The following is a 63,598-nucleotide window of genomic DNA, read 5'->3' as shown; positions in this document are numbered from 1 at the left end:
TTTTTTTTTTTTTTTTTTTTTTTTTTTTTATTAAAAAAAATTATAAATCTAAAACATTTAAACTATTAATGTTATAATGTATTAACTAATACTCTAATAATAAAAAATAACTAATAAGTAATAACATAATAAAATAATAAGTAATAACTAAATTAAACTAATAAGTAATGCACTAATAATTAATAAATAATAAATAATAACTAATAACTTAATAAGTATTAAATATTTAACTATTAAAGTGTAAAGACTTACAATATTAAACACTTTACAATTATTAACACTTAAAATATTTTTTTTAATTTTTTTTTAACTAAAAAAAAAAAAAAAAAAAAAAAAAAACGCAACAACAAAACAAAATTATTCACCTTACATCATTTCTCACCTTTCAGATTGAAGAAATGTTCCTCAAGTCCTGAGTCTCTTCCTAAACCTGGCAAGAAAGCAAAATTGGTTGTTCACGCTGGTGGTGATGTGGGAATCTCCAGTGATGGCTATAGGTGGCGCAAGTATGGACAAAAAATGGTGAAGGGTAATCCCCATCCCAGGTTAGTTACTGCTTTTAGCGTTATATACTTACATATTGATAGATTTATTTTTTTGGTTTTGTGTAATTTAGAGATATAGTAATGTCATATTCGGTTTTTATATTTAATTAACAAGTTCCTTTCCTGTTTGTGTCTCATTTTCTGTAATTAAACACTTAATTGAATGATAGAAATGTGGGAGCACAGGTCCTATAGGAAAAGATGCTTTATACAAAAGGAAATAATGTCTATAAAGCAAGTGTGCTTTCAATTTGTGTTCAAGAAATAGAAAAGGAAGCAAAGCAGAGTGCCTGAATGATAAATATCTATCCTCACCAAAATGTACTCTGTATATGCCATGACATTTGTCTGTGTTTCTAAAGAGCACAAACAATTTCTTACTCTCATATTGAATGAATTTCAGGAACTATTATCGGTGCACTTCGGCTGGATGTCCTGTTCGGAAGCACATTGAGAGGGCTGTAGACAACACGACTGCTGTCATTATAACCTATAAGGGGGTTCATGATCATGGCATGCCAGTACCTAAGAAACGTTATGGCCAACCTAGTGCTCCCCTAGTTGCCGCGACTGCCTCCGCTTCCATGACTGATTCGCAGACTAAGAAATCTGAACCAACCACCCAGTGGTCAGTAGACAAAGAAGGTGCATTAACAGGCGAGACATTGGAGCATGAAGGAGAGAAAACCGTGGAATCAGCTAAAACTCTATTGAGTATTGGATTCGAAATCAAGCCTTGTTGAAACCCCCCTTTTCGACTTTGATCTTGTTTCTTATTATTTCTCCTAGAGCTGCGTTTTTTTTTCAGTAGTGTGCATCTTTTTCCCCATGTTCTGTATCCTTGCATTCGAAATCTGTAGGCTTGAACATATTGATAGCCGCGGGGCAGTGTATAAATGATTGTACTCATCTTCTCTGTAAATTGCTGTGTATCAAATGAATTAAAATAGAACATATCAAGGATCAGCCACACCTGCTGATTCTGCTCCCCTCCACTTTCTTAACTTTATTCATTACTGTGCATAAAGAGTACATTTGATATTTTATACACGTAGCAGTAAGTTGGTATTCCCACTTCTACGAGGCTAATTTAGATTTCACTCAAGTCTTGACCTTAATATCTTATCTTATATTATATTTGTCATGGTCGTGCAATCCTTTGAATTTACAATTTATATCAGCTGTGTTTTCAAATGGTGATTCGTGCTTATTTGTTATTTAAGTTTGGGTCATGATAAATGTAATTAAGGAATCAAAACTCATCCATGTATTGTCTATTTGTTGGAACATTAAATTTCACTTGAATTGTGTAAAATCATATTTAATTAATAGAGAATTTACTTCTTTTTTATTATTTATTTATTTGTGGTCTGATTGGTTGGGTAGTTAGTTTGTTAATTGCATTCTACCAGAGTAGTAGTACTCAGAAAAAAAAAAGTTGTTTATGAACTTTCTCGGTTTAAGCTAGTCAATTATGAGTATTTTAGGCTAGATTAGTTATGATTCTTTGCCTACTAGGGTTGATTGTGACCTAATTTTACGGTTAACTTGTAATGGTTATAGGTCTCTTATTATGTCAAAATTTAATCCTACAATCTAACTATGAGACATACTTATTGTCATTAATGAAGCCTTAAACACATGAAAGAGGAGCAAGTTAGCTTAGGGAAGGGAGGCAAAACAACCAGCTGTCAGCAGGAAAGGAAACTGCCATTTCATTTACAGGGGGACTCCCTTGTTCCCCCATCTACACCTTTCAAGAGTTGAGGGCCCTATAATCACAAATGCACTGTTGAGAAAACCACATCTTATATAAATAAAAATAAGATGAAACCAACAAGGTTTTGGAATAGAATTAACAAATCCCACAAAACAGGGGCCCCTCCATTTCTGTTAATGTTGTCTCCAGCACTGGGGACACAGTTGAAATGATCATGGGTTTTATGGAAACAGAGGACTCAACTGTTCATCCTTTGCTATATCTGTAAAAGCTGGCTCTGATGAGTCAATGTAAGCTTCAGCTGTCCAACACATTCTATGAACACAGCTACAGGTCCCTACATCTTGCTGCATTATTGCTTTGCTTTTGTTACTACTTTGGTACATATGATGGCATTGCAAGAAAACTATGGCTTGCTTTAAAAATAAATTTAAAAAATTCCTACTCCGCATTTTATTACACCCGAATTTAGGTTAAAGATATCTCCTGACAATCCTAGATTCCTAGATATAAATATTTATAGTTGTTTTTTGAATGACAAGGGGAATCCACAGTCACTACCCGGTGTACATTAAAAAACTCTGGCCTTGTAACTCTAACCGGCAAATGACCACAAGAAGGTAAAGGGAAACCTGCAACCACTATTTACCCTAGTTGGTAAATGACCATAATGAGGTAAAGGGAAACTCGCAGTCGCTAACTAAGGATGTGCACGGAGTAAACTCCACTTGTGACCCAGTCAACAAATGAGAAGGTAAAGTGAAACTCATAGTTACTACCTGAGGGTGTGCATTGAGTAAACCCCACCATGTGATCCTTGCTGACAAATGACCACAAGGAGATAAAGGAAAACCCACAACCACTATCTGAGAGTGTGCACTGAGTAAACCTCGCCTTATGACCCTAGCCAACAAATGACCACAAGATAAACCAACTTAAGTTGGTCATAGCTGACGAGCTCAAACCAAAACGGCTAATAGGCCGTTCTCACAGGGAGTCGAACTTGAAACCTTAACAGCTGGCTAACTTGACTGTGATTTCTCCTAACAGCCCTGTATATAAATATTTATTGCTGCTTTAAGTCATGTTCATCAAAATTATGAATAGTTTGTTCATTTCGTCTCGAGAGAATGTCTATTATGAACATTCACGATTTTAATAGATAGACTTAATTTACATTTATGATGAATGTCTGTACAAAGGGGTACGAAGGATGGTGAGATGGGGTGCACAATATACCAGTTGTTCACATGCTAAATATGAAGATGAGTAAAAATTTATTTCCAGGTGATCTACAAAACAATAATGCAGACTGTCAAATTCTTCAAACAGTTGAAACATGTTCATTCAGCGTCTGCAGCAGCTTCAAACAATAACTAGATCATTCAGAAGAGAAACTTAACTCGTCGATTGATCTGCACATCTCTGACTCTTTTGCCTCGTTGCCTCTCTCCCCAGCTTCATCGGGCCCCTCGCTATCGTCCTTCTGTTTCCCGAGAGCTGCTGCAATGCATTCTTGGAACCTAAAGCAGCTGATGAGATGGTCATTTGTTATCCCGGCAGACTGCATGAACGAGTAAATGACTGTTGGCCCGACGCCCCTAAACCCTCTCCTCACTAGGTCCTTGCTAATCACATCAGCTTTGGGCGTTTTCACTGGAACCTGACGAGCATAACTGAATCTGCTAACCGTGGGTTTGTGGTTCACAAAACTCCAGATATAATTGTCAAACGACCCAAATTCTTGTATAATCTGAGACAATTAAAAGGAAAAATAGAAAAAATTACTAGAATAACATGTACTGTTTGAATGGTAAGAATGGTAAGAATGGTAAGATAGAACTCCTATAATGACAATGTCCTTTGCCTATGTAGACCCAAAAAAACCCTGGGCAGTCAGAAACAACACTTACTTTCCACCTAATCTGCCTTATATTGTACATTTTCTTGTCTCGAGCAAATGCAACAAGAATAAAAGAAGTGGTCCATATCAGAAAAAAAAATCATGAGGATTTGGCATGGGGCATGAACAGTACTTGAAACAGTAGTAACTACATCAAAGCAGCGAGAAGACTAGATCCATTGCTTCTGTTTATTGGCTTTAAATACATATGGCGGCAGATCCATATTAACAACTTCACAACTTGTGGTGCTGAGTTTTTTACTATTATTACTCGCAATGGATCTAGCTAGGAAAGGCTCTTACAGTCTTACGAGTCTTATTCTGCCAGCTTTTTATGTTGCATCTCGGCAGAACTCTTGATTGCTAGGACTAGTTAGATTTAACCTCAAGAGCTAAGCATCACATTAAACCTGAGTTACCGTTAAAAAAAATAAAATACCTTGGACACTTGACGAGCATTCTCAATGATGGTTCGGAGTTTTAGCTCTGACAATAGTGAGCTTGCAGTACTCCCGGGTGCTATTATTTTCCTCTCGTTAAACTTTGCAACAGCTACAGGGTCGAAATCTGCAAATACTTCCCTGCATCAAGAAACTTATCATAATATAAGGATTTTTAAGGAATTAAAGAACCAAAAGGCTGCATCATACTCAAAAGGGGGAAAAAAAAGGGAACAAGGTAAAATAGAAAAAGGGTTATCCATTTTTCTGTTGTGATTGTTAAATACAGAAATATTTTACATATATGGGATCTTAAAGCTCAGGGGCACCTGAATATGTGTCTTTTACTGAGAATAGAAGGCCATGTAAGTTCCGCCAGAGCCCCACATAGAACGAGGAGCTCAAATAATTTCCTACAAAAATTCAACAATAGTTAGCAAAGGGCGAATGTCTCTGCACAATCCTCCGTTCAATGAAGAATGCTGCAAAAGACATTGCATTGCAGTGACATACTTATCATCATGTACCGGAACTCCCCATTCTTCGTCATGGAAATTAGCATAAGACGGGTCTGGTTGAACCAAATAAAAACAAAACTGTGAGATATCAGATATTCAAATTACAGACAGTTTGCATATAAGTAAATACGGAGTATTTATTTATAAAAGTATCAATTAGGTCCTTTTATTTTTCAACTTTGATACGGGATATTCTAGATAATATAAAGAATTAACATGCAAAACCCCTTATTCTTGATTCATATAGCTTAGAAAAAGTTCAAAGCAAATCTAAACCTGGAAATCAGTTTTGAAGTGACTAAACAACACGGTTCCATGTCAAACAAGGATAGACTTGGCTTCATATTCCAAGTCTTTGCATCTAATTCTTACTTCATATCTCTTCTGTATCTGTAAAGTATTTGTCTTAATCTTTTCTCCGTTCACATAAATTTGTTCTGGTTCTCAGTGGTACTTACGAATGGCATATAGCTTTCCAAAACATCATTACTATCAGCATATTATGAATTATTAGTTTCACATCTATTGGCAATAGCTACTAACAGCAGTGCAATTCTAGTAATCGGGGCTAATGGTGTAGGCTTAAACAAGTCAAGATAACAAATTTCCAACATTCATAAGTGTCAAAATGTTATTAAACTAGAGAAACAAGAACGAACCAGTATTTGGTGTCACCCAGGCACACCTTTTCTTGGAGTGTACACTATCAGGTGAATGTGATGAATCCGAAACAACAACTTTAGACCTCGAGCTCGACTGCTTCCACCGGGGAGAAGCACTGCTCGTTCTGTATATCTGACCCGTGGAAGCCCTGCTACGGAATGAATCAGTTGAAGCATCGGATGAACATGATGCACTGAGTGACAAATTAGAATGCATCAAGAACTCGTGTCTACGAAGCATGGATTGAACACCACTCTTATCCTTCTCCACCATATCACCCTCATAGGCTGCCTTCTCTCCCTTTTTCAAAGGCTTAGAAAGAGGTCTTTGAACACCAACAGACTTCTGTGGCTTGGTTCCAGCAGGTCCATAAATTGCCATTTCTTCTGAATCAGACACATTCTTAGGCCTTACCCTTGTAGCCCCTGACATTGGATTAAAAAATTTTCAACTTTAGCTTTCCAAATTCCTTCACTTTACTGGTTCTAGCAAGCTTTTACAGTCTCCAAGTTCTCAAATTCCCAAGCAAAAACACTGAATATCTTCCAAAACAACTGCATTGCAATAATCCCTTCCAAATACACCAAATGTTGAAAGGAAAACAGCGCAAAACAATGCATTGCAATGACCCTCAAAATCCATTAAAATTGCAGAAATCTCACAACAAATCCAAAATAGGTCCTGAAAACTCCCACAAGACAACCAAATGGAGTCAATCCAATACACCCCATGACCACATTCCTGCTAACCACCCCCAAATTCCCAAAGATAGTTTCTCAAAATCCAAGCTTCAAGAACCCCATTTCAGGATCCTCCAAGAAATCAGCACTCCCACATTTGCATCTCCATCACCACTGCCTAAGACAAATTTCTGGTCCACTCATTTACATAGAAAGATATTCAGCATATCAAGTATCAACCAAACTACTCAATATATCTATTTTTTATTTTATTTTATGTGTATATATATAGAAAGATACCAAGTATCTCAACTATACTATGTAAAGACAGCTCTGACTCTCTGAGTGTTGGTGGGTGGGGGAAGAATTGGCATAGGAGTGCACCTAAAAAAAGGAATATATTCCTTCTCTCTCTCTCTCTCTCTCTCTCTCTCTCTCTCTCTCTCTCTCTCTCTCACACACACACACACACACACACAGAGTGCAACAAGGAACTGAAATATTGTCTTTTCAGTGCTACACTATTTTAAAAACAGAAAAGGCTGACATTCAAGCATTCAACGACTGATAACAATGATGAACGCCATTAAAAATTCATTCTTTTAATATTTTTTGCTTGTCGAGTGGGATTTTTCTTAAAAAGAAAGCGTAAGATACAAAATGTGGGAAAATGGAGGTTTGGGTTTGATCCGTAGAGTAGAAGGAGAAATGCTTTTGCTGTGAACTCGTGGAGAGAGAGAAAGAGAGAGAGAGAGAGAGGAGACAGCGAAACAAGAAGCGAATCAGAGAGAGACCAGTGAGAGTTGTTGCCTTAACTTATTTTTTGGGAGTGAGTGACGGTGACCGGCTGGACCGGCACAATAGCTACCAAGTTGTCGGGGACGGTTCAGCCGGTCCAATTTTTGATAAATATACATTGAAAATAAATAACATTTTTAAATATATTAATATAGTGAATTCAATTTCACAATTATAATTAATGCTGTTAAACTGGGTTGGACCGTATTGACAGTTCTAAAGCCTATATATATATATATATATTCTTTTTAAAATGGTCTGGTTCAAGCTTGCCCGCAATCAGTACACAAATAATGAACATTTCTTAAATACAATGCACCTTTTGACTCCTAATCTGCTCTATTGCGGGTCGGGTCGGATTGGGTCAATCCGTGGATTTCGGCCCACTTTAGCACCCATAATTATAACCATCTCTATTTTATTTTTAAATTATTTGTATAGTAGTAATTTTTCTTATTGATAGGGTATCGCGGATTAAGATTTCATGAACCTAAATCCCATTAATTATATAATAACTATCTAAACGTGTCATAAATCGAACATAATAATACCTATAGCCTCATACTCGTTTAACATGACTGCAGGGGTCAATGTGAAATTATTGAAAAGTAGCAAAGCTTGTGTGATTTGTCTGTGTGGGGTTTAGGGTTTAAGCTCATCCTCTCTTCCCGCCGGCGCCATCTCATCTTCACAGCTGCCGGAAGCCTCAATTGTCTCCCCCATCACCAAGGAGGTGATACAACTCTCTGTTGCTGCTCGTGTGACCCGTAATTTCAATTTCAATTTCAAATATGGGGAAACACCGGTTTACCAGAAAGACAGGTTTCCTGCTTGATATCTTCAATCGTCCCTACTATTTTGATTGAGTTTGATTTTTTTTTTTAATTTAAAAAGGCTGCATTTTCAGCTTGTGTATTAATGACAGTTAACATTTGATTTTTTTTTTCTGTAATTGGAAAAATATAGGTGGAAAGAGACGAAAAAATCAAGAGCCGTTTCGGAAGAACAAGCGCCGTGCCAAAGATGAAAAAATTGAAGAAAGTCCATTGTCAAGTGCTTCAGGTTAGTTGATTAAACTACTCCATATATGCTTATAATAATATTTGGAAAAAGAAAATATTTTATTTTCAAAAGTTGGTATCTTTTTTTTTTTTTTTTTTTTTTTTCATAGATGATTCATCAGATGAGAACGTAGAGGAAGAATCAGGAATTTCGGATGAAAAAGAAGAAATAGTGAGTTATAGAGAGCCCACAATGTATGAAAACCTGTTGCGGTCATTGAGGTAAATAATCTCTGTTTTATTGCAATGCTAAAGTTTAAACACTTGCCAATATTCTCAATCCTGAAGTTGGAAACTTTAGGGGTATTCACCGTTGCCAGACAATCACCTTGTTGCATGTTTTAGTGTGTATCCTTAAGTCCATAAGAGAGACTATATGCAATGCAAAGGCTAGTCTCCTGTTTATGTTGAGAATTTTGAAATTGGGAAATATAAAGCCTTAAAGAATGTCAGTTTAATAAGTATTTCAATTCTTGAATGTCTAAGAAAATCCTTGATGTTTTCTGGAAGGAGTTGAATAGAATGCTATTAAGTCATAAAGCCCATTCTCCCTCTTGTACTTAAAGTTGTATTTCATCTCAGACTTTGTGATTGAATTGGTTTACTTTTGTATAACTATCCCACCCAACCTTCACCTTAAAACTATTCTTCTGATTATTGAGATATTTCTGACATTTTGGAACATTTAACTTCATAGTTCTTGAGGAATTGAAGTACCAAAGGAGTAAGTAACTTTGAGTGTTGATATAGACTACGCAATATGCTTTCCACTTGCAAAATGTTCTAGAAGCCATAAGATAGACACATGTAGATTTTATTTGTATGTATAGATGTATAGATTTGCATCTGCATGTGGGTGTGCGTGTTGTTGTCCTTCATACTTCTTTAGCTAAATGGCATGCGCTTATGAGGTTTTGACTTTGAATTTTCAGTGAAAGAATTGAGTTGCATATTAATATTAATAGTTAAATAGATGCCAAGTTAAGGGCTACTCTAAATAGGGAAGGCCAGAAAGCCAATAGGGGACTACTCTTAATTGGAGAGGAGGAAAGTTTTCTTACCAAAAAAGACTGAAGATGAATAGAGTATTCCTAGTAGTCAATGAAATGTATTGTATCACAAACTATTTTGCTTTACCTTATTGGGCATGAGCTATGTGGTGGGAGCGGTCAATGATGGTATTTCTGGTTTTCTCTGTTCATTTGCTATGAGATTTATTAAATGAAAATATAACAGTTAAAGAATTCATTTGATCAAGTAATGTATTCCTTTTTTTTTTTTTTTTTTTTTGAAAATCAGTAATGTATTCCTTATTCCTTCACAAATTGCTTTGCCTTGAGTAGGCAAAAAGAAGCGGTTTCAACTAACTCAGAAGACGATTTAGATGATGATCAGGAATCAGGTGATGGATCTGGAGAAGGTGAGGAACCTAATGACTGGTGAAAAGCTTTGACAATATATTTTTAGTTTTGCAATTCTCAGTTTTGCAAACTTCCTTTTGTTTTATATCCCTCCAACTCTAAGTTACTGTAACTTCCCATTGTCTTCAATTGCCTTCTTAAATGGCCACATGGAATTTATTGTTTAGAGGGTAGTTTTAGAATGAGTTTATTACCGAAATGGTCCCTCGACTATTGTAAAATTACCAATTTGGTCCTTGACAATTTTTCGTACACAATTACGTCCCTCGACTTTGAAAAATTTAACCAATTTGGTCCTCCGTTTATTTTGCTGTTAAAAATCCGTTAAATTGGGACCAAATTGGTAATTTTGCTATAGTCAAGGGACCAAATTGGTAATTAATTTTTCACTGAAATGGTCCATTGACTATAGTAAAATTACCAATTTGGTCCTGATTTAATGGATGTTTAACGGCAAAATAAACGGAGGACCAAATTGGTTAAATTTTTCAAAGTCGAGGGACTTAATTGGGCACGAGAAATTGTCGAGGACCAAATTGGTAATTTCGCAATAGTCAAGGGACCATTTTGGTAATAAGGCAATTGAAAACTGAGGCCATGAAGTTGTGGAGATAAAAAGATGTCTTCTGGTGGAATGGGATGCTTGTGTTCATTTCTAAATCTTTCAATTAATCTACTATCTTCTTCCTTCAAATGGTAGAGTGTGAAAGTGAGTCTTCAGGACCTAGTGACGTGGGAGATGACCACCGAGAATCTGATTTGGGAGTTGATGCTGATTCTGAGGCCTCAGATACAGATGAAGAATATGATGTGAGAGTAAATGATCAGCCTGTTGAGGAGCCATCAACAAACACAAGGTGCACTAGTTTGAGATGCTCTTTCATCTACTTGTTTTCTTTCGTTCTTCTAAATTGTTATGATCACTGCAATGCTTTAATAGTTACCATACATTTGATATACCATAGTATAATTCCAATATTCACCTCCTTCTAGCCCCATATGAACTGTTAGTGATGTACCAAAAAAAAAACTGCATGATATATTTTTGTGGAGTCTAATTCATTCTGTTACCTTAGTTCTCTGATGACTGCTTACTTGGCAATATGGGTCTATTATGCAATGGAAATTATTATTCCTTCTACCTATTAAAAAGCAGCATTCTTTTAGAATGATTATTGAACTTTTGATTTTCATGTGTGTTATCAGTGCAGTCTTCACCTAGAAAACACGGATTCCAAATTTATGGATATGTCTTTCAGAGATTGACACACCAGGACATGTTGGATACTCCAACTTTTGAGTCCTATGTTTTTAACAATTTTATATTTATAGGGAACATGTATTCAGGTCAATTGACAAACATTGATATTTGGGCACAATTTGGCCACTGTTTTAATCAGATTCAGGGGCAAACTCATAAATTGATTGAATTTTGATAAGATATACCGTGTAAAATTTTCATTCCTTGATATGTATTGTATCCATGCTATAACTTTCCTTTCATTTTTAGTGGTAAATTAAAACGCTTGTTAAATTTTGAATTTTATATTTCTATATCTAATGCTAGTTGAATTGCTGCAAATGACTCTTAAATTCAGGAATACATGTCTTTTCTAAACTGCATGCTTGATTTTTATACTTGTAGCACTTTTCACAATCATTTGCGCTACAAGCTATCTGAAGAAGAGGCTAACAAGCTTTTGGAAAAGAAATGGAACTACAAATGGGAGTCAGAGGTGTCAAATTGCAAGTGGAGGGGTACAGGTGAATGCTTTTTGAAGGTAAGTCTGTCTTGTCTTGCCTATAATTATATGCCTCCTTCCCCTCTGAACTGGTATATTTCTTGGGATACCATTCTTGCATTATTCATTTATGTGTGGTTATAAAGTTGGAGAACATTTATTTATTGATATTAATTTTTTTTTCCCTTTTTGCACCTTTCTTATTGAATTTCATACACACGCACACACACATTAGAATACATTACCACCTTCATTGGGGTACTGCAACAATCATGTTGAGTAAATTATGTGTTCATATGCCGAGAGTAGGATTATCCTGTGGGTTGGAAGTTGGAACTGCATTCCAACATAATGGCTGTCTCGTTGACCTATAAATCCCGATGATTTGACAAGAGATTGTATTTGGACAATTGATACTTTTTTTTTTCTGTGTAATTCAATTAGTTCTTTCCTTGTATTGCCATTTTTGTCATCAGGCTGCTTTTCCAGCCAAATTTTGTAACATGCTTCCAATGTGATTATGTTAGTTTTAGATTTTTAGTGAATGGTAGACTTGCCTTATGCATGTGTGTGTGTATTTCTTGAGAAGAAAAAAGCCTGATACTTTGTGCTGATGACTAGATCCAACTATTTTGTTCCTGAGTTTCAGCAATGAGAATTTTTAACATTTTCTTGTACAACAGTTCATTAAAATGTCTTAAACTGCAACATATTAAATTCATGTATTTGTTGTCCAGTTCCTTCAAAGTTTTCTATTGGTTAGGTTCTAAAGCATCTTTCTTTGCCCTTCTATATGGTGTACAGGAAGTAGATGCAAGTTCATGTTTTGGTCTCAAACCAATAATGTATAAGCATTGGCTGGACATTTATAAGGAGTCTGGCAGCCAAGATTTTCATTCATCCAGACAGAGATCGTTCTTCTCAATTTGTAAGTGAAGCTGATATATGGCTTGCTGATTTGCGTACAAATGCAAAAAAGAAAGAGTTGATAAGCTTTATCTTTTCTATACTTGCTTCTCCTTTCCAGACCCCATAGTTTTTATTGCTATTCTTTCTCTATTGGAGGGGGAAGGGGGATTTCTTTCTGAATCAATTTCTGTGATCAACTTTTTCTTTCATGCTATCTAGTGTTGTAATTGCTCATTATATCTCTGATACGTAGGCAACAGCTATCGAGATATATTGCATCATAACAAGAAGCCATTTTATCTCAAAGGCCGAGAAGAGGATGCTAGCATCATGGATGCATATATTGCGCACTCGGTAAGATCATTCTTTTCCATTATAGACATCTTTTTCTTCAGTTTTCTTGCTGAAATTCAAAATTCCATCCCTATCCTTTGATAAGTCAAAGACATACTGTTTTGCAGCTCAATCATGTATTCATGACTAGGGATCTTGTGAAGAAGAATGAAGCAAAACTAGCTAAGCTAGAAGGGAAAGGTGATGCTGTGAATAATGAAGCTTTTCTTGACCATGGGTTTACTCGTCCTAAGGTATTCTTTCTGTGTTGGTTAACAAGTGATGAACTTGAGTTTTCTAAGGTGAAGATACTTTTGGCATGAACTATATGCTAGTATAGGGGTTCTGTGTACATATATTTATTTTATTTCCCAGCTGAAATTTTTCTAAAAGCTGATCCTTTTCAAAGGACATTCTCTTATCATATTTCTTATAGTTTACATAAGCTTACAGGATTGCCTTGATGGTCACTGATGCCTCTTTTACAAGTTAACTGAATTTCATATCACCTTATGTAGTAATCTGATATTTATTGAACCAGCTTTAATTAGTTGTAGTTTTCGTTTAGGTTTTGATTCTTCTGCCACTTGCAAGCATTGCACTTCGAGTAGTTCAGAGGTTGATCGAGTTAACACCTCCAAAGTACAAGGTACATCTACTTGTTTGAATTAGGCAGCAAGAAGCTCATTTTACATATTCAAAGTTGTCAAACCTCATTTATCATTTTGGAGAAAAGTGGGAACCTTATATGTGCTCATAGAGTCACTGCTTTGAGTATTAATAGCAATATAGTATGTTAACCCATCCCATTTGAAATTGTCCGCAAAATTTAATTTAATACTCCGTATTATAGGAACTGCTATTGCTTGAATTATGATGTCAATGCATGTGTGATACACATACAATTATACTAACATAAGGAATGAATTTCTCGCTATTTGGCTAGGTCTGCTCATTCATGTGTCAGGATTAGTATTGTGGGAAATGGGAATGGTTTTCAGATGTGGTTTTGTATGGGCTTGTTAGTGTAGTTGTTAGCTTAGTTTTAAATGTTGTGTGATAGGACAGTCTTTGTTAGGACCCATTTATACCAGTCATTACATCATGATGATTACAAATTATAAATATGCTGTACTACTGGTTGTCTGGTTCACTCTTGGTAAAAAAAATCAATTCACATCACACCACTCAATGATCAACACCGGATATATATATATAAATTCAACAATAATTTAGCCAATCATACATTCATACTTGATGTGTGTGCAAAAATTTTCAAAAGAAAATTTTCATTTATACAATAAGATTTGAATAATGCAAAAGAAAAACATGAAGAAAATAATATTAAATAGAAAAAGATTGGCATGTTGTAAATACCACATTGAAGGAGAGAAATGGCTTTAGATTTCAATATTACAATGTGTATAATGCTGTATACTGTATCACTATGGGTCCTCAGTAAAGCAATTAAATGAGCTGCACCAAAAGAGCATTTTTTTTGTAAGTATCCACAACGTGATCACTCACAGAAGTTTTTAGTTTATAGATGACTTGTCAACGACTGAGATGAGTTTTTAGTTTATAGATGACTTGTCAACTAGACAACTACTCAGATGATATCCTTTACACTTTATACACTTATTATTCTCCCTCGTTTTTTAATGGAAAGACTCCAAGAAACCAAAATCTAACTCTGGAATTGCTTGTTGCTTTTTATTTGGTTGTCTGTAATTTTTGTCCCAACTTTTTGTGGTGTTGGTTTCCTCAGACTAACATAGAGGAGCGCGAACGCTTTTTTCGAGAGTTTGGAAGTGCAGCAACTGAAGATGACAATGACGATGGAAAGACCTCTAAACCTTCTGACTACAAAGCATTGTTTGGAGGGAATAACAATGACCATTTCATGTTTGGTGTTAAGTTTACCAGGTATGGTTTTTTTGTTTGTTTGTTTCAGACTGACTTCCTCTTGAAAAAAAATGATGTGGAAGCCATGTGCGGTACCTCTTATGCTTTTTACTTTTCCATATCCTCCTTTTTTATTCATTGCCAATGTTCTTTGTGTGTGCGTGTGTGTGTGTGTATATATATAGTTTTCATTATTTATTTATTGATATCTTGTAGGAGGAGTATACGATTATATGGTGACTTCTATTCTTCAGATATGATTATTGCGTCTCCTCTTGGTTTAGTCACTGTAAGCTTTCTCACATGTGCTTCTTTTTAATAATGTGTTACTGTAATTGAAAATTTTGATGATCTGTTGTAATACTTTAATGCTTGGTTACCCTCCATTTCTGGGGATTTGTTTAATAATGTCATGCAAGTCCAAATAAATAAAGTGCACCCCTTTGGTCTATAACTTGACTAGATATCTTTATTTACTTCAGAAAATTGGGGAAGCTGAAGCAAATAAAGAGAAAGATGTCGATTATCTTTCTTCTATAGAGGTAATTCTGTCTCCAGGATTGCACTGATATCTTAATGATGCTCATTACTTTTGTTCAAGTACGTAGGACGAGGTTCATACCTTTTTAAATACTAAGGGAATTTGTTTTAAACAGATTCTAATTATTGATCATGCAGATATCATATTAATGCAGGTATGCTACAAACTATTTGTGTGCTTTTGGTGTATGTATTTGGCTTTTTTTATAATAATAATAAATTTGTTTTCCATTCTTATTTCAAACAATTTTTGGTAGAATTGGTCCCATGTGAACACGGTAGTCAAGCAATTGAACCAGATACCTTCTCAGCAGCGTGGAACAGATATTATGCGTATAAGACAATGGTCTGTTTGTTATAAGCTGCATTTTTTGTTTGTTGTATTGATTTCCCCAATCCTCTCATTTTCCCATGGGGTCTCTTACCCTCATAAATTGTAAATACTATTTTAAAGATTAATCATATCATCTCTTTGAATTTTGATTTGATTTCAAATGATGACTGTAGGTACTTAGATGGACAAGCACCATTCTACAGACAAACAATGATTTTTAGTTCACATGTAAACCCAGGTGACAAACCTGATATGATCTATTTATGCAATGATAATCCGTTAGGGCAACTATTAAAAACTTCAGTAGTAATAGTGGTTAACCTTTCTTTTTCCTTTTTAACCCTTCTGCAGACATCAATGCCTTATTCAACCACCACTGCCTCAACTATGAGGGAAAGGTTTGTATATCATATATTTAGACATTGAGTAGTGTTTTGTTGACATTAATTAAGATCTTATTCTGGTGATAATTGTTGGGCAGCATGAAAATGGTCAAATTTCTAGTAGGATGATTTACCTCTGAGAATTGGGTTTTCTATCATGATATGTTATAAGTTGCTCTCTTTATTTGCATAGTCTTCTCATTTAGATAAACTATTAGGAGCCGGGAGGGTATCCATAATTCCTATTAATGAAAAAAAAAAATTCTGACCATGGCATGACCACTTCCACAAGGAGCCATTTATACGAGTGTGACAAAAAAGGGCTTGAACTTGCAAAACATATTATATGCTTGACAATAATTTTTAAGTCATTGATGTAAACTAAAAACCAAGAGTACCATTAGCACTGCTCTTTTGGTTAGACATTTTCCAGCACTGTTGTAACTTCTCTTTTTATCATTGAGCTTTTACTTTATATGAATATTCTTATGTAATCATAAGAAGCTAACAAGTAAATATAAATAGAAGGAAGAAATGAAGAATTTAAATGGGGTTAAGCAAATTTTCCCAAATAAAAGTAAACTATTTCTGTTAAAAGGATTCTCAATTAGGAATTGTCTTTGCAGGTTAAAGTGGTATGTGACAATAAAGGTGTTCTACCAAAAGTAGTGCTTCAAATACGCCAGGTATGTTTGATTGGTTTTATCTACTATATATGGCCAGCTAAACCTATATGCTCCTTGATACTATGTGGGTACTTTTCCTAGGCTGTGCTCAATGATGTCAGATATCATGGTCTCAATTTTCCCAAACAGCTTTGACAACATTTATATTTATTTTAATTGGTTCTTACTTGATTGGCTTGCATGCTACTTCTTGACCCCCTACAGGTTTATGAACGTTTCGATACTAAGACAATAGAAGATGCAGATGAATCTCGTTTTGAATATTTTACTAAACAGGTAAGTCTCTCATTTGGTTTATTGGGTTACCTATGTAGACAATGGTCCAATACATAATTTCATGTCTCTCACCTTCAACTAAGGAATTATTGATTGCCTGCTGAAGAGGGCTTGTCACACGGACCTATTTTACTTTAATGATAAAAATCTCCTTCGGTGAGGTAGTCAACCAGGTTGTTCCACTATAAGATGTAAATGAGGTCCACTAGAGAGTAATAGAGCAATATACACCTCCATGTTTTATATAAGAAGCATAAGTTCATCAGCTTGTAAATATCCATGTCTTGCCCTAGTCGGTTTTGAAGAGTACGATGATCAAAAGCTGATATAAGGATGAAAATGGCATTTTAAAGAATGAAAATATGAGTAACTAAAAACTTGGAAAATAAACATTAAGTACCTAGTACCTACACTATTCTGTCATTTCAAGATCAGTATTAACCTCGTGGTGTTTAGTACGGAATAATTGATTAGAATTACCATCAGTCAGCCTTTAGTCATTATGTTCATATGTTGAAGGAAAATAACAGAAGTCTATTCTATTGTATCTTATTCCCTGATTGACTAATTGTTTCAATGTTTTGAAGGGGAAGATTCGCTTCCTTAAGACTGACATTAGTGATTTTAAGATGAATTGATTTGAAAATCATTGGCTTTTAATTTAAGATTATATTTTCAATTATAATGTTGAATTTGAGAGGAGAAACTACAGTTTTACATACTCCTGTACTTCTGCAGGTGTATCCTAAGATAAAAGATTCAATCCAGGTATCTTTTTATTGGGTTTGATAAAATACTTATCCTCCTCCCTTCCTTTCCTATATCTCTTCCTCTTTCTATAACTAATCTAATATTGAACATTTCTATAATACTCTCTCAATACAGGGTGGCACCATGATATTCATTAATTCTTACTTTGATTTTGTCCGGTTAAGAAATTTCCTGAAGTCACAGGAGGCATCGTTTTGTATGCTGGGAGAGTAAGGAACTATCTTCTCCTTTTTTGTGTGTGTGTGTGTGTGTGTGTGTATAAGCATGATTTCTTTATTTTTGGGCAAGCCCACTCTTTTGGAAGTGAAAACATTGTATATTTACTTTATTTAGAAGTTCCACTCTATTTTGTTTTACTATGTATCTAGGTACACAAAACAAAGTGATATCTCGCGCGCAAGAGTTTGGTTCTTTAATGGAAATCGGAAAATCATGCTCTACACTGAGAGAGCTCACTTCTATCACAGATACAAGGTTCTCATTTTCTTATTTCCAAAAGTGTGATTTCTTTGATTTTTTATTTTTTTTTTCTGGTTTTCATTTTTCAACTACATCAAGATCTCTTTTTTACTATCACCCTCATTGCATTGTGCCTGGGAGTTTTGTGCTGATGTTTATCTTTCAACTGTTCTTTGGTAAAGATCCGTGGCATTCAAAACTTGATCATCTATTCGCTGCCAGAGAGGAAAGAATTTTACCCTGAGGTTAGCACAGTTTTCGTACTGCTTTTTCTCATTTTCTCCCCCTTACACAGTAGTTCAAAATATCATTCAGGATTTCAGGGTATAATTGTTTTTATTGTGTTGCAGATTGTTAATATGCTACAAGGCACATCTTGCACAGTTTTGTTTTCTCGCTTTGATCTCCTCCGGGTATTGTCTTACTCTGTCACCTGCAAACCAAACTTCTCTTTTCCTCCTTGTCTGTCTGACTTTTTGTAACTCCTGAAATGCATTCCGTCGTCTTTCTGTCACGAGTCATTGCTTATTCATTTGTTGTTGGCATTCAGCTTGAAAGAATTGTCGGTTCTGCTGCTGCAAAACGGATGGTATCCTCGGACCAAGGGATGTTCATCTTTGCTTAAAATTCTATGCCGTCGAGCAAGCAAATAGATCAACAGTTGATGCATGGATCCCAGGAAGCTTGAGAGCAGTAGTTGCATAAACTCCTTGCTCCAAAATTTTGTACCTCACAAGTTTTTCCTTCAAAAATTTTGGGAAAGACTTTATTGAATCAATCTAATTGTCATTTATTTTGCTTTCCAGTCATAGGAACAACTTGTGTGCCCAATGATTGAATAATCTTTAGATTGTTGTATTTATTATAAACATTAATTAAAATTTGATCTTTGATCTTGACTTCCCTCAGGCATTTACATATTTGATAAGATAATTTTCTTAGTTAAGTTTACCTCTTTTATTTTCATATTTGTTAAGATAATTTTTCTAAAACAATTTTTCGTTTGTGTAATTTACATAGGAGTTGGGGTTTACTTAGTTCTCACATAGGAGTTGGGGTTTACTTAGTTCTCACTCTCAGATAGTAGCTTAGTTCTCACTCTCAGATAGTAGCTACTGTTTTGCGTGTGTGTGTGTGGGGGGGGGGGGCTTTTAGTCTATTAATTGTGCTTCATCTGTATCAAATAACAAAGAAATATTCTTGCCATAACATAATCTGCAGTCTATGAATGATCAGAAACACAGGACATTAAGGGATAATGGAAAAAAGATCACTGGAAAGGGCCTTTTAGTCTATTTATTGTGCTTCATCTGTGTCAAATAACAAAGAAATATTCTTGCAATAACATAATGTGCAGTCTATGAACGATCAGAAACACAGGACATTAAGGGATAATGGAAAAAAAAGATCACTGGATAAACAAGCCACAGCTGAACTCTTTGTTGTCCACAATGATTTATAGTGTATGCAAAGATGGGCAGTTCTAATGGTGCAATCTTCCATCATAGATTCGAAAGTGACACCTGAAAGTTATCCCAACATCATTGTTAGTTAATTGTTTGTGCTCCAGATCAAGAATAAGAAAGACACTTGAAATAGGAATACGCTCTATGAAATTTTGTGGTGATAAATTAGTTAGCATACCCTAGCAAGCCACGGCCCTCCCATGCTCTAGGTGTCACCGATAAGTTAACGAGAGTGCCCTGTCTCATAACCACCACTGATATTGCACGGCCCTGATTTCTCTGTGCTTCAGCTGCAAGCCTTTGCACTAAGTTATCACCGGACTCCACATCACCAAATTTTACAACCTGATCCCCAAGTTGCACTCCATCTTCTGCTGCTGGGGATGCCTCAGTAATTTCATCAACCAGAGCAAAGGGTTTGCTAACAATATCAACATCCATGGCACTTGGAGTAGTTGTGGCAATGAAATTGGAAGACGAAGAGGATGTAAGGTTCCCTGCAGAGATTTGAACATTAGAGACGTATTACTCAAATCTAAAGCTGAAAAGTACTTGATCTATAACCCTGCTATACATTTGGACTGTGAATTTCCGACAGCCACATATTCTTTACCCAAAAAAAAAAAAATCAATAGTAACACTTAACGTTATAACCATTAGCCACTATTTTCTGAAGATTTGAAGAGGACTAATGATGAAAACATGAAAATCAATGCAATCAGTATGTACTTGTTAAAACATGCAGAGCACAACTATATCAAACTAAGACATAAGCATATTGTACATGGAGGGTCATGCCAACAAAAGAGCCACCTCCTCCGTTCAATGCATATTCCCTTATACGGAGTAACTTTTTCACAGGTGTATTTGACTCAACTTGTAGCATGCACGAATAACAGAATAGGAATATGAAAAAGAAAGGAACTTGCACTTTACGCCATCACTACAACACTTAAACAAAGGACTTCTTTGGGAGCAACCTAGCCAAGCTGGTGAGGCAGTTGACTTTGTAACAACAAGGTGAGGTTACATGTTCGACTCCCGACATGAGCAGCCTATTGGCCTTCTTGGTTTAAGGCAGTTAGCTATGGGTAATCTAGGCTAGTTTAGCTCTAAGTGTTCCTTTGCCGGCTAGGGTCATAAGGTGGGGTCTAGGCCGTGCACACCACACCTTCAGGTAGTGGCTACGGTTTCCTCATCACTCAAAACAAAAAAACAAAAAAAAAAACAAAAAAACAAAAAAACAAAGGACTTCTTTTACATAGAGTGGCAAATACCAGAATCTTGAGAAGGTCCAGAAGCAAGCCTAGCAGAATGCAGAACTTGGATGTTTTGGCTTATTTTCTCTGTGACATCCTTGTGATCATTCCGCAGCACTGCATTTTGTGGGAAAAAGGCTTCAGCAAGAGTGATTACACAATAGAAACAATTCCATCAACATTACCACCAACTTAAGGTTATAAACACAACTAAATTCTTTACAGTCAGCTTTTCTGCTAGCTAAAATTCACCATGAAAACAAGCGTCATGGAAGTTACCTGCAAGTCTTTGCCGATTAGCACGAACACGCATAATATCAACATCTTCTCTAGGGAAGCCCTAAATTAGAAGAAAAAGGGATGAAGCCCACATTAAAATTAAAAAAAAAAAAAATTCATTCAATTTAGAAGAATCCATTCAAATTGAAACTTAGAGCAGTTTCACATCCACCACTTGGGCGGCGTTCCATCCTACAAACCAAAATTAATATATAATGTTGAGAAAGTGAGAGGGGGCGCTTACCTCTGAATCGAGAAGATTACCGGAGAGGCCAGGGCCTCCGGGACTGCAGAGGCTTTCAATAATGGCATTCATCTCAAGCTCCATGGCACTCCTCAGCTCCATCAGCTTCATCGTCTCTGCTTTCAGGTTCGTTCCCACCATTTTCCTTGGATTTTTCTCTGCAATTTCCACTAGGGTTTTTCTGCTCCAGAGCTAATTAGCTCAAGCTTTCCAGAAACATGAGACCATCAATATGGTGGGTTTCTTGCCCGGGGGTTCAACACTCACGTGCGACGCACGCCCCCTAAATTTTTTTTTTTTTCTTTTTTCCCAATTTCTGATAAAACTACTTAATCTAAACAAAAGAATTTTAAATTTGAGCGCATGAAAATTTCATGAAAATGTTCAAATAGCCCTGACCATTACTCAAAAAGTTGTAAATTATTATGTAGAATATAATAAAAAGTACATTTTAATATACTAAATGTATATTATTTATTTATTGAATATGCATTATATAATATAATGCATATTTAGTACACAAATAATGTACCCCTTAAATATAATGTACATTATTTGATAGTATGGTCCACACAATAATGATTGCAAAAAAAAGTCAATTAAGACATTAAACTTTTAAAAGTTGCAATTAAACCCATAAACATATTATTTTAAAATAATTAAGCTCAAAAATCAATTGGTGATCTGTAATTACAAGTCACTGAGATTCAACAAATCTCAGGCAATATTCCGAAAAAAACACTGACGAAACAGTCGCCGGAAAACACTGACGAAACGGTCGCCGGTGTTGATTGGTTGCCTTCTCCCGCAAAGGAGAAGGCAACCAATTGACATAGGCGACCGTTTCGTAGTGTTTTTTGCCGGAATGTCGTTGGAATCTCTCCAGAATTGTAGTTTTTAAAAAATTTATTATTTCTCAAAAAAAAATTATTATAACAAAATTAGTTTTTATTTATTTAAATATTATTATTTTCAATAAAATATTGCTTAACGTGGAAATAAAAGCATTAAATTAAAAATAGGATTTTATTTTTCACCTATACATGTATTATATATATAATAATAATTATTATTCCGTATGTTACGCAGTGAGAAATGAGAATTGTGGAGTGGTAAAAACGTGAACCGACACCAACACTACTCCTAGAGTCGTAGGTTATGTTCCACAGTGACTCATGTCAACACACACATATATGACCACCAGAACGTCCATATATATATTCTAGACTAGACTAGATAGATATAAAGAGAGAGAAAGAGTTTTAGAAAGAGAAAGGGTGAGAGGAGAAGATCTAGATCTTGAAGGATTAGTTTGAGGTGAGAGTTGTGAGCCATGGAGGTTGGAAGACCTCAGTTGATTCCGCCATGGATCTCTCTCTGTTTCTTCTTCTCCTTGTGTTTCTTCTCCAAGGTCCACTCTTTCTACCTCCCAGGTGTGGCTCCCCAAGATTTCAAACAGGTATATAGCTACATAAAAACATACTATTAATTGATCTCACCAACATTTTTGGTGGAATGGCTTAACGTTAGCTTGTTAAGGTTTGTTTTACATTATTGTTTATAGAGAAAAGATTTGAGCTTTTTTTGTATAGATGAAGTATGCTATGTATAAACAAGCAAGTTAATTGCCATTATGGATGCAAAACTTGATGACAGCTCTTAAAGATAACAGTTTTAATGTGGGCTCTGTGTACATGTGAGTCTTATTGATTCAAATATGAGATCAGAAGTTCAGGCAATTGATGAGGTATTTGGGTGTTACAAGTCTTGATTTACTTGATCAGTATAGTATGAACACCCTTTGTGATCAAACTATTATTGGCCTACAATGAATTTGTCATTTCAAGATAATGGTGAACTAACCTATTATGGTCACATTTTGATTTGGGTCATTTGCAAGTGATTTGGGACATAATGCTTGTTTGAGGTAATTTTTCTTGATTTATTGACTGCTTTTACTGAAGATGTTTTTAAGACCAAGTCTATCCAATGGTAGGCATGGTTTTAATCCACCTGAACACTTTCCCTAATAAAGGGGGCTGTGAGGAAACTACCACATTTTTTGAGTGATGAGGGACGCAACCATTTTCAGATGGTGTGAATTGGGTAAATCTTGCCTTGTGACCTTAGCTAGCAAAGGACCACCAGGAGGTAAACCAGCCTAGTCTAGGTTGCCCATAGCTTACCGACTCAAACTAAGAAGGCCAATAGGCCGTGCCCACTAAACTACCTCATTTTTATAATAAAATGATGAATGAAACCATTGCCTGTGTGGCATCAAAGAATTTTTTGGGCTTCCGTAATGAAGTTATCTTATGAGGTAAGTTTACCTTTTCTTTTGCAGGGTGATCCTTTGAAAGTGAAAGTAAACAAACTGACCTCTACTAAAACTCAACTTCCGTATTCGTTCTACTCCCTTCCTTACTGCAAGCCAGACCACATTGTGGACAGTGCAGAGAATCTTGGTGAAGTTCTTCGTGGTGATCGTATTGAGAACTCTGTTTTTGAGGTTAGTTAATTTTGTTGTAAAATAAGAGAAACAGTCATAACGAAATTTGATCCCTATTACACTGTAATATGTTTTGTCTTTTGAGTTCTGAAGCATGGAAACTAAGTTCTAACTTCTAAGTGAGGTTGCTGTATGCAGTTTCGTATGAGGGAACAAGAAACATGCAAAGTTGCATGCCGTATTGTTCTCGATGCAAAAGCAGCTAAAGAGTTTAAGGAGAAGATAGATGATGAGTATCGGGTGAATATGTAAGTTTTTCTCATGCAACAGTTTTTGTCAAGTAATCATTTGTGTCTAACATGGGTTTATGTAATTCACAGGATTTTGGATAATCTTCCACTAGTTATGCCCATAAAGAGGCCAGATCTGGACTCCATTGTCTATCAACACGGATTTCATGTTGGTTTGAAAGGACAATATGCTGGAGTATGTATCGGATCTATTTCAGTTTTTTTAGTGGCTGGTGTTTGAACTGTGTGACATTTCTAATGTTGGGTTGTTTTGATGGAATCTAATGTTTTTCTTTTCATAGAGCAAGGAGGAAAAGTTTTTCATCCACAACCACTTGGCATTCACGGTTAAGTTTCACAAGGATGAACAAACAGATGCTGCAAGAATTGTTGGATTTGAAGTCAAGCCTTTTAGGTCAGATACTGCCACTTATATCTGTATACTTCGCCTCGTGTTAGTTTGTATCCTGATCTTTTAAGTTTTAACTATGTTTTTCATTGCTCCAGTGTGAAACATGAATATGACGGTAAATGGAAAGAAAATACGCAGCTGAAAACCTGTGATGTCAATGCTAAACGCACTGTTACAAGCTCTGATTCTCCCCAAGAGGTTGAAGATAAGAAGGAAATAATCTTCACATACGATGTTAAGTTTGAGGTAACATATATCATAAATAATAATGCATAGAAAAAAAAATTCTCTTTCTTGAAAGGTGGTGATGTAATTAAAGTTATGATGCTGGCTAAACCACCCTGTGCCCTTCTCAAACTTGCAGGAGAGTGATATCAAGTGGGCATCGAGATGGGACTCCTATCTTCTAATGGCTGATGATCAGATTCACTGGTTCTCAATTGTAAATTCTTTGATGATCGTACTTTTCCTATCAGGAATGGTGGCTATGATCATGTTGCGAACTCTCTACCGTGATATCTCCAAATACAACCAATTGGAGACCCAGGAAGAAGCTCAAGAAGAAACGGGATGGAAGCTGGTCCATGGCGATGTCTTCAGGGCTCCAACAAACTCGGATTTGCTATGTGTATATATTGGAACTGGAGTTCAGTTCTTGTGCATGACACTAGTGACTATGATATTTGCTGCTCTTGGATTCTTATCCCCTTCAAACCGTGGAGGATTGATGACTGCTATGCTTCTTCTGTGGGCCTTTATGGGTGTGTTTGCTGGGTACGCATCGGCTCGTCTCTACAAGATGTTTAAAGGATCCGATTGGAAAAAAATCACGCTCTGGACAGCATTCATGTTCCCGGGAACAGTTTTCGCCATTTTCTTTGTCCTGAATGCTATAATTTGGGGCGAGAAATCTTCAGGGGCTGTACCATTCGGAACCATGTTTGCGTTGGTTTTCTTGTGGTTTGGAATCTCAGTCCCGCTCGTTTTTGTTGGTAGTTACGTAGGATTTAAGAAGCCAGCTATTGAGGAGCCTGTCAAAACAAACAAAATTCCACGACAGATACCTGAGCAGGCCTGGTACATGAATCCACTTTTCTCCATCTTGACCGGAGGCATACTGCCATTTGGAGCTGTATTTATCGAGCTCTTTTTCATCCTTACCTCCATCTGGTTGAACCAGTTCTACTACATCTTTGGGTTCCTCTTCATCGTGTTCGTCATCCTGATCGTCACCTGTGCCGAGATCACAATCGTTCTCTGCTATTTCCAGCTTTGCAGCGAGGACTACCTCTGGTGGTGGAGATCATACCTTACTGCAGGTTCATCGGCACTCTACCTCTTCCTTTATGCAGCGTTCTATTTCTTCACTAAGCTCGAGATCACAAAGCTCGTTTCTGGCATTCTCTATTTCGGGTACATGCTGATTGCATCATATGCTTTCTTTGTGATGACTGGAACAATCGGATTCTATGCATGCTTTTGGTTCACAAGGCTCATCTACTCATCGGTTAAGATTGACTAAATGGGCTGCTGATAGTAACAAAGAAACCACATTGTATCTCTATATTGATGCATCTTGGGCATATGCTTCGATTTTTCAGCAGAAATACGCGTTTGTGAATACGGGCTATTTCGAGGCTTGTTTTGCCTGTCATTCTCTCCTTTGAGTATTTGAAGAGTTAGACACAATGTTTAGAATTCTTTTGAGGAAAACATGTAATGCACTTATGAACTCACAAGTTGGTTATGTTGCTGACAACTACTATGATTCTATATTTCTATGAATGAAAATGTTTGTATTATTTAGTTATTTATGTTCCTTAGCCCTTAGTGCTATATTTCTTATGGATGAATGTTTGTTTTCTAAGTTATAGGTGCAGCACCATCTATAAATCCAAGTATGAATGATTGTTGGTTGGGTTGGTTTGATAATAAGAAGGTTTTAAGTTCGATTTCTAATGGGAGCGATTTATTTTCGTGCTTAGTTTGAGTTATGAATAACCTTGATTGATTTACCTCATTATGTTGAGATGGTCAGTTATGAACAATCTAAACTGATTTACCCATTGCAGACAACCTAGAGCGGTTTATTGGCATGCTTAGTTTCATCCATATGTGTGCATGGTGCACCCTCAAATAGATGAACTACAATTTTACTCGCAAGTTGTGTTTATGTAAATTCAAAGCGATAATCTTGAGCACGATTCTTTTGTATGGAAGATTGACTCTTCACTCTTATAAAAGTACGCTATGCTAAAGAGTTATAAATCAAACTTTTTTCAAATAAGAGTTAAAGTATACGTAGACAATTCGAACAGTATCTATAAATATTTTCAATCTCTACCAACTAGTGACTTGTGAACAAAAAGGGGGAATAATGAACATAATATAAATGGCTTTAGATTTGGGGTGAAAGCACATATCTCAATCTCTAAAAGCAATATGTATATATATAGTTATAAAATACAGTAATTTCCAGAAACATGAGAGCTACAACAATGTGACATCCTATTATACATATTTGGCCCTTTGCAAGCACACAAGATCAGTAGGGAAGTTGATCAACTAATCTGCATCTGCACTAAAATCAGGCTCTGGGGGTTTCTGCAGCTTCACCAACTCCCTGGCACTCTTAAGGTTGCGGTTCCTATGAACGCCGCGGAGAGCATTGGCCGCAAACTTCGAGGCCAAAAAGGTTGCGCGAATGCTGTAAGTACCACCGCTAGCTTGGCTACTGGCTTTAGCCAACTCCTCGGCTTCTTCCTCCTTTCTTTGAAGCTCCATGAGTTTCCTCTTGATGTAGCGGCGCCAAGCCGCTTGGATGAAACAGGCGGCCCAAGTCCGCCATTGCTGCGAGTAAAACCGGAAGGTGTGTTGAACCTGCCTGCTGTGGAGGCGTCTGAATTGGCTGGCGACGAATTTCAGCTCGTCAGCCGCCAGGGCGAAAGCCTCCACCTCGGTTAAAGCCTTCACTGTGCGAGTCGAGGATGGGAGATTGACGCCAGATTTGGGGTCTAGCGCCCACGTCAGGAGCTCCTCACCGCAAAAGTCTCCCTCTTTTAACAAACTACGGTTGAAAAACCCGCTTCTCCCGCCATCAGTTGTCACACTCTCAAGGCGACCCCGTATGATAAAGAGCATTTCATCAACTGGATCTCCTTCTCGAACAATGTATGTGTTCTCGATGTACAGGCAAGGTTTCAGGCGTTCACAAATGGCATCGAGCAATCTTTCATCCATATTCTCGAAGAGAGGAACCTACAAAATATCATCAAAAGAGATAATATTTGGAAAACATGTCTCAAATCAATATACAAGACGGCACAGTTGAGGAACACAAAAGTTCAGAAAATATTGCCGTAGAATGCAACAAAATCTATTCATCACTGATGATATACCCCACTGCCTTTCAACATGGAAAGGAACTAGGGGTATAAATTTACTAGATTTAAGAATTGAGGCAAAAAAATAAAAAAAATAAAAAAATAAAAAGTTACCCTCTTCACTAAAGCCAAGCAGAGATGACGTTTGATCTCCCTTCTGAGATCCTTTGGTAAACTTTGAACTATAGCCTCTTCATCCACTCCACGTGTTTCTAGCCACTTGTATTGATCGTAGCGCCTAACTCTCTCCCGGAGTTCTGGGGGGAGCAAGCGATGATGCATCCATTGCTCTGAGTCACGCCTTTTAACCCTCATCTCTTCTAGTCGGATGGTAAGAGACTGGAGATATGTCTGTAATAGAAAAGCACGGAATTTCTTAAAACAAGTATGCCATTTAGTTAAAATTTATTTTAACAATTAAAGTGTGTTGCATTTCATTATTTTTATGAACACTAAATATATCCTTTGTCTACATCTATTTTTATCAAAAAGTTGGATATTTCATTTTATTGAAGATAATATTTCGAACATGTCCAAAACAAGTCCATATTCCTAGTAAACTTAATAGTAAGGCAGCAATGATTCTGTAGGCCAAGTACAATTAGATTACCTGCATGTTGCCAATAAGTAATGCAAAGAGAATCAGACCAAATATGGCAAGTGCAATCGAGAATATGGACTCCCCGGGATATGTGCTAGTTTCAAGGCCCTGACCAAGTGTACTGCAAGAAGAACAACGAGAGTGAAGAAAGGACAATTTTTGGGAATATATCAGTTGACAGGATTGCTTTGTCATGTAGCCTTCAAAGATGTTCTAATATAGAGGTGGAATATAGGGCATGCCCAGAAACGAATCCCGCTTATACAGAAACAGACATAATACAATATATTTAAAATATATATATATATATATATATATATATATATATGATTAAAAATAAAGCAAAAAGGTTATACAATATTATGAGAGATAACCAACAACAGCGACAGTCTTTTCTTTTTTTTTTTTTTCTTTTTTTTTAAATAAAATAAAAAATTTAAAGACATGGGTATCCGGGTAGCATTTACCATAAGCCCAAGCTTACATTGCATGGTACATCCACATGATGTGGCAAATGGCATTAGCATTCAGGTTCAGCACAAGCGAACTTCATATTCATTTTTGTTTTATTGCATGCTCATTTGATCTAGCAAATGAATATAAATGCCAACTAAAATGAACACAAAGGTTGTCCATTGTATTGAATTGCAAGTATGGGAGCACGACAAACTAATTAGGCAGTCTGGTAGGTGGAGAACGAAAATACCTCAAATTCTGCAGTCCCCACCACAAACAGTAACAATATTTAGACAAGAACTTCATAGAGAAAACTATGCCAGATGATAGGGCACTCTTGAAAATTCCAAAATCAAAGGGTGGATTATCCCCAACTAGAGTGCACGATTCATTTAGAACTTTTTCGCTGAAACTGCTCCAAGTATCATTTCCTTTCATGAATTCATTGCCACAATACAAGAAATCAGTATCACATGTTGTTTTGTTATCATGACAAGCTTTTTGCCAACATGTATCATAGCGCTCCACAGATAACAAGTACCATAAAGCACCAACTACCTGCCGAAGAAAAAAAAAAAAAAAAAGCAGGAAAAGGTCATTTCTAGCTAGTGCATGGTTGCAAACCCACACTTGCTATTGTTTGAAAATAGAATAGATGCAAATATGAAACTTTCAAAAATCATTCATTTAGGCAAATGTAGAATTTTCTCTTTGGGCTAAGGATCTAAATCACACGGATATCATATGAATTGGAAAAACAAAAAGGTCGTGTCTGACTCTACACTAAGAGGTGATCCATAAATAGGTAACACACAAAATGCCAGAGACTCAACTTTGAAAGGAACATACTACTGTCACAGATCATCACAACAAATCAGCTTCTCTAGTAATGTGCTGCAATGCTGCTCCATATGCATTTATAAATGAATGAATCTTTTATATACTACAGCCCTATAGCAGTATAGCCATAGACATAGCAACTACAAAGAATTTATCAGAATGCCGATATGCATTGCACTTCATTTTAATGCATTGGGTAATAATAGAGCTAAGCAAAAACCTTATTATAATGTAATAAAGAAGAATAGCTTACATGACTAGCAAGCATGTACAACAGCAAGTAGCTCACAGCACCAGCCCATGCAGTTTCAGCAAAGACACCAGCAGTCCTTTTCAGTTCTGAAGTTAAGGGTAAAACTCGAACACACCTAGGCACATACTGGAACAAAATGATAAAAAGCAATGCCTGTTTTGTAGCTAGTACATCTGACCCTTTTGATCTCTGTAGAAATCTCCAGACTACAATCTGGAAAGATCCATGAAACAAAAACACTACCAGGTCAGAAGAAATAAAGGACGCAAGAAATCATTAGACGTCAAAAAGCACAATTTTATTAGCATTTCCTACATGTTGAGTAGAAAAAGAAGAAAATATGATATCACAAATGAGGAAATTGACAAAATTTTTGGCATATACAAAAGGAATTGAAAAAAAAAAAATAAAAAAATAAAAAAATTAAAAGTAGTTGCAAAAGGGCAAGTAGTGACTAGAAAGCTAACTTAGGTAAGCTAATACGGGGAACAACAAAGGGGATAGGGCATTTAGGAATTTTACTTGACTAAAACTCAAGCAATGAGGTAAAAACACTAGTTCTAGTTCTATGAAAGAATTGCATGCTATAGCCGCAATTTTACTGTTCTACAAACCTGAGGCAGAGGTAGCACCGCAAGAAAATCAATGATAAAATAGGTGCGCAGGTATCGTTTAGCAATTTGTCCAGGATCTATCACAAGCTCACCCCGACCAAAAACCCGAGATGATGGAGCAATATAAGCTGTGCGAAATTGAAGAGCCATATGAAAGAGATAGAAAGCATCGATAACTGTTCGCAACGTTGTCGCTATTATAGCCAACTTCCGATCTATCCCAAGACAATTTTTTTTATCATCAAAAACTGGAAGGTAGAAAAACAGAGGATCCACAGAGATGCCCAGGATACATGATATAACAAATAGCCTATTCCACAAAAGAAGGAATTTATCCTGAGGGTCAAATATCTTCTTGTCTGAAGCTTTAAGATCTTCAGGAAAAACAGCTCGAGACACACCAAAGCCCAGAGATCGACCAATTGACTTAAGACCTTCAGAACCTTTTCTCATTCCTTTCTTGAAAGAACTTGATGTACCTGTAGTTGTAGGACCAGCACGTTTTAAACCCTCAACACCGAAGCTACATTTGTTTGCTGCTACTGATGCTGCCGGTGAGGAAAGCCTGGAATCCAAGTCATCCAGCCTACATCCATAAAAGTACAAGCAATTAAATGGAAACCAATAAATAAAGCATGTTAAGGACACACACAATCTCTCCTAGACAGAATAAAGTTGGAGTACTGAGCCCTTGTTTTCAACTTTGTGTATATGCAAAGAGCAAAAGTTGCTTTACATCTCAACCAAATCTTATTTCCAATACATTTTGAGTTCGCTTCATGAATTCTGTTTGTCCATTTTCTTTTATTACTCCTAGAATTTCTTTACCTATACCATTTTAGCACTACTTTGAATCCCCGAGGTTTTTAACATACTTATCTTTCAGTGTTTTCCACTTTCAAACTCACCACGTAATTATTAGGTCAGGTACATTTTTATTCTATTATCTATTTCATTATACGAATATCAAACATTACATATTTTTTATTTTTACAAGAGCACTACTCATGGTCTTTGTTTAACTACTACTTCATGCTTAACCTTGCAATGTTTATACAGCTTCATAGAGTTTAATCTCCACTCCACACAAGCAAAGTTATAAACAAGCCCAGCCTAGCATGTTTCAGTTAGCTCAGTTAGCAATCAGGTTTGACATGGCTCATTTGGAAACTAAACACTTAACTCAAGCTCTGATTTACTAAAACACTAACAAACTTGAGCTTGGTGGGGTTCAGCTTGTTTGGTTTAGTTCCAATTTAAAACAAAGGTTCCTATATCAACATTCACCTATTCACAAGCACATTGTTCAATATGTGAATTAACAATACACAAAATAACTACAAATTCAATGTAAAAAAATTACTTTTTACCTAGTCACTTTTCTCTTTATATATTCAATGTGGATATTAATTAGGTGTCGGATGTAAGGCATATTTTAGGAGGCAAGAAAAAAAAATTAGAAAAATTAAAATTCTGGGAAGCATTTGTATAGTTGGCAAAAAAAAAAAAAGTATATGCATACATATTTATGCAACAGCACCTCCTAAATTGAACCTAGTACATGTTTGGCTCTTAAAGGAATGAGCATAAAATGATCGTTGGTTTGATTCCTTTAGTCATTATACCCATATGTGAATCAAGCCTAACAAGCTAAATCAAACCAAGCCTGCCAAGGCTAATAGATTGTTACCAGCTCTACACATGAGTAAGAAAATGGCTTATGTTTCTTCCATGTCAAAGGCAACCAAATGTAATCTTTTTTATTTTTTCCTAAAGCATGTACCCTCTCAAACCTAAGTCATAGGCTTTGGAAAACTCCAGCAATTAAAGCAGAAGAGGAAAAGTTACATCTCAAGATGTCTGCATACTAGAATACAACAGAAGATGAAAATTTTTATCTTCCAGCTACTACATCCCTTTCCATGTTAAACCAATATCTAGCACTGATTAAAATTCAATATTAACTATACAGTATACATCCCTGATATATTAGGATTCACTCAAGAATTATATGTTGTAATAATATCAAGAAGAAGAAGATAAATAAAGGTGGGAAAAAAAGAGAGCATAAAATGATATTCTATAGGATAACATATGCAGTGTGTTTGTAGTGTAGTGTTAATACCTTACAAACTTTTCCCGCTGTCCACCCAGATACTGAGACTTAGCACCACAATCGAACATATTGTACAATCATAAAACACATAAACCTACTGCAGTCAAACAGAAAGGTTAATGTTAGGGATCATAATCAGAAAAGGTAAGACATTGGCATTAATACTTCTTTGAATATACAAGGAAATTAGCAACAGCTACTTCTTTATCCTTTTCATGCTGCTTCAGCAGCCAGTGCAAAGAACTAATTAAAAGCGGGAATACAATAATGAAGAAAATAACTTTACCTAAACTTTGGTGACAATAACATTCATTGAAATTTCCTTATTTAATTAATATATCAGAGTTCACAGAAAGTAGGGAATATGTCACCAAATTGTCACATAGCCTTTAATATTAGTAAGTCAACTTTAAGAAAACACAAACAAATTATCAAAGGCTAGAGTGAGTTATTCATATCTCTAGACTCTAGCACTAAGAAGCTCAAAATTCAGGGTAGAAATTACTCAAATTAGTAACCCTTTCTTGTAAATTGCAATAAGGGGTTCCTTCTTTCTTATTTTCCTCTTTTCTTTTTCTTAAATATATTTTTCCTTAATTGCTTTTGCGACATGTCAAGGGAGAGGGGAAACAAGAACAGTTATTTTGGCGTGCTTTAACTAACAAAGCTGAAACAGAAGCACTCAGGCTCATTATAAAACCTTAACCCTTTTTGTTCACCTAGAACCTAACAAATTCATCACTTTTCAAGAGCCTCTAATAGAAAAGTCTAAAACTCCCAGTATTAAATGTTTACTAATCTGACTCCAAAGTCTCCGGATCCACCAGAAGATAGATATTCGAGGTTCCCACATATCACTACAAAAAACTCATTAAATTCCTATAAACTTGTGCATCTTGTGTATAACTGGTTATCAACTTAGGGCTTATTTTCCCAAAACTGATCCAAATCTTAATTTATTATTAGAGTTCTAGTTTTCCAGAAATGGAATACTGAAGCTGAACCTAAATTGAATAAAAATAAGTTATTTTTAAAATAACCCACTACGGCACTACCCCATAACTAATCTCCAATAATCTCAAAACCAACAGAAAGGGGGAAGCGGTAAATTTTATGAAATTTCACCAAACAACAGATCTTCTTTGAGCAATTCACAAGGAAAAGTGCATAGCTGAGCAGAAACTTCACATACACACCAAAAATTGTAAACACAACAGTAGCAGAAGAATCGGGTGACCATTAATTTGAAGATGGAACTAAAAACCAAGTTTTTCTTTTTCTTTTTACTTCTTCCAGAAATTCTCGTTTATTCTATTAGATCAGAGGGGTAAACTTACAAATTACAAGAAGAGGCAATGAGATGAGTCAATAGTGGGGAAGCGAGGTCGCCGGCGAGTGGGTCTGAGCTCCGGCGGGACGACGTGAGCGACGGATATGAAGTCAAAGTTTATCTGGAAGAGGTAATAGTATGGGTAGACAGGTTGGACCAAAGGGGGAAGAAACCAAGTGCGGAAGTAGGGTCAACTATACAACAGCAAGTTGCAAAATCCGATATTTTGTAATCTCTCTTGTTCATCAAATTTTGGGAAATTTGTGATTATTATATGCGTTTCTAGTTCCTGTGACCGTGAAATTTTGTTTCTTTCTTCTCTTTTTTTTTTTTCTTTTATTTTCTGAGTTAATATTCGATTACAGTAGTTTTATTCAATTTAGTTCTAAATGACTCTTTGTACTCAAATTAATCATCAACTTTAATAATTTTACACAATTTAATCATTTGTTAAAAATTTTGTTAATTGACGATTAGAAATAAGGTCATAATATTAATTTATCATCTTTATTCCATTTGGAATGATTCTTTATTCTTCCCCTCATTAAGCTCTATGCAAAAATGGAGATCTTCATCTACAAATTAACTTCAACCCTAAATAAAACCACTATAGTTGATGATTATATTTGGTATTTATTTATTTTTCTTTTTATTTATGTGATCTCAGCTTCTCCTAATTAATCTTAAACTCACAAGACCCCGTCTCTAAAGCTGCGGAGGTAAATTGTAAGTCGCGCAATTAATTTACCGGTCAGATCCTAGTTTTCAAGTGCGCACAAATGATCAAATTCAAACTTTCCATCAAATCCTAGTCTTCAAATGCGCACAAAGGATTTAATTCAAACATTCCAACATCCTTAGGCTTTTTCTTATACATATTTCCAGTGAGATTCGAACCCCACATTGCCGCTTCCAGTCTCGTTATGTTAATTGATTAGGTAATTTTTGTTTTGACAGGTTTATTTTATAAGTTATACCTTATTGTGAATAATTTTTCCAAATTATAAACGTGTATGCTTTTTTGTTCCTAAATTTGAAGTGTGATATTATTTTCTTTTAATAAAAATTATAAACAACATTGAGTCAAAGGAAAAACAAAAATTATTTGTTTATTTTAGAATGAATTGAACACTCTAACGTTATTATAAACCTTAATTGGTCATTATATTTGTCAATTGTCCCCCACCATTTAAAACAATTGTTTCTTTTTACCCTTTAATAAAATATCTCCCAATTGTACCTCATAAAACCTTAAATAGAATGATGATCAAAAACTAGCAAGACAGGTAGAAAATTCTATTGATCGAACTCTAAATGCTTCCACGAAACGTGATTTCTTGGAGCAATATTAGTGGTGAGAGATACATTGTTATTGCTGAAAAATGACTTCATCAATGGACATACCAAATCCTATATAAAAAGAAAAAGAATGAAAATATTGGCCCATTTGGTAAATAATCAGCTTATCAGCCAATTTTGGCTTATTTGACCACTATTAATTGTTTGGTTAATAAGTTTTTTGTAACTTCAAAATGCTAAAATTCAAAAGGCTACTCAAAGTAGTCTTTTCAATTAGCTTTTTGAGAAAAAAAAATTTATATCAAACAACTATCAGCCGATAGCTAATTTATCAAACTTCTTTCTACAATCAGCTAATATTATCAACAAATCATACCTTCTAACCCAAACAGCCAAACCAATCAGCTAACAGTCATTTACCAAACAGGGATTATCTAACTTTGTCAATAATGCCATCATAATAATAGTAACGAAGCTGAGTAGATAAAACACGATTTTGTATTTGGATAGTCATGAGTGATTCTTATTGACACAATGTAGTTCCTATGTGATTTGAGTTACACTTTCCACCAATTGTCACAATTTACTAAATTTTTTTATGTCATTACTCATTATATAGTGTTTAAAAATATAAATATAAAATTCAATCAATTTATGACTAATAACATATAGAGCAGAATAAAAGTGGACCATAAATTACAAGCACTAGCTAACTAATAATACTTAATTACTTCACGTATACTAGAAAATGGGAGAAAAAACTTTTATTTGTAGTTTATCTAAAATTGAGTAAATAATAATTGTATTAAAATAACTTACTTATATATGACCGAAATTCGATCTATGCATGCAATTAATTAAGTTCTCTAATAAAACAAAGTTGGCAATAGCAGTAGCAACAAAGCAAGACGGGCCGCCACAACCATCGGCGGCCCATCGTTGCTGTTAGCCTCCGGAGCTAGAGTAGGCGTCGGCACCGGAGGGGTGTGTTTGGGAGACAAAACCACGACCGCAAGCTTTTGTCCATTGTCGCAATGGCCATCTTGTCCGCTTATGAAGAAAATCGGCCCTGATCGCTCTAGCACAACCTCAGTGTTTCCGTTGCTGACGTAGGATTTTATAGGGTTTTTGGTGTTGCATTTCTTGTAGTCATCCTCATACACTTCCAGCACCGAGTCATTATTACATGGATACTTGAAAACTACACACATTACATCATAAATTTATCGAGAAAATATATAATTTATCAAATAATATTTTTATCAGTATTAAATAAATATGATTAGTTTTACAATAGAATATCATCCATGTGATTTACCAATAGTACTAATTAATCCAATTCACATACCAAGAATGTATCCGATATTGAATCGATTTTCGCCAGCCCAACGGTTGTACTCATCAGGAGATGAAGGGATCTTCCACCCTGATTGACCACCAACCACAAAATCCTTTGCCTCACACAAACCTGCAGCACTAAAAAACACAAGCCCTAAAGCCAAGCTTGAAGCCATTATCAAAGCCATTCTTTTCCCCTCTCTCTCTCTAGATATATAGTCGTACTGTCTCTCTCTCTATATCTATTTTCTTATAAGAGGGGAAACGGAAATGTTCTTAGTAATGGTAGGTGTGTGCCTTATGTTCACTTGGATATATGTTTCCCATTATATATAAGCTTTTGGCTTGGCTTGTGAGCATAGATGCGCTTCGGTATGTGGTTTGGGAGATTTTTTATTTTTATTTTTTATTTTTTTATTTATAAACCTGTACCATATTTAAATTAATCTTCGTTCGCATTGGTCGGACTCAATTAATGGACAAAATGCTGGTCATATTGTTTTTTTCCATAAAAGAACAGATTTTTGAACTCTCAACATATCTTAAGAAATGAAAGTGCATGGCCACACGTCAACCAAACTGTTTTGTTTTTATTTTTATTTTATTTTATTTTTAAATGGGAGGGGGGACCTAAAACCAAAACAAGGCAACAACTAAGTGTCCATCAAAACAAAGCGTTGTGTACAAACACCAATTTGGTCATAATCAACCCGATTTCTACAACTTGAGGCTAGTCAAACTCAATCCGGTCCGTCTTCTTAAAAAACACAAAGCTTAACCAGTTCATCTGCCACCTAATTTTGCTCACGATACACGTCAACCAAACTGATTAATAAGGATGTGTCTAAACTATTAGTTTAAGTTGTAATATAAAAACAATAATTAGCTTACAAACTATTGTGTAGAACTTCATGTTTTTAAGTGTTCATCGAATGGTGTGAGTCATATTTCTTCAGCTAACATTATTGATATAGTGTGATCATGATTTGTGTAATTTTTTGTTTGTATTTCTATTGTCTACTGTGTTAAAATATTTTTTTTTAAACAAAATAAAGAGCATTTTTATAGTGTTTATGTGACATTATAATATGCCTTGAAACTTGAAAGATATATATACTTTTTGCCTTTAAAGAAATTAAAAATAATAATAATAATTTACCGAGCATATATAATATGCACTTACAACAGCGTTACATATGATGACAATTATATGCTTTCAAAAAAAATATGATGACAATTATATACAATATATTATAGAATTTTCCTTTTTTTTTTTTTGAGAAAATTTTATAGAATTTTCTTAAAATTAGATTATTACTCCGTAATATAAGTGTGTGAGAACTTTCTATGGGGTTGTGAGGTTGTCCGAGGCTGCGGAGGGCCGGAGGCATGGCACTGCACATGATTGGCACGTGTGAGCAATGAAGCAGGTTATGAATTTTTTTTTAAATCTGAATTTAATTGGATTTTATTGTAATTATTATTTGGGTAATTGCCAATTAAATATATGAGCCGTTTCGAAGTTAATTTCTAAAACAAAATGGTATTGTAAAAACAATGCAGTAAGAATAAATTAATAATCCCCTTAATTAGCTTTTAACCCCATTTAATTGTCTTTTAATTGAATTTGAAGTAGTCAAAATGGTTATTTTACTTATTAATTTATGTTACCCGTGCGAGATTTAATAATTAAATAACATTTAAAGTAAAGAAGATGAAATAAATATTATATTTAATATGAAATAAATCGAAATAAAGAACGGAGTAACTAGAAAGATTGTTGTTATAATCACCCTTATTCTAGAGGGATCATCTAGAAAGCTATTTCGTTTTGTCTGTATTCAGACCAAAAGCTGACGTAGATGTTATGGGTAGAATTTTTTGAGAATTTTGTTCAGATCATAGATCTCGTAATTTACTCATTTCCATAAAGGAGCCGAATGAAACCAAAGTTTCATGCTCGGTTTTGAATTAGAGATGCTCAAAATACTGAATCGACGTCGACTATAACCCCTAGCCTTCCAAGCTAACGATGCGGATGTTATAATTATGATATGTTATTATAAATTATTAATATTATTAAATTTCATATATAAAAAGGAAAATTAGATTTATTCATTTATAAAGTTTTATTATTTAATAATTATGTTGATTTGCAACAATAAAGTTATGAGCATAATTATTTATAATTAAAATAAGAATTGATATTTAAGGTGGGTAATTACTACAAAAAAAAACTATATTATAAGTTTAATACAAAGTATTTAAAATTACAAACTTTTAAGGACTTATAAACTGCATTAGTAGTCCCAGCCAAACTTATATAAAAAGAAGGTAACATTTTTTCTTTTTTGGATCAATTTTTTTCTTTTACATATTTAACTAATTAAATATTATGCATAGGGGTGTGCATTTGGTTAACTGAACCGAATTAACAAAAATTTTAAAACCTTTAACTGTTAACCGAATTGAAATTTTTTTCGGTTAATCGGTCGGTTAACTGATTAGCCGAACTTTTTAAACCTAAAATATAAAATTCTAAAAATAACACCTAAAATAATAAATCCAATTAAAATAAAATACAAATCATCCCTAACTTCAAATATTCAAACATCCATAACTTCAAATCTTCAATCCAATTAGTATTTAGTATTTATATATATAGGATCGCGTTCTGGTGTGTACTAGCCGCCTAGGAGAGAACTGCGGACGAATCACAGCGCGCCACATGTCCGGAATGTAGTTGCATATAACGTTATAACTAGGTGCACGTAATGTTATAACTAGGTGCACATTGGTGCACCCAGGTGCATAAATGCTAACAAGGTAAATTACTTGCACTTGTAAGTGAAAATAGGTGCACACGTGCAAGTAAAATGTGTTACAAGTGCAAGTAAATTGTACAATGAGCATCAATACTAAGTGCACCTGATGTTATAACTAGATGCACATAGGTTGTACCCAAGTGCATGAATGTTAACAAAGTAAATTACTTGCACAAGTGCAAGTAAAATGTATTGCAGATACAAGTAAAATGTATTACAGGTGCAAGTGAATTGTACACTGAGCATCAATACTAAGTGCACCTAATGTTATAACTAGGTGCACCTAGGTTGCACCAAGTGCATGAATATTAACAAGGTAAATTACTTGCATTTGTAAGTGAAAATATTTGCGAAAATAGATGCATAAATATTAACAAGTTAAATTATTTGCACTTGTAAGTGAAAATATGTGCGAAAACAGGTGCACTTGTAAGTGAAACTAGGTGCACCAAAATTCCAGTTATTTATGAAAATGCTACCGCGTCCTTTTTTTTTTAATTTTATAAATTGCATATGATTCGTTAATCTGGACACGTGGACGGTTGTGGAGCTTTCTCATTTCTTACCTGGGCGATAGTACGCACGAGAGTGCAAACATATATATATATATATATATATATATTCGGTTAACTGACCTTTCGAACCGAATTAACCGTTAACCGAAGTTTCAAGATTTCTTTAACAATTAACCGAACCGAATTTTTCGGCTCGGTGATGGTTAACCGAAAGTTTTCGGTTCGGTCGGTTAATCGAAAAATTTTGATAAGTTGCACACCCCTATCATGCATTATATTTAATAACGTTATTTAATGACATTATAAATTAGGAAAAGTTGCATCAATGCTCCTTGAGTTATTCTCAAATTATGACTTAGTCTCTGAGTTATTACCTATTCATTTTTAGTTCCTTTGTTATGGGCAAAGTGACGAGTTAGTGTTCCGTCTACCGTTAACGAAATAATATCTTACAGCTTGTTTGGTTCGCTAGAATATATTTGAAGGAAATGGAATTCAAATTTCATGGAAAACAAATTACCAAGAAAAAAAATTTCTATTGTTTGGTTGGTGAGAAAGAAATTACTGGGAATATGAATTTCATTGTTTGGTTGGATTTAAAATAGTAAGGAATTATGAATATAAAGATCAATATGCCATTAACAATAATAGTTGATAATAAATTATATATATCTGTAATTAATAAACTTTGATGAGGGTAAAATAGTCCACTTGTGTTATAACTTCTTCCCAAATCCTTTGGAAAACAAAACACTAATCTTTTACTAGAATTTTTTTTTTGAAAACAAAGCAATCACGTATATTAATGCAAAAGTGCAGAAATAGAATCAGGGGGGATAGAATCCCAGTACATAGTGTTTGCAAAAGTGAAAGCTGTAGAAGCAAGAGTATGAGCAACAATATTTTGTGCCCTAGGAACAAAAGAAATCGAACTAATAATAAAAGAAGCCAAGCTAATCCTGCAAGCATCAATAGCAAAACCCACGTGTGATGGTACGTAGACTGATTTGTAGACAATGCACTCTGGAGTTGGGCACAATCCGTGAATAAAGAAACCCCCGTGACACCCCTCTGTCTAAGCCATGATAACACCTCCTTGCAGGCCATAGCTAGATTCCGCCATTAGTGGCGAAAAACAAACCGGTAGACGCCCTTCACAGGCTACAAGGAAACTGCCGTCTGACTCCAAAAGAACTGATGCGAACGTCGACTCCTGAGGATACAACCGGTGACCTGCGTCGAAGTAGCACTGGAGCAGAGGAGCCGTAGTGTGCGTAGACGCCACCTGGGCAACGCTTACTCCACTCGACAATGCAGTAGCCACGCCTGGATGAACTCCCCGCCATGCATGTAAGGACAATGCGGCCTTGGTGACCATCGATCTCGGCCGAGGAAGATTGGCCTCCCATACGGCCGTGTTTCTCGCTTGCCAAATAAAATAGAGCACTGCCACAATTAAATCCATGTTATCTTCAGACATAGTGAGCACCAAATTTGAGAACCAAGCAGCAAAGCAGTAGCATGCCACACAAATGTTGAGAAATCACACAACACAAGTGCATGCATGACATTCTCATGTAATAGACCACACATTGGGCATGTAGGATCCATCTCTACCCTCTTTAAAAACAATTTGGTGGTCACAGGTAGGATATCATTAAGGGCTCTCCAGAGAAAAATCTTCCACTTAGGGGGTACTTTGAGTTTCCAAAGGAAATTCCAATGGGCAAAACCATTTGAAGAGTATTCCAATTCCCCAAGAATGCGCCTATAGCCGTTCCGTACAGTATAGCAGCCTTTGGGGTCCCAATGCCAAAACCAGGAGTCCTCGTGAGCGGGCGAAATAGGTAACTTTATAATGCGCAACACATCAGCAGGGAGAAAAATGTCTGTTAAGATAGACAAATCCCAGGAATTTGTCTGTTCATCTATTAAACCAGAAACCAGAGATCCATTCAAGTAGGCTGGCATTGGAGTTTGTATCATTGGACTTGGGTCATCAGGCAGCCAGGGATGACCCCAAATCAAAGTGGTTTTACCATCCCCAACCCTCCGTCTCGTCCCTTCACAAATTAGATCATGTGCAGCCATAATACTTCTCCAGCAGAAGCTAGGACAATAACCTATAGAAGCATCAATGAAAGAAGATCTCGGGAAGTATCTTGCTTTAAAGACTCTCGTGACTAAGGATTGAGGTCTAGTCAGAAACCTCCAAGCCTGTTTCCCCAACATAGCCAAATTAAAGGCCTTAAGGTCCTTAAACCCTAGGCCACCATACTTTCTGGGCACACATAACCTGTCTCAGGCCTTCCAGTGAATTCTTCTATTATTACCTGAATCCCAACAGAACCTGTTCATAGATCTTTCGATTGACTTGCACACTGACTCCGGTAATAGGAAAACACTCATTGAGAAGGTGGGCATAGCCTGAGCCACACTTTTTAACAAGACTTCTTTACCAGCCTGAGATAATAGTTTCTTATTCCAAGAACCAAACCTCTGCTTAATTTTATCTTCAATATAAGAGAAAGCTGCCCTCCTATTCCTTCCAACAAAAGTAGGAAGACCAAGATACTTTCCAAAGTTTGGGGCCTGAGCTACACCAAGAACCTGAACTACCTCACTCCTATGCACCTCCGTAGTATTTCTGCTAAAACACACACTGGATTTATTATAGTTCACAGCTTGCCCTGACATAGCTTCATACTCATTCAGGCATTCTTTAACCACTCCGGCTTCATGTGCATTTGCTTTAAAGAACAGCAAACTATCATCTGCAAAGAACAGGTGTGAGATAGCAGGAGATCGCCTGGCTACCCTACAACCATAGATGGTACCCTCCGCTTGAGCTTTCTGCAACAACAAAGAGAGACCCTCCGCACAAATAATAAATAAATACGGAGAGAGAGGGTCACCCTGTCTGAGGCCGCAGGTGGGGATAACTCGTCCTGTCCTTGACCCATTAATCAAGAAACTATAAGACACCAAAGTAACACAAAGCATGATTAAGTTTACCCACCTTTCTGCAAAGCCTAGAGATTGCATCATTCTGCGTAAGAAGGACCATTCCATTCGATCATAAGCTTTTGCCATATCAAGTTTGAGGGCACCCCAACCTACGAGACCAGACTGTTTCCGATTAAGATAATGGCCCACCTCTGCGGCCACCAGAATATTATCCGTGATAAGTCTATCAGGGATAAACGCACTCTGAGACTCAGATATTAGACCACCCAACATATGCTTCATCCTATTAGCCAATACTTTTGCCATGATTTTGTACACAACATTACAAAGGGCTATAGGCCTAAAGTCAGAAACAAACTCTGAAATACTCTTCTTCGGGATTAGCACCACATTAGTATCATTTAAGCCATCAGGAAAGGTGCATGAATTCAAACATTCGATCACGAACGCAGACACATCACCCCCCACCACATCCCAATAATGCTGATAAAACCCCGGGTTCATCCCATCCGGTCCAGGAGCCTTGCCAGGGAACATTGAAAACAAGGCTACTGCTCTTACCTCATCAATCTCAAAAGGCCGCAACAATACTTCGTTATTAGCCTGGGTAACTTTAGGGGCAACATTTTCAAGAAAAGACTCTACAGGTGCTGAACCATTGGATTGAAAAATATTATCAAAGTAATCCAACACAACAGCATGCATAGACTCACCCTCAACCCAATCACCAGCATTATTTTTAATCTTAGAAAGAGTATTCTTTCTTCTACGGGCAGAGGCATACTTGTGGTAAAATCGTGTGTTTGCATCCACCCCCTTCAGCCAATGCTGCTTGGCGCGCTGCCTCCAAAAGATGTCCTCCTGAGCTTCAAGACGAGACAACTGCTCCTCGACTCGTTGGAACTCAGACAGAGAATCTGGGTCCCGACGGTCTCGTAGCTCCAACTGACGTCCCCGAAGCTGCTTGATACGGTGACCAAACTTATGAAAATGGTCACCGCCCCACCTCGTAAGCCTATCACCACATAGCCGCACACAACTCATCAATCCGCCGTATCTACCATCATGCCACGCATTTTCCACCACTTCTCTACAACCCTCGTCCAACAGCCATGCCATTTCAAATCTGAATCCCCCACGTCTGCCACTAGCAGCCCTGCAGGAACCCTCAACACACAGGAACAAAGCTGAATGATCTGAGGTACGTGTTATGATATTCTCAACATAAGCCCCCTCCCTTTGGGTGCACCAGTTGTCTGTGGCCAATACTTTATCCAATTTCTCCTCCAACCAATCAGTCGTGCCCCTCCCCCTCTCCCAAGTGAACTGATAACCCCTCAACGGCAGCTGGATCAATCGGCAGTCATCCAATGTCTCCCCAAAACCGCGAAGAAGACCATCAGGGTGTAGGTTTCCACCTCGCTTCTCTGACTGATAAAGGAGGTCGTTGAAATCCCCCACCACAATCCACAGAAGCGTCGATCGATCAGCTAGGGCCCTAAGCAAATCCCAGGACTCCTTTCTCCTACTTCGTTTAGGGAAACCATAAAAGCACGTCATCCGCCAATTATTCAAGCCTGACACACTGACATCCACATGATTTTTCGAATAACTCAAAAGTCTTGCAGTATTATTCTTTCTCCACAACAACGCTAGTCCACCACTCAGTCCTACATTATCAACAAAAAACAGACCCTCAAAGCCAAGCTTGACTCGGAGACGCTCAGCGTGAATCCGACCCACCTTAGCTTCCATCATAAACACAAACTCAGGCTTCTTACGGGACACTATGTCCACAATCTCGCGAACTGTTCATGGATTGCCCAAGCCACGACAGTTCCAACTTAAGACACTCATGATGATGGGCGGGTCTGAGAAACAGAACCCGCTATGGACAAGTTTTTTGAAACCTCTGTCATTAACACATCACTGGACATATCACCGCTCCGCCTACCTCCACCACCTGAACCCTCTCTACGCCTTTTAGACACCGCAACCACACTGGCCGCAACCTGCTGCTCCGCGACCTGAACCGAAACAGTGTCAACCTCGTGCCGCATGCTTCTTGCCGGTGAATCAGACTACTTAGGCGGGCCTGTCAAGGGAATAAGCCACGGCTCCCCCACAGCTCTCGGTCCCCGAGATCCACCAGCCCGTAACTCCGCACCATACGGGTATTGCTCCAACGGCATGGTGGACTCCCTAGCCTTCAAGCAAAATTTGTAGGAATGCCCTAACATTCCACAGAAAAAACAATAGGTGTGCAAACTTTCATACCGGAAGGACACCCAGCTGGAAGATTTATCCCTTTTCACCAGATTCATTCGACGTCGGATGGGACGACCTACTGGAATTGCGACTCGTATGCGGTAAAACGTCCGCCATGGTGCTCCGGCGAACCTTTCATCGCAACGCACAAATGCTCCTAGAAAGTTTCCAATTTGCTCCAGCACCAGATCAGATGTATACCCAAGGGGGAGATCATGCACCTGAACCCACATGTCGACCGAATCGAGGACCACATCACCAGGCAGCACGCCATCAACAAGCTGTCGACATATCAACGTATTATTCTCGAACGACCACGGTCCTTCTTCAAGAACGTAACGCATATCGGACTCATGGTAGAAAACAAACATGAATAAATTCGGCTGGACTTCCGGAATTTGAACCCCTTTAACCGGACGCCAGACTGATGCCATCACCTGCCTCATAAATTCGACTTTCACCAGTTTGGTCGTTAAAAAACGACCAATGATTACCCACGTTGCCGCCCCTCCTGCATGAGCCTCCTCGCCATCAACAACAGGCTCGAAGCTCTCTGCTTCGTCTTCCAGCACCATATCAGCCCACCGTTCAGTTAGCCTCCCAACACCTACATCATCCGCAGCAGCCGCCATGCAAACAAACAAACCCCGCTCGACGTGAACGTAACAGAGAACCGTCGATAAACGAACGGAAGAAAGTAAAGAACGTGAAAACCTGGGAAAAACCCTAAGAGGAGAGAAAAAACCCTAGATAACTAGAGAGAGAATTTTCTATGTGTGTGTATATAAGTATAAAGAGATATAGTACATAATAGTAGAATGGCGGAGTCCTTTTACTAGAATTTTGTTTTCCTTCACTTTTAGAAAGTTGAATTCCAATGAAAACTGTTTTCCATATAACCAAAGAACATAAAAACATGGATGATGGGAGTGGGTTCGAGCCTCAGTGGAGGCAACTGTTGACTCTTTGTGCTTCAGTAGGTTAGAAAAGTAGCTATGAATAGATACTACATTGTAATAGAGCCAGTAATATTAAAAAAGAACATAAAACATCATTTTCCTCGCTAATAGGAAAATCTTTTCCATCCAACCAAACACCCATGTCAAGACTTAAATCAAGGCGCAAGCGTCCCCCAAGCCCCTACCCTAATTCCGTCTCCTTCTCTCTGCACTTTGTCTTTGTGTCTCTGTCCGTCTGTCACCCACCACCGGCACCAGACTACCGGCCCACGCTGCCGGCCGCCACCGTCGCACGCTATAGTCCGTCACGGGTAAGCCGCCGTCGCACGCTCTATTTTTTTTTCTTTTTAAATATAATGTTTTTATTGCTTCCCCATCTTCTGATAGTTTGTGCAGTGGTTTGTTTTGTACAGTTTAGGAAGTTATGAAGTGTTCAAAGTTGAAAATCCAAATGGTATACCGTATACCTACTGTTTATGTTAGTATTATTTAATTGAGGTGAATATCTGCTAAAACATATTGCTCTGAAAGTATGTTACTTAAAGAACAAAAACTAAGCTAATAATTTTCACGTTTGAGTGAGTGAGTGAGTGAGAATGCAACTTATATTTGGATGTATAAACACCCTCACATTGAGATTTTTTTCTTTGGCACCACTGTATTTTCGGACTTTGCCTTCCTGAGTATTTCAGATCATGTGCTTACAGGGATTTAATTGCTAGAAATGCAGTTTGAGCTGCAAAAACATACTATAACTCTAGTGTATGTTTAGTACTTCTATACTAGGTGAAAATAATTCATTTTTTCTTCTTACCTTTTTTTTTTGTTTTTTTTTTTGTTTTTTTTGTTTTTTTGTTTTTGTTTTTATGATGTTGACTTGTAATTGTATATTTTGTATTGACAGTCAAGGTAAAAACTGGAAAGAGCAACTTGAGTAGGTTTAAGCAGTTTTTATTGAACAGACATAAAATAAGAAGTGCTCGTCCTCAACTGCCTTCTCGAATTGCTCTCCACCATTTCAGTGGGATAGAATGCAGTTCCTCGTAGTGTCTTCTTCATCTGGCTACCTTTAACTTTCTTCAAACCCAAAATTCACCCACGGTTTTTCGCTAGATTACACCAAGAGCCCTTCATGTGCTCCCAGGAAGAAGGCAACTATTATAAGTTGCATCCTGACCCGGACCAGAAGAAAGTTGGGTTCAGCGAGCCGGGGCCCATCTTCTGAGGCCGAGGAGCTCGTTGCTCAAATGATGAACAGTTTCACGGACAAGAAGCCTTTGGTGGCCACTCTGAACAAGTATGTGAAAATGGTGCGTACAGAGCACTGTTTCTTGCTCTTTGAAGAGCTCAGCAAGAGTGACAAATGGCTTCAATGCCTTGAGGTTAGAGCCCACCCGCCCCTTCTTTACAGATATGAAGGTTAATTTCTGAAATATCTGAATATTTGAGGTTAATGTCTTGCCAATTGTTCAATTATTTAATACTCCGTGTGTAAAGTTATCATCTTGATTCTTGAGTAGTGATCAATTGAAAGTGTAATGGTATGAGGATTGTGTTCAGTTTGGATGTGTAGGCATTCAGATGGATGCAACGGCAGCGGTGGTATATAGCTGACAACGGGGTTTACTCAAAATTGATATCAGTTATGGGGAGGAAAGGGCAGACCCGAATGGCAATGTGGTTATTTTCCGAGATGCGTAATAGTGGGTGCAGGCCAGATACCTCAGTGTACAATTCGCTTATCTCGGCCCATCTCCATTCCAAGGATAAGCCCAAGGCCTTGGCGAAGGCGGTTGGGTACTTTGATAAGATGAAAGGGATGGAAAGATGTATGCCCAATGTTGTTACGTATAACATTCTTTTGAGAGCTTTTGCTCAGGCAGGGGATGTTGAAAAGGTGAATGATTTGTGCAAAGATCTTGAAGAGAGTGTTGTTACGCCCGATATCTTTACATTTAACGGTGTGATGGATGCCTATGGGAAAAATGGGATGATCAAGGAGATAGAGTCTGTGCTGACTCGGATGAAGAGGAATAAGCTGAAAGCAGATATCATTACGTTTAATTTGTTGATCGATGCGTATGGGAGGAAGCAAGAATTCGAAAAGATGGAACAGGTTTTTAAGAGCTTGTTGCGTTCAAAGGAGAAGCCAACTACTCCTACGTTTAATTCAATGATTACAAATTATGGAAAAGCACGGCTCAGGGATAAGGCAGAAGGGATTTTCGAGAACATGACTGATATGGGGTACAAGCCAAGTTACATCACGTATGAATGTCTCATTATGACATATGGGCGTTGTGACTCTGTCTCAAGGGCAAGAGATATATTTGATCAAATAGTTGAAACGGAAAAGGAAAAGAAGGTTTCAACTCTGAACTCAATGCTTGATGTGTATTGCATGAATGGTTTGAGTATGGAAGCGCATATGCTGTTTGAGAGAATGCATCATTCTAAAATCTTCCCCATTGACTCTTCAACATATAAGCTTCTATACAAGGCATACACTAAAGCAGATATGAAAGGGCTGGTAGAGAAATTGTTGAAATATATGGATGGAGATGGCATCATCCCTAATAAGAGGTTTTTCCTGGATGCACTGGGGGCTTTCGGGTCTTCAACTTCAAGCCAAAAGTCCATTGATAAGAATATTCAGTCAAGAACACAGGCATCTAGGGCAAGGAATTAGTCAATTTTGTTTCCCAGGTAAGTTCCTGTCCATTCAAATTACAAGATAATCTACAGAATCTTGTGTTACGTGCTAGCAAGCACATGATTTGTAGTTGTAGATGCGTGTGTGTAACTGCATTTGTCATTTGGTGCACATGAATCAAGTTAAATGAAATAACATTCTCAGTCTCTGATTCCTTATCAATGAACCATGATTCCTTTTAAATCTTTGTTGCATTTTACATACAAAGAGAACATTATGAACTTTCATGAAAGAAGTAATATAACATATTATGTTAAAAAGAAATTAACTTTGGAATAATGTTGACTCACCCTTCTATGTCCACATTTTCAATATGATTATATTATGATTGTAAATTTGTAAGTTTGTAACATACCAAATACAATCTATGGCTTTAGGGGGACTGAATGTAGTCTTCAGGATTGATCCCAGTGCGCTGAGTAAATGAACAAGTAGAAACGTAATCTGCGGAATCTCTTATCACCAATATTTGCAATATAGCATAGACAACTACCAACAAAATCTGATATTAACTTATAAGTGTGGAGAGGGGTTATGCCCTTTATTTTTGGTATTTTTTCCATCCAAAAAAAAATGGTACCCCTCAGTGAATGATAGAGCTACCGAACATGTCTGTTAGAGGTATTTCCGTGGCAAGATTGATTATCACCTGTGAAGCAATACAGTTGTCTGGGAATGAATATTCAGATTTCTTATCTCCAAAAACCTTTCATAACGTGCGTTGCTGAATTTTCTGTTTGATTGACTGGCTCCAGGCAACTTTGTCGAAAACTCAATGGCATGCCATGGTTTGCACGCCATGGCAAACCTAGACCCCTTCTGTATTGTTGCTCATCTGAGTTCTTGTTCATGCTCTTATATAACTCGTTGACATTAGCTAATGAAGGATCTATGTTACTATTGGAGCCTCTATTAAGCCGTTGATCTATTTTATTACTTCCAGCCACAAATATAGGATCCATCTAGTTTAGATGCTAGATCGTGTTGCTTGTCATTCTTCAATATAATTACCGTTTATAAAATTTTATGTTCGCTTTACTTTTATTTTTATGCAGTGTGTAGGGGGATAGTGAATTATTAGGCACCTTATATATGTTTGTATCTTAATTTTGGCATACATTTTTGCTGTGAGCATGTTCATCACTTTGAACTAAATATTGATTAAATTGCAATAGATTGCTTTTAACCTTCTTAAATTTAAACTGAATATTCAATGTTCTATTTACTAATTTGCATTCCATTTAATATGAATGTTTGTCTGACCTGTAAATTGAATGCCAATGAAGCTCATATGATTTGTAACAGTTGAAACCAAAGTGTTCTATAAGCTGTTCTATATGTTGAAACCCATTTGCGCAATTGCGCAGCAGTATTTGTGTTCTTCAATCCAGGCTGCGAAATTTGAAGGTCTTCATCTTCCAAGCACTGGCATCTAATTTTGTCCACTTCCAAGCTGCAAAATCCATAGGTAATTTGTTTCCCTATTTTATATCTTCAAGTAAATAAACAATATTTGCAGTATTGATAAACTAATTTAGCCATTATTTATAGGATGCCATCTCTTAGTTGTGGTACTTCATTTTTACCCAAATATAGGGATAATTTCCGATGTAAATGTGGTGATTTATTACCCGTGGAGTTATGCTAATCCAAGGAAAATACACCAAACTTGCCCACGTTGTGGAGTGAGTTTTTTATTTGTCAAAATATTGTAATTTAAGTTGTGGTTTTTTTTTTTTTTTTTTTTTTTGTAAATAGAATTGAAATATTGAATTTTGATTTTTCAGAAAAACGAGAGTTGTGGAGTTTTTAGATGTGTTGATATGGATGTGTTTAACCGTGTTATACGGGGTTATTAAAACAGCTAGACAAGTGGGAGATTGATTTGTGCCCAACGACATTCTTGAAGACATTGTAGGATTTCTTCTCCAAACGAGTCGCATAGTAAAATTTCTTTGCTGATTACATTGAAGATTTTAGGGCTTTTGTTGATTTGGGAGGAAAGTATTTTGCCTAAGGGGGAAACATGTTATATTGCATACACGTTTTATTTAGGAATTTACTTTTTTACTCTTGGAATTAACTCTGTCAACATATCACTAATGCCAGGGATCAAACTCGCCACTTCACTTATAATTGAAAGACTAAAAATTGATACGGTAATAACTCCTTGAGTCATCACTACGGTTATAGCTCGAGGGCCAAACTCGCCATTTTCTCTAATTTAGTACCAAAGTCTAAACATTTTCTTTGCTCACTAATTATCGCCATTTTCCCTAATTTAGTACCAAAGTCTAAACATTGCTCACTAATTATCAAGCACTTGAGCGATGACAACATGATGGGTTAAGAGATGTATTGGGTTGTAGGAAATGGTCTCAACCCAATGGAATTCAGTTTAGTGACGAAATACTCTAATCTTTCTTAATGAACTTTAAGATCCATTAAAAATTCTTAACAAAAATAAAAACCTTGAGGCAAAAATTATCAATATAAGCCTTTTTTTTTTTATAAATATTTTTATGTGGGAATCCGCGACTACTATCCAAGAATGTGCGAATATAATAGTTCACAAACCATACATGACATGTGAATTGTATTAGAAAAATTGTGCGACGGGCTCAACTAAGAAAGTATTAGTAATAATTAAATTCTTAATATTCAAGTACAAAAATCATAGTTCACTTATTTTGTCACCCATCCCAATCAATTTTTTCTTTTATTACTCTTATATTAAATTGTTCAGCTATTCAAATACACAAGCAAAAATATGACATGGGAAACCTCAAAGAAATTGTGCAAGGAGTAAAGATTTTGAGGTCAGAAGTCTTGGTCATGAATATAAACTTCGTAATTACGGAGTATTAATTTAATTGGTGAAACATTGACTGTATTGGAGATATTGTAAAATATTATACATTGACTGCACTTGAGGGCAAATTATATCATGTATATATAGTTAATACATTTTGTACCTGTAATTGACAATTTTTGTAATTGTAATTATTATATTATGTGCTTACAGTTATTTGTTTACATGTATAAAAATTATTAACTATAGGTATAATATATATATATATATATATATTTTTTTTGAATACTATGGATTCTGTTTATAGTTACTTTCTCAACCTACTGAAGCACAAAGAGTCAACAGTTGCTTCTACTGAGGCTCGAACCCACTCCATCATTCATGTGGGAGTGTTAACCGGGACACCGGGTGGCACTAGACCCACTTCATCATTCATGTGGGAGTGTTAACCGAGACACGGGTGCCACTAGACCACAAGGTCTAATTGAACGTACATAATTTTTGTATGGAATAAGGGTCAAATAGGCCACCGAACTACACACGAAACTGCAATTAGGCCATTGAACTCAAAAACAATGCAATTGGGTCCCTGAACTACACAAATCCATGCAAATTAACCCAAAGTGACTTGTTTTACTTGATCTTCCGGTTACCAACTTTAAAAATAATATTTTAAAATAATTTTAAATAAAATAGTTAATTAAAACTAAATTTAAAATTAAAAAAAAGAACCCAATTGACTTGTTCCTGTTTTTTTTTTATTTTTATTTTTATTAATTAATTTATTTAAAATTATTTTAAAATATTATTTTTAAAGTTGGGAACCCGAAGATCAAGTCAACAAGTCACTTTGGATTAATTTGCATGAATTTGTGTAATTCAGGGACCTAATTGCATTGTTTTTGAGTTCGATGGCCTAATTGCAGTTTCGTGTGTAGTTCGGTGGCCTATTTGACCCTTATTCCTTTTTGTATTATGATTCACAATGCAATATGAATCACGTACATGATATAACAATGGATAATGAGCCAATGGGCCACCTTTTTGGAAGCTCAATTGGTAAATATATAATAGATCCATTTGCTACTCTTTTAAGACATTACCTGAAAGCTGAAAATGAACGAGCTAGAAGATGGAAGCGAGTCTGGACTTGGTAGTTACTGGGGCGAGTTGACTCAGGTGTGCCTCGTTAACATCCTCTCACGCCTCACCTTGGAGGAGCGATGGAGAGGCCCCATGTTGGTCTGCAAGCCATGGCTGAACGCCTGCAAGGACCCCTCCCTCAACTCAGTTATCGACCTCGAAAGCCACTTCGGCTCCGTCACCGAATTGCCTCGCTATTGGACTCCCGAGTTCGAGCGTCGAATCGATTCCATGCTCCGATCCATCGCTCTCTGGAGCGATGGCTCGTTGAAGGAAATCCGCCTCAGACACTGCTCGGATCGTTCCCTCTCCTTGGTCGCTCAAAGGTGTGGAATCAATCAATTTATGCACTCTTTATACGAACATTTTGATTCTTTTAATTTTTTTAGATTTCTTTTACACTATACCATGTGTATGCGTGTGTTAGTTACTCTTTCAATCATGGTTCTACGAAGCAATTGGAGTGTAGTTAAAAGTAGTAGTTCTGGATTTCAGATAAACTCAGCAACAAATTCTTCTTTTTTAATTTTTATGGATAATCTTAATGAAATTTTATCTAATCGAGTAGAAAGTTTCTGATATCTGGAATGAGCTGAAAGCATGGAGAATTGAATGAATTTCCTCGTTTATATGCAGTGGTGACAGAAAATTCTTGTTATAGATATCAGATGCCATGTTTTGGGATTCATTTTACCTACTGTATAGCACTTTTTGCATTAGATGGTAACTTGGTAAGTCTGAATCCCCGGTTATTTCAATATGAAGTCTGCTGTTATGCTTCTGGCAGCCTTTGCAATGACATTGTTTCATAGAATAGAATTTCGGTAGAGTTTTTATGGTGCATTTGAATCATAATTTTTTATCCTCTGTTCAGGTTGAGATGTAGAGTAGTATCATTTATAGTGTACGTATTGGTAGTACTTGGCATTGTTTCATATAGTTTTTATGGGGCTTGAATCAGAATTTTTTACTGTGGTCAGGTTGATGCATTGAGGAGTATCATTTATCTGTACATATTGGTAATACTTATCATTTACTGCCAAGTCCTTGTATGAGCCTCTATAATATGTCATAGAGCATAGTAATTTTGTGAAGCACTGATGTTAGGTGATAACCAGGGTTGGGAGGTGTAAAATTTCTTTACCACTGCCCACATTTTGATATGTTACGATACATTTGTTTGTGCTTTGATAATTTTTTTTTCAAAGATTATTCTATGCATGGCTACTAATTTATTGATCTTACTATTGCTACAGCTGTGCAAACCTTCAGGTTCTCTCTATTCGGAGTTGCGCTCATGTTACTGATCAAGTCATGGCTAAAATAGCCTCAGGGTGCCCTTTACTTCGGGAAGTTGATATCAGCTACTGCTATGAAATATCTCACGAGTCTTTGGCGCTAATAGGAAGGAATTGTACCAACCTACAAGTTCTGAGGAGAAACCTGATGAATTGGTTGGATCCTTCCCAACATTCCCGCATTGTCCCCAAGGAGTATCTAAATGCATGCCCTCAAGATGGGGATTCAGAAGCTGCTGCAATTGCTAAGTACATGCCTCATCTGGTCACACTTGAACTTCAGTTCTCCAAGCTCACGGCAAAAGGTTTAGACCTGATATCTCAAGGCTGCCCAAACCTCGAGTATCTCAATCTTTCTGGATGTGCAAATCTGAATAGTAGGGATATTATCAAGGCCTCTTGTCATCTGAAAAAGATGAAGAGTCTCAAGAAGCCCAACTTCTACATTCCCAGATCAGTCTACGCTGCCGAGAGGTATGGCCATTGGCAACTTTATGATGAGCGATTCCAAACAGATGTTTTTCGGATTTGACATGCTGGGAAGTGGTTACACAAATAGATATCTATGACTAACAATAATTCCTTGAAAATGTTCTGCTTTATATTTGAAGCCTGTTTGTAGAGCTATTACCTGTGCTACTGTTTCTATTGTGTATTAATTAAGGTAAATACTAAATATAAAATTGCATTTAATATTCCTCCACTGGGAATAATTGTTCTGCTTTGTATATTTAATATTCCTCCACTGGGAATAATTGTTCTGCTTTGTATTAGCCAAGGTCTTTCACTGGGAATAATTGTTCTGCTTTGTATTAGCCAAGGTCTTTCTGTACATATTTTTCAGATGCTATTTTAAAGCTTGTCAAAACCTCAGTAAGTAATCACTAGTGAAAGGTAGAAGGAAACAAAAACACTCTTGTATAAAGCAAGATTTAATATTCCTCCACTGGGAATAATTGTTCTGCTTTGTATATTTAATATTCCTCCACTGGGAATAATTGTTCTGCTTTGTATTAGCCAAGGTCTTTCACTGGGAATAATTGTTCTGCTTTGTATTAGCCAAGGTCTTTCTGTACATATTTTTCAGATGCTATTTTAAAGCTTGTCAAAACCTCAGTAAGTAATAACTAGTAAAAGGTAGAAGGAAACAAAAACACTCTTGTATAAAGCAAGATAGTCTATGGTAAGAAAATTGCCTGGAGTGGCACAATTAACCTTTGCCCCAGGAAAAACAAAACAAAGTTACTATTATCTTTCTACTTTTAATGAAACAATGGCTTTCTACTAGCTCACTAGAAAAACTTTCCTTCACAGTTTTCATATTATCATATAACTAGTAATACTATAGTTCTGTCAATAAAAGAAACCAAAAGGACCTAACAGTGCAGGAAATGTCTCTTCTTGCCATGTGAAGCTTCACTGGAACAAATTCTGACAGGCCTCGACATCAGGTGCCTGTGAATCTATCACGGCTTTGCCAGATGGGCTGGAGTTGACAACACGCATTACAGCAGAAAAAAAGTCTTTCTGGTACAAGTCATCGCTCACCTTCGTCAGGATCTCCTTCATGACACCAAAGTCTATCCCCCCTGCCAAAACTAGTTTTCCGATGATGTCACCAAAATTGGCTGGTGCTTTTGGCAAATCCATGGCAAGATCATCTAACAGAACAGCAAATTGCAGGCAACCGGTGCTCAAATCCTTAGAAGAAAAAATCTTCTTAGAAAGTAAGTAGTTGAGAAGTTCTGCTACTGGTTCAACACAGGGTGGGCTTTTGTCTAATCCAAGGGCAATGGCTTCCTTTACAACCTCAGGGAAATATTGGGGGGAGTTCAGTTCCATAACACACTGCAAGGCTTCATCCAAAAGCCGAACGCTGAAATATTCATCTAATAGTGCAACAGTTTTCCTCTTGAGTTCAACTGGATTATATCTTTCTGGTGGAGTCTGCACTCTTTCAGTCGCTGGAGGCCCAGATGCAGTGAGAGGCTGTCTGCTTGAGACAGGAACTTGAGATGCACCACTACCTTGTATGGGTGCATTGGCCTGACCACTCACATGACCACCACTACCCTGAGGAAGAAGTCTTGGATTTAATGATGGTGATCTGACCATAAGTGGCGGTTGAGCACGCCCAGCAGGCTCAATGATTGGTCCATTGCGTCTTGGCATTGAACGTGATCTTGGAACTTCCCAGTTGTCAGTATCAAGTCCAGGCATCCCAGGCATCTTCCTTGTCCCTGGCATTCCTGGCATCATCTGATTAATGGGGAAGCCACCAGGACTCGTACTCCCTGGAGCAATGCCACGAGGATTCCTAATACTTGCAGTAGCACCGGGTCGCAAGCCCAAATTCTTCTCTGCCTCTGAATGAATCTCAGTGATAGTTTTGGCTTTAATCTCTTCACGCCTTGGAACCCAGTGATTTGCACGCAAGTCAAGAACATCACGGATCATGAACTTAAGCCGTGCAGCCAACTTAGGATTTGTGGATAACTCTTTCATTCGGTTAAAATACATGTCATTGATATGTCTTGACTTTTTGTTATCATCAAGCTGTTTACCGATGGTGTTGAAGAACTGACATATAGCTTCAACATTCTCCTCTTCTGGGCAGCTTTTCGGATCCTGCCCTAACAGTTCCTGTTGAAGTTATAAAACATGCAAGATACAGTCTTGATCATTTGATAGACAACAAAATAGGGATATGACGGAAGAGAGAGTTACTAAGGGCACCACATACCTGAACAATGTGATGAACAACTTTTTCAGGAACCATCTTTTGCTTCAAAAGCTCTCCAATAAGACGCATGTTTCCAAGAGTGCGCAATTTGACCAACCTTTCTTTATCTCTGCGTTCCGACTCCTGCTCAGGAGCAGTCATCTGTTGCACCTCTTCTCGCAGCTTGTCAGCACCTTCAAAGGCCTCCTGGCAATTATTCAAGAGCACTCGCTTAAACGTTACTTCTCTTCCACCAGGTTCATCAGATGGAAATGGAGGCAGCTTCTCATTGAGGTCTGAACACAAGTGGGCATACATCTGGCAAAATGTTGGCTCCAGTACAGCCTTGTCAAATATCAAGGTAATAACATCCTGAGGGTATTATGCAATCAAGGAGTTAGATAACGATTGAGCTTTTGGGACAAGAAAGAAAGTTAAAACTACAAAGAACTACTAACAAAAAGAGAAACAAATAAAGTAAGAGTAATCCATTAGACAAGTAAAGCGGGCATGGGAGAACCTTCAAAATATCGGCACTAGTTATCCCAGCATCTATAAGCTGTCCTTTAAGGAGATCAAACTTTTCAGGGGTCAGCTTGTTAAGTATGCTGCAATTATAAAAAAGAAAAGTCAGTATCAGAAAGTGTAAGCGGACACAGTTGTAAAAGCACAAATTTAAGGAAGTCAAAAAGGACACCCACGACCAAATTAGGTGTTCAATAGAATGCAATGTGATAAACAGAATAAAGAAAGATGTGTATTACCCCTTTATGGTTTTCAAAACGCGTTCCTTTTCAGAAACATTGCCCCTTCTGGCGGACCATGGTACCTCAGCTTTGATTAGAGCAGGAGCTGGTCCTCCCTGATTCAAATCAACAGAAAAACAGAGTTCCTCAGAGACCAACAGCAACTATGTATGATAGAGATAATCGGCTAACTTTATCACCAAACTGGATTTCACGAATGAAAAACAGAGTGTACATAAAATAGTGCAAACACACTCACACAGTACTAGTAAAACATATTTTATCTTAAGGCATGAAGATAATTTATTAAGCAGCGCCCTTTTTAAAGTATGACTCCATATTAAACAACAGTTTTTAAAGAGAAGCAGTTGAAATCACCAAAGGATACGTCAATAAGCAAATTAAAGATGGATTACCCCTTGGTTCGAAGACACTTGAGCTCTCGCAGCCTCTGGGTTGGGTTGATTGTGCCATGATCTTTCTTCTACCTGCACAGAAAATTGTGCAGACCGGTTCCGCCAATCACGGTTATCAGGTTCAGTATAACGGATTTGGGATTGATTTTGTAACTGCAAAAAAAATATAACCATATTAGATAACAAAAAGATAAGTACAAATTGTTCACGCAAATCATTAAATTATGCATAAAATTGGAAAAATGAACTTTGCTATCACATATATCAGTCACCCACATTGTTTTCTCGATGGGCCCGATTGGCATTTTCACCAAATAGTTCAGATTCAACTTCCCGTTTGGCTTTCAATATTCCCTCAAGGATATCGACCACCTGGTAGAGAACATCAAATGTCAGATGGGCACTAGAATGATAATTAAAAGCAGGAGTAATAATGGAGTTCCACTATTATTTTTAGGGAATCAAACCACTCCCCACTATGCAAAGGCCGATAGGAAAATGTAAATACAATGGTAACAAAGTATACAGCTTACTGGATCTATCATTATGTTGTGGACCATGATCCACCCTGCAAGATACACCACTAGCATACATGTTCATTTTTAATATAAAAAAGGTTTATTTTTATATATTGAATGTTCATTTTTAACATAAAAATGAACCTTTGGTATATTAAAAATGAATATTTACAGTAGTCCACATATAATTTGCCTAACTAAATCAATAAGGCCTCAAGGGTAAGAATCCTAGCCATGTATCCCAAATGGTTATAAAGTAATTGGCCCAGCCTGGTCCACTAGGACCTTTAAATGAGGAAGGGTAAAATTCTAATTTCTAGCCTTGATGGCCATGAGAAGGAAACAATAAATACTCAATATGTGATTCTTACCTCCCTTAATTGAAGAAGCTGCTCTCGAGTATATCGAATGCATTCCCGTGCCTCAAATTGAGAATCTCCAGTCTACAATTATAGAATAGTATTAAACACAAAATGCTTTTGAACATAAGTTGCTCCTAGTAAAAACAGCGCACTGTGCACTTTGCACTACAATGGGCAAAAGCAAAATTCTTTGGCTGTGTTTTTTAATGTACATGTTCATACTTTGCTCAACATAAGATTCCAACTTTACATAAAAATTTTAGTCTTGAATTTTGACCCCCAATCCAGAGACACATTCAATGGAAGATTCCTACTTTACTGGTAAAATTAATGCGAATATAACTCATTTAGGACACCAAGCAAAAAGAATCTACCAATGCATAGTACTGCACATGTTAGCATATTTGACAAGGCAAACATTAATACAAGGAATAATGAACTTCATGCATACAAGATACCACTAGCCCAAACTTCAATCTTAAACCAAAAACCCTAATCACATCCGAATTCATGCAATGTAGCCAGATTGACAAAATTGGTACTAGTATACAAATTTTCTTCCTAAAAATCTGATATAAACCAACAAAACAGACGATTAGGGTTCAACCAAAACACTTCATTAGATAGAGAAAAGAGTAACGGATCTAGGAAAGCCGATTAAACGACTAACCTTGAAGGAATGGAGAGCAGAAGAGCCGCCATGAGGGCGAAACACAGGGAGATCAAAGCTAGCAGTCGATGAGGAATCAAAGCGAGGCCCAAGCACTCTGCTTCCTCCTCCTCGGTTTCCACCACCTGGTCTCAAGCTCAAAACCGTCTGCGCAGTCTGCATGGCTCAATGCTTCGCCGTCCGAACAACTCAGTAGCAAACTCACCGCCGGAACAAATGGAATTCAACAAAGCAAGAATCGGAAACCTAGCTGGATATGCGTAGATTTCGTCTACACGGACACGGGCGTATATATATATAAAGATTACTGCTCCTATCCTACTGGGAAAAGGAATGGGGGCGGGGAAATCCGGAAATGGTTGGGTATGATGTAAGAAGAGAAAAACCCTTTTTTCAGTGGAACTTATACATTTTATTTTTGGCATAATTTATTAATTTTTTTTTTTTTATAGTAATATTGACTCTTGTTACAATGCACTATATGTTCATAACTACTATCTCAACCTACTGAAACACAAAGAGTCAATATTACCTCCACCGAAGCAAGAACTCGCCCCCTTTCATATGGGAGTGCAACTGGGTGTCACAAGACCACAAGGTCTTGGAATTTTTTTTTTAAATCATCAAAATACATAAATTTTACATATCCGATTTAACTATGGTAATAATTAATATAAAGTCAAATTCTATATATTTAATTAGTACCAATAGATAACTGTGCGATATAACCTCAAAAGAAGGCCAGGTGACAGTGGCCAAGCTTGTAGTTGCAGCTTCAGTGTTAATGAGGGATCGTCACATGGGAGTAAATGAGGTATTGTAGTTGCAGCTCGATTGTTAATGAGGGATCGTTAAATGGGAGTAAAGATGAGGGATTCTAGTTGCAACTCTACTAACTCTACTGTTAAGGAGGGATCATTACATGGGAGTAAAAATGAGGGATTGTAGTTGCAGCTCCAATGTTAATGAGGGATTGTAGTTGCAACTCCACTGTTAATGAGCGATCATTACATGGGAGTAAAAATGAGGGATTGTAGTTACACCTTCATTGTTAATGAGGGATCATTACACCAGAGTAAAAATGAGGGATTGTAGTTGCAACTCCACTGTCAATGAGAGATCGTTACATGGGAGTAAAAATGAGGTATTGGGGCAAGCTCGTTATCAAGATAAGTGACTCAAGAAGAAAAGAGAACTGCAAGTAGTTGGCACATACAATAACGTGAAAGAGGTGACATCAGTGTATAAGGTTAATCACATTAGCGATTTTTTCACGGTCTTTTAGGATAACATTGACTATGTGGAGGAGAGAGATGAAAGAGAGAAGAAATGAGCTTCTCCTGCAAGTGAGGTTTTTTGTCGGCCCCATCAAGAGAGAGAAAAGGAAAGAAAGTTGGCAGTTGTGCATGTTTTACGCACAGCCAGCGCCAGTGCATTTTGACTGTCTTTTTTTTTTTTTTTTATAAGAAAAAGTTTATGTCATATTACAACTTTTTTCTCTAGTTTTTCTTCTTATTTTTCCCTCATATCTTTCCTACTTGACACATCAAAAACTTCATTATTGAGGATGCCCTATTTGGGCAATGTTTTGATTGAGCAGGATGCATGCTTTGTTGAATTTCCCATTGAGGATAAATTATGGTGAATAAGGATTAGAATCACTTTGAAGAAGAGATCAACGTTGCTTACATAATGTTTGCCATTGACGATCGCTAGTTTTGATTGTCGAAATCTTAATTACTGATAATCTGATAGATAATTATAGCTAATTATTGATCTAGATGCACAAAAAATAACAAGTTGATGTCTTTAATTAGACATGATTTTAATTATTTTTTTTATAAAATTAATAGTTGTAATTAATTAATTTTTTTTTTTATAAAGTTAAGGGCTTATTTGATTTTTTTTTTTTTTGAATTTATACAAATGATGGTGGTTTTGGTGGTGGAGATTTTTAATGTTTTTTTTTTCTTTAATAGGAAAAGAATGATAGAAATTGAGGATGGGGATGGTGAGATGACAATGTTAGCAACTAGGGTTTTATATAGTATGATGATGCTATTTGGCCCTTTAGCCTTAGGTTTTTATGCATACTTTGGGTTTACCCTTACGCTATTTTATCTCTATTGATTATATGGCTTATTTTTTATTTATATATTTTGTTTAGATTTTGAGCGTAATTGTATCATTTTACATATAAGTTTAATGTTTGAGAAATAATATTTTTCATTGTTGTGATTTTAAAAAATAACTTAGCTTGTAATTGTTTTTTTTTTTTTTTTTTTTTTTTTTTTTTTAACTTAGCTTGTAATTAAAGCATGACATGACAATGCTATAAATTTTCCTTATAACTGCGAAATATTCAATAATATTGACGTATAGCCAATCAATTATATATACAAGTAAATTGGGATTACCTAATGATGTTTGACGAGATAATAAAAACAAGTGACTCAAAAGTCCAAAAAAAGAGCTTCGGTCCAAGAATGTTGAAATTAAGCTAGACATCCTCNTTTTTTTTTTTTTTTTTTTTTGTTTTTTTTTTAACTTAGCTTGTAATTAAAGCATGACATGACAATGCTATAAATTTTCCTTATAACTGCGAAATATTCAATAATATTGACGTATAGCCAATCAATTATATATACAAGTAAATTGGGATTACCTAATGATGTTTGACGAGATAATAAAAACAAGTGACTCAAAAGTCCAAAAAAAGAGCTTCGGTCCAAGAATGTTGAAATTAAGCTAGACATCCTCGACCAATGGCCCCTAATCAATGTACATAACTCAGAGACTAAGACTAATCATTGTGAAATCGCTACCATGCTTAGAAGTCCCGAACAATTTCTAATCATGGGGTTGAGTCAAGCCAATCCACTTGATCACATATCCATTATGTTTATACTATATAATATAAACACTTACCACTGCAAAATTATATATATATATATATATATATATATATATATATATATATATATATATATATATATATATCACATATATCTATATATGTTGTCACTTTTACAAATTTGTGCTCCCTTTAAGCCAAGATCAAAGCATAGTTCAGTGCTTCTGTAATATTGTACCAAACTGCATAAGATGGGACCTCAGGCTAAATTCTTCTACCTGTTTTAAGCCAACATCAAATCAAGCAACTGTGTATTAGGAAAAATACATATTGGAGATTCATCTTATTTATGAACATAGTAATGAGGCCTATTAGGTATACAACAATGGCTTTCCAATGCCTATCATTGTTATAGGATCTTTTACATTGTTGTATGGAGTGAGGTTGTATTATAAAAATAGCAAAAAAGGAAGTTGGCTGCAATTGCAAGAAAGAGAAAGGGGTAAAAGAGCGAATAAAAACATCTCGATCTCTATTATCTGACCATTGTGTCATGCGTATTGTAGAATTTTTTCATTGTTATACCGATCACTATAGTAATAAAATTAGCATTGGCATGGGACAGTGGGTGTGTAATACAAAGATATTGCATGCAACCAAATGTGTTACTTCACCTGCATATCTGCTGTTGGAGCCATTAGGAATTCAAATTCATCAAGCAGGAGTCTCTCTTGTGCCACAACACCAGCAAGTTTAGAGACAAGGATGCTTGTACCCTCCAACTGTAATATGCATTCCAGAAAATGCAAAATATCAACTTTTACATAATCTTAAAAATATCATTTGGTGAGAATAATATTTGAAGGACTTATTAGAGCTTATCTGAGATTGGTAAACAACCAATTTTTACATAATCCATTACTTTCATTACAAACACTAACTTGAAAGTGGGCACAAACTGCATGTGAATGGTGTCATCCAAATAATATGGAAAACTAGTCACTCATCTACATATTTAGTGACATATATAATTCAAAGTGGGAGAAATTTGAACTACAAGAAAATACAGATATAATATGAATGTATTCAAAATA

General features: G+C 36.5%; 11 protein-coding genes across 23 annotated transcripts in view; 5 read left to right on the top strand and 6 right to left on the bottom strand.

Moving 5' to 3' along the window:
• Nucleotides 1-1,568, top strand: part of LOC116002735 (probable WRKY transcription factor 32) — a 5,257-nt gene extending 3,689 nt beyond the window's left edge. The window contains exons 4-5 of the mRNA XM_031242906.1: nt 390-545; nt 949-1,568. Of these exons, the coding sequence (XP_031098766.1) occupies nt 390-545; nt 949-1,288 (496 nt within the window). The 3' untranslated portion in view covers nt 1,289-1,568. The remainder of the gene's footprint in view (nt 1-389; nt 546-948) is intronic.
• Nucleotides 1,569-3,418: 1,850 nt separating this feature from the next.
• LOC116001886 (probable GMP synthase [glutamine-hydrolyzing]) lies at nt 3,419-7,241 on the bottom strand. The gene is made up of 5 exons (XM_031241834.1): nt 5,786-7,241; nt 5,122-5,179; nt 4,938-5,021; nt 4,608-4,749; nt 3,419-4,018 (listed from the first exon to the last, which is right to left on the bottom strand). The coding sequence occupies exons 1-5, from the start codon at nt 6,219-6,221 to the stop codon at nt 3,647-3,649; spliced, it is 1,092 nt and encodes a 363-aa protein (XP_031097694.1). The 5' UTR covers nt 6,222-7,241; the 3' UTR covers nt 3,419-3,646.
• Nucleotides 7,242-7,828: 587 nt separating this feature from the next.
• LOC116000906 (U3 small nucleolar RNA-associated protein 25) lies at nt 7,829-18,991 on the top strand. 2 transcript variants are annotated; one of them, XM_031240774.1, is made up of 25 exons: nt 7,829-8,089; nt 8,234-8,329; nt 8,442-8,550; nt 9,672-9,748; nt 10,450-10,606; nt 11,395-11,530; nt 12,296-12,419; nt 12,654-12,754; nt 12,862-12,987; nt 13,302-13,382; nt 14,502-14,659; nt 14,855-14,927; nt 15,121-15,180; nt 15,295-15,333; nt 15,436-15,524; nt 15,686-15,750; nt 15,864-15,910; nt 16,522-16,581; nt 16,786-16,857; nt 17,596-17,625; nt 17,743-17,837; nt 17,997-18,102; nt 18,270-18,332; nt 18,438-18,500; nt 18,638-18,991. In XM_031240774.1, the coding sequence occupies exons 1-25, from the start codon at nt 8,059-8,061 to the stop codon at nt 18,710-18,712; spliced, it is 2,133 nt and encodes a 710-aa protein (XP_031096634.1). In that variant the 5' UTR covers nt 7,829-8,058; the 3' UTR covers nt 18,713-18,991. The 2 variants fall into 2 exon arrangements, with proteins under 2 accessions (XP_031096634.1, XP_031096633.1); XM_031240773.1 differs by having other exon boundaries at nt 7,830-8,089; nt 8,439-8,550.
• A 344-nt stretch (nt 18,992-19,335) lies between these two features.
• On the bottom strand, nt 19,336-21,571 carry LOC116001732 (26S proteasome non-ATPase regulatory subunit 9). The gene is made up of 5 exons (XM_031241661.1): nt 21,336-21,571; nt 21,092-21,152; nt 20,831-20,929; nt 19,732-20,050; nt 19,336-19,610 (listed from the first exon to the last, which is right to left on the bottom strand). Exons 1-5 carry the CDS (start codon nt 21,474-21,476, stop codon nt 19,571-19,573), a joined length of 660 nt encoding a protein of 219 aa, XP_031097521.1. The 5' UTR covers nt 21,477-21,571; the 3' UTR covers nt 19,336-19,570.
• Nucleotides 21,572-22,567: 996 nt separating this feature from the next.
• On the top strand, nt 22,568-26,298 carry LOC116002110 (transmembrane 9 superfamily member 9-like). Its single transcript, XM_031242139.1, has 7 exons — nt 22,568-22,794; nt 23,680-23,844; nt 23,983-24,092; nt 24,165-24,270; nt 24,377-24,489; nt 24,582-24,732; nt 24,851-26,298. The coding sequence occupies exons 1-7, from the start codon at nt 22,669-22,671 to the stop codon at nt 26,006-26,008; spliced, it is 1,929 nt and encodes a 642-aa protein (XP_031097999.1). The 5' UTR covers nt 22,568-22,668; the 3' UTR covers nt 26,009-26,298.
• Nucleotides 26,299-26,857: 559 nt separating this feature from the next.
• Nucleotides 26,858-34,317, bottom strand: LOC116001916 (probable cyclic nucleotide-gated ion channel 5). Of its 2 annotated transcripts, none has more exons than XM_031241874.1 (8): nt 34,087-34,317; nt 32,759-32,846; nt 30,634-31,219; nt 30,020-30,232; nt 29,177-29,484; nt 28,480-28,591; nt 27,984-28,220; nt 26,858-27,744 (listed from the first exon to the last, which is right to left on the bottom strand). In XM_031241874.1, exons 2-8 carry the CDS (start codon nt 32,815-32,817, stop codon nt 27,052-27,054), a joined length of 2,208 nt encoding a protein of 735 aa, XP_031097734.1. In that variant the 5' UTR covers nt 32,818-32,846; nt 34,087-34,317; the 3' UTR covers nt 26,858-27,051. The 2 variants fall into 2 exon arrangements, with proteins under 2 accessions (XP_031097734.1, XP_031097735.1); XM_031241875.1 differs by having other exon boundaries at nt 32,759-32,843.
• A 1,927-nt stretch (nt 34,318-36,244) lies between these two features.
• Nucleotides 36,245-36,904, bottom strand: LOC116002288 (early nodulin-like protein 1). The gene is made up of 2 exons (XM_031242391.1): nt 36,727-36,904; nt 36,245-36,579 (listed from the first exon to the last, which is right to left on the bottom strand). The coding sequence occupies exons 1-2, from the start codon at nt 36,902-36,904 to the stop codon at nt 36,245-36,247; spliced, it is 513 nt and encodes a 170-aa protein (XP_031098251.1).
• An 8,200-nt stretch (nt 36,905-45,104) lies between these two features.
• LOC116002287 lies at nt 45,105-45,923 on the bottom strand. The gene has a single exon (XM_031242390.1). The coding sequence runs from the start codon at nt 45,921-45,923 to the stop codon at nt 45,105-45,107; it is 819 nt and encodes a 272-aa protein (XP_031098250.1).
• Nucleotides 45,924-46,423: 500 nt separating this feature from the next.
• LOC116002704 (pentatricopeptide repeat-containing protein At4g39620, chloroplastic-like) lies at nt 46,424-51,042 on the top strand. 11 transcript variants are annotated; one of them, XR_004094533.1, is made up of 6 exons: nt 46,424-46,561; nt 47,155-47,632; nt 47,824-48,956; nt 50,331-50,431; nt 50,560-50,648; nt 50,751-51,042. XR_004094533.1 is itself a non-coding variant. In XM_031242872.1 (4 exons), exons 3-4 carry the CDS (start codon nt 47,498-47,500, stop codon nt 48,937-48,939), a joined length of 1,251 nt encoding a protein of 416 aa, XP_031098732.1. In that variant the 5' UTR covers nt 46,424-46,561; nt 46,664-46,704; nt 47,155-47,497; the 3' UTR covers nt 48,940-49,528. The 11 variants fall into 11 exon arrangements, 4 of the variants coding, with proteins under 4 accessions (XP_031098732.1, XP_031098730.1, XP_031098731.1 ...); XR_004094534.1 differs by having other exon boundaries at nt 50,515-50,648; XR_004094536.1 differs by lacking the exon at nt 50,560-50,648 and having other exon boundaries at nt 50,334-50,431.
• A 1,846-nt stretch (nt 51,043-52,888) lies between these two features.
• On the top strand, nt 52,889-54,945 carry LOC116001658 (F-box protein SKIP1). Its single transcript, XM_031241557.1, has 2 exons — nt 52,889-53,244; nt 54,175-54,945. Exons 1-2 carry the CDS (start codon nt 52,892-52,894, stop codon nt 54,746-54,748), a joined length of 927 nt encoding a protein of 308 aa, XP_031097417.1. The 5' UTR covers nt 52,889-52,891; the 3' UTR covers nt 54,749-54,945.
• Nucleotides 54,946-55,354: 409 nt separating this feature from the next.
• Nucleotides 55,355-60,008, bottom strand: LOC116002451 (eukaryotic translation initiation factor). The gene is made up of 8 exons (XM_031242593.1): nt 59,651-60,008; nt 58,990-59,061; nt 58,377-58,472; nt 58,101-58,253; nt 57,703-57,800; nt 57,459-57,546; nt 56,960-57,310; nt 55,355-56,859 (listed from the first exon to the last, which is right to left on the bottom strand). Exons 1-8 carry the CDS (start codon nt 59,810-59,812, stop codon nt 55,633-55,635), a joined length of 2,247 nt encoding a protein of 748 aa, XP_031098453.1. The 5' UTR covers nt 59,813-60,008; the 3' UTR covers nt 55,355-55,632.
• Nucleotides 60,009-63,598: the final 3,590 nt, after the last annotated feature.

Source organism: Ipomoea triloba, chromosome 13 (assembly GCF_003576645.1).
Source record: "Ipomoea triloba cultivar NCNSP0323 chromosome 13, ASM357664v1".
In the NCBI taxonomy this organism is placed as follows: domain Eukaryota; kingdom Viridiplantae; phylum Streptophyta; class Magnoliopsida; order Solanales; family Convolvulaceae; genus Ipomoea; species Ipomoea triloba.
This window is presented reverse-complemented; position numbering and strand designations above follow the sequence as displayed.

Coding starts and splice junctions, on each gene's coding strand:
- LOC116001886 (XM_031241834.1), bottom strand. CDS start 6,221: ATGTCAGGGGCTACAAGGGTAAGGCCTAAGAATGTGTCTGATTCAGAA. Junction 5,022..5,121: donor GTTCCGGTACATGATGATAA/GTATGTCACTGC, acceptor GAATTTTTGTAG/GAAATTATTTGAGCTCCTCG. Junction 4,750..4,937: donor AGTAAAAGACACATATTCAG/GTGCCCCTGAGC, acceptor TTCTTGATGCAG/GGAAGTATTTGCAGATTTCG.
- LOC116000906 (XM_031240773.1), top strand. CDS start 8,059: ATGGGGAAACACCGGTTTACCAGAAAGACAG. Junction 15,181..15,294: donor ATTATCTTTCTTCTATAGAG/GTAATTCTGTCT, acceptor TGTTTTAAACAG/ATTCTAATTATTGATCATGC. Junction 15,334..15,435: donor CAGATATCATATTAATGCAG/GTATGCTACAAA, acceptor AATTTTTGGTAG/AATTGGTCCCATGTGAACAC.
- LOC116001732 (XM_031241661.1), bottom strand. CDS start 21,476: ATGGTGGGAACGAACCTGAAAGCAGAGACGATGAAGCTGATGGAGCTG. Junction 20,051..20,830: donor TGGACCTTCTCAAGATTCTG/GTATTTGCCACT, acceptor AAATCTCTGCAG/GGAACCTTACATCCTCTTCG. Junction 19,611..19,731: donor GAGGGCCGTGGCTTGCTAGG/GTATGCTAACTA, acceptor GATAACTTTCAG/GTGTCACTTTCGAATCTATG.
- LOC116002110 (XM_031242139.1), top strand. CDS start 22,669: ATGGAGGTTGGAAGACCTCAGTTGATTCCGCCATGGATCTCTCTCTGT. Junction 22,795..23,679: donor CTCCCCAAGATTTCAAACAG/GTATATAGCTAC, acceptor TTTCTTTTGCAG/GGTGATCCTTTGAAAGTGAA. Junction 24,733..24,850: donor CATACGATGTTAAGTTTGAG/GTAACATATATC, acceptor TCAAACTTGCAG/GAGAGTGATATCAAGTGGGC.
- LOC116001916 (XM_031241874.1), bottom strand. CDS start 32,817: ATGTTCGATTGTGGTGCTAAGTCTCAGTATCTGGGTGGACAGCGGGAA. Junction 29,485..30,019: donor TGTACATGCTTGCTAGTCAT/GTAAGCTATTCT, acceptor TTTCTTCGGCAG/GTAGTTGGTGCTTTATGGTA. Junction 27,745..27,983: donor GCTTGGCTTTAGTGAAGAGG/GTAACTTTTTAT, acceptor GATATTTTGTAG/GTTCCTCTCTTCGAGAATAT.
- LOC116002288 (XM_031242391.1), bottom strand. CDS start 36,904: ATGGCTTTGATAATGGCTTCAAGCTTGGCTTTAGGGCTTGTGTTTTTT. Junction 36,580..36,726: donor CAATATCGGATACATTCTTG/GTATGTGAATTG, acceptor TAATGTGTGTAG/TTTTCAAGTATCCATGTAAT.
- LOC116002287 (XM_031242390.1), bottom strand. CDS start 45,923: ATGGCGGCTGCTGCGGATGATGTAGGTGTTGGGAGGCTAACTGAACGG.
- LOC116002704 (XM_031242870.1), top strand. CDS start 47,498: ATGATGAACAGTTTCACGGACAAGAAGCCTTTGGTGGCCACTCTGAAC. Junction 47,633..47,823: donor AATGGCTTCAATGCCTTGAG/GTTAGAGCCCAC, acceptor TTGGATGTGTAG/GCATTCAGATGGATGCAACG.
- LOC116001658 (XM_031241557.1), top strand. CDS start 52,892: ATGAACGAGCTAGAAGATGGAAGCGAGTCTGGACTTGGTAGTTACTGG. Junction 53,245..54,174: donor CTCTCCTTGGTCGCTCAAAG/GTGTGGAATCAA, acceptor CTATTGCTACAG/CTGTGCAAACCTTCAGGTTC.
- LOC116002451 (XM_031242593.1), bottom strand. CDS start 59,812: ATGCAGACTGCGCAGACGGTTTTGAGCTTGAGACCAGGTGGTGGAAAC. Junction 58,473..58,989: donor AGCTTCTTCAATTAAGGGAG/GTAAGAATCACA, acceptor GTTCTCTACCAG/GTGGTCGATATCCTTGAGGG. Junction 57,801..58,100: donor AAGTGTCTTCGAACCAAGGG/GTAATCCATCTT, acceptor GATTTGAATCAG/GGAGGACCAGCTCCTGCTCT.